The sequence below is a fragment of the Rhinolophus ferrumequinum genome, chromosome 19, assembly GCF_004115265.2.
Source record: "Rhinolophus ferrumequinum isolate MPI-CBG mRhiFer1 chromosome 19, mRhiFer1_v1.p, whole genome shotgun sequence".
Classification (NCBI taxonomy): domain Eukaryota; kingdom Metazoa; phylum Chordata; class Mammalia; order Chiroptera; family Rhinolophidae; genus Rhinolophus; species Rhinolophus ferrumequinum.
This window is the reverse complement of record NC_046302.1, coordinates 24166492-24238580: the sequence shown is the minus strand read 5'-3', so window position 1 is coordinate 24238580 and position 72089 is coordinate 24166492. Positions and strand designations below refer to the sequence as shown.

General features: G+C 34.9%; 1 pseudogene; it reads left to right on the top strand.

Annotated features, from left to right (window-relative positions):
* Positions 1-22588: 22588 nt before the first annotated feature.
* Positions 22589-25642, top strand: LOC117038719 (fatty acid-binding protein 5-like; annotated as a pseudogene).
* The last annotated feature ends 46447 nt before the right edge of the window (positions 25643-72089 follow it).

Sequence of the window (72089 nt, the reverse complement as noted above, 5' to 3'; positions counted from 1 at the left end):
ACTTTCAAACAAAGGCTATAATGAGACAAAGAAGTACTACTTCTTGGTATGTATCCAAAGAAAACCAAAACACTACTTTAAAGGGACATATGCATTCATATGCTCATTGCAGCATTATCTCCAGTAGCCAACATATGGAGGCAACCTGGGTGACTATCAGTGGATGAATGGATAAAGAATAAGTAGTACATACATACAATGAAATATTACTTGGCCATAAGAGAGACGAAATCTTGCAATCTGCCACAACATGGATGGACCTAGAGGATATTATGCTAGTGGAGAAAGTTAGTTAGAGAAAGACAAATTCAGTTTCACTTATATATGGAATCTAAAGAACAAAATAAATGAACAAAGAAAACAAACAAAAAGATAGATACAGAAAACATTTTGATGGTTGCCAGATTGGAAGAGGTTTGGGGAGATGGGTGAAATAGTGAAGACATTAAGAAATACAAATTGATACTTACAGAATCATCATGGGTGTGTAGCATATAGCATACGGAGTATGTATTGTCAATAATATTGTAGAAACTGTGTATGATGACACATGGGTACTAGATTTATTGGGATGATCACCTCGTGAGTTGTATACATGTCTAATCATTATGCTGTACACCTGAAACTAAAATAATATTATATGTCAACTATAATTGAAAAATAAAAAAAAATAAAAGAAAGTTATGCAATGCAACATTAATAGTGATTTTCTATGGTGATGAGTGATGAGAGTACATTTTCCTTATTTTGTTCTTGTATATACTTATTAAGTATGTAACAAAATATATGCTGCATTTATAATAAGGGAAAATAGTGTATCTTAAAATAAATGATCAGTCTGAATACTCTGCAAAATTACCTTAGACAGGGAAGAACTATTTCAATCCAGGTGAGAACTGATAAAGGCTGTAGAAAAGTAAAATAAGTTGGAAATGTGCTTGGGTTAGAAACCTAGTTTGTAGTTATTTTAAAGGGAAAAACATTACATGGCTGTGACCCTTGGACTCATGTCTGTTATTTTTTTATTCTTTTCAATTTGTGTTGTGAAGAGTATGATTATTAAAAAAAAAAAAAGAAAATTGAATTAAGTACCATTATTTTACCAAAACCTTTAATTTATTGCAAGAAAAGCTGGTTGGCCTACAAAACAATGTGCTTAATGTGTATGTAAATATCAGATTTGTATGAAACTGTACATGCACTATTTGACATAGACCAATAGACTTAACACTGCTCATAAGAGCCATCAGTTACTTGTCTTGACATTATAAAATTTTATCGTGTTTAACAATTTTTACTTGGAGAATAGAAATTTATATTTAAAGAACTTTGCAAATATCATCTGAAAACATTTATATCATGGCACATCTCATGTGCCTTCATTTTTGTTTTTGTTTTTTTCAGATGCAAAGAATATTCAGACACTTAGCAAACTATCAGCGCACGGGACACTTTAAAGCTGGGGTGTAAAAAGTGATGTTTGCAAACCCAGGAGCAACCTCAAATGGTCACTGCAGCCCACAGTTACACGGTTCCAAAATCTTTCTGTTTGGTAGTTTGGTCTATGCTATCATAATTGGGTAAATTCAATGTCAAGATAAACTCCATGCCTATTGTTAGCCGACAAAATCAAGACGGGATTGTAGGAAACAAACGATGAAATTAAATTCCAAATTTTGAAGTTTTCCAATGTGATGTAGACATAGAATAAAAATCATAAGCTCTTTATTTGCTTATTTCTTGGGGCATATTCAATTACTAAATATGATTGACCCATTGAGCGGTCCCTGAAAAGTTGTTTAATTTGAAAATGCAATAATATTTTTAGCAGGGATCTGGGGAATTCAATTTTATTCCAGTATTAAACATTCATTTTTTAAAATTAGGTGCATTTTTATTGACAGTCCAAGGCATTTATCTGAAGAAGTCCTTTCTTATTCATTCTGATAGCCTACGAAAGCTTTCAGTTTCTTTTCCAGTGTTTCTTTGCCCCTTTGACCCATTAAATTGTCATTGAGAACTAATTTGGTAAATAGGAGAAACAATTTTCTAACCCAGAAATTATGGACTCAGTTATACTTTACATAATTCATCCATCACTTTGGAATGAGCAGACATTCTAGGTTTTCAATGAAATAGAGTCTAGTTTTTCAACACTCACATTTCAAATTTAGATGTGAAACTGAAAAAGAGTAGCGTTAACTCAATGTCTAATCCTTAAATCATTGAATATATTTTATTTTCTCAAGGAATATTTGATAAACCACCAGATAATACATGATATCACATTTGATGTGGTCTGTAGTATGTTTGAATCTTGCCAGATTTTTCCATCTGTATTCAAAAAGATTATTATTAAAATGTACAGAGGGAATACAGCTCTTGATATCATGTTATTATAAAAATATATTAACATCTAAAACCAAAGAAAAACTATATTTCTCGGGCAATTGTTCTGTAATTTTTTATTTTCTCAGTCTTCTGTGGCAGAGTTGAATCACTGTTTGCAGGTATACCAGTAAGTAGAGGAGTTAGGAGGCAAAGCAGTAAGAATCTGCTACCACTGATACATTTGCATCCATCAGTGACCAGGGCAGAGTTAATATGAGTCAACACCAGAAACTCTCAGGTATTCATGCATGCTTTCGTGTAATTATATAAAACCTCAAACCTCTTTTTTCCTTGTTCTTTTGATTGATATTGGTATTACTAATACTTCAGACTTTACTCATCCTGGATTCCAAGTTCAGATACATGTATTGCATCAAGCAATATAGGAAAAAGAGACGTGGGTGGGATTGCTATTCACATCTAACTTCAAGTACAATGAAGCAAATTAAGAATCCACAACATCTTATTATGTCATAATTTAGAAAAGTATAAATTCATATTTACATACACCTAAAGTTCTCAAAAAAAAAAAGCAAGCTAGAGGCCAGCAGAAAAATTTGAAAAATGAAATGAATAAACGACATATAACTATGTAAAGAGACATTCACAGGATAAAATAAGAAATATCATACAAATACGTAGTATCATTTTTACGTTATACTGGTTCAAGAACCATATGACGACTCTTTTTCTTGTCTCTTGACTATAGTCATTGACTAGTAGTAATATTTTATAGTGCATAGAACTTCTGAAACTTTGCTTGAATGGGAATCCGAAACATGAGTCAGCTAAGAGTTGTCATAATTAATGGTGTAAGTGAATAATACTGGTGACATGCATGTCCCCTTGAGACTGAAGTGTGCTCACCCAGGTCACAGCACAGCTATAGCAGGTGTGACCTTTGATCTCGACTAAGTGGGAACATATTTAGCCCTGCCTTTAAGTTAAAACAACTTTGAGATTTTTACAAGATAATTTAAAATAGTAGTAAGACAATCACTAATTCACCATCAGCAATATGGCAGACAGGGTTTTATGACATAGAAGCTGCATTCAATGAGAAAGAAGTTAGCTACCCTTACAAAGATTAGATTTTACTTGGGGAGAGAAACAGATAATAAAAACAAAAGAGGTAATAAATGTAGACCATTTTAAATAATGACTAGTACCGTACTGTGAAGAAAGAAAATTAAAGGAGTGATGAAGAGTGATTTGAGGAAGAGGAAACTTTATCTAAGTTCGTCAGATGTGGTTGAGCTGAAACTGAGAATCAGCCTAGCTTCTTCTCTGTTATACACTCTACATTTAAAAAATATTCCTAACGTGTGAGAATGGAATCTCATTGTCAAAGAATCTGAGTAGAGTGTTCTGCATAGGACTGCATTCATTTTTGAGTGTAGTAAATTAATAAAGTGAAATGATATATACAACACTACACTAACTCTGTGCTATGCACTTTGCAAGTTCGTTTCATATATGTTTTGTGGAATCTGTACCAGAATCACATGAAACAAATTTATTATCATTGTTTCTCAGAGTAGAGATCAGACTAAGAGAGAAGCGGTGATGTGCTCCTGAATTACACAGGAATTTAAACCAGGTGTCTGACTCCTAAGCTTGAATACTTTCTAGCATTCCACATTAATTATTCTATTCCACGTGAATCATTATCCACAATATTTTGGAGAATAGTGCTGCATTTTTTTTTTTTTTTTTTGAGGCAGTACTGTTATTACCCTATCTGGGTCCCTCTCTTGAGACAGTGCTCCCACCCTGTGATTGTTCTGAGTTATGATGGCGAACTTCACACAACTGGACCCCTTCCCAGAGACTTGCTGGGAAAACTGAACTTTCTTGCTTGGAAACGTCTGGGATTTTTTTATGTTCCTCCTTTTCTCAGCAGGCCCACAGCTCATAACAGAATGATACGGGATACAGAAAGCCAGCCCTCTTGCCTCAAGAGACAATTCTGGGGTGTCCCTCACATTCCAGAGCTTCCCTGGGATCAGCTAAAGCACAACCACAGCTGATCACATATTTGCTTAGTTCCTTTCCCTGCTTCCTATTCTGCTTCCCTCACTTACTTATAGTTTCTCCTGAGAGCTCTCCCTCAATAAATCATTGCAAAAGAATTCCTGTCTCAGGCTCTGCTTCTAGGAAACCTGACCCAAGACATTTATTCAACAAATATTTATTGAACACCTACTTCATGTCAGGTTTTGAGATAAACTCCAGGGATTCAGAAATCAATATACTATGGTTCTTTCTTTCTGAGATTGGGTTTGGTAGAGGAAAAGTTTGGAGACAGCTAATGAAATATGAAAAAGACCATAATAGAGGCACTCCCTCTCTCTCAGAAAAAGAAAAATGCCACAGGATCAGAGGATCAAAGAAAATAACATAGCCAGCTCTGCCTGAAGTGGAGAGAAAGGTGAGAGATAATGAAAGACTTTGCAAAGAAGATCATAAATGATAAATAGAAATACATCAAATTGATAAGTGTAGGAAGGATTTAAAGGGAAGAGGAGTGGTCCTATTAAAGAGTCAATGAAAGAACAGGGCAAGATTGAGAGACTCTGAAGTCATTTTGTATGACTAAATAGGTGAAAGATAATTTTACATGAGACAGTAATGGCAACCCATTATGAAAGACATGATATGCTAAAGGTATGCAAAACAAATTATTAACAGTGCAAAAGAAAATGGAAAAAGTATAAAGCTAACAAAGACATGCACTACGTCTTTTGTAAATATTAGGTGTTCTATTGTGTGAATTTAATTGCTAACATAAGACAAAACAGTATTTCATAAAGTGCAATCAATTAAGAGTTGCATTTCCCAACTCTATAGTGTGACCAGAATTGTATTAGTCAGAGGCCTCCTAATTTTCCCATGTATTATTAAGTAAACTGCATTTTTCAGAATGTCTTGTTTGAGGGTTGAGTCTGATACGTTTTTAACATCTGTATAGAAGTTTGTCACTGGGGGTCTATAGCAAGATGCTTTTATGAAGTTACCACAAAAAAACACGTAGTTGGTAACTGGGCACAGTTCAAACTATCTGCCATGTTCAGTTATTTGTATAGTCAAATGTGTATCATTTGACCATATAAATAAGCAGTGATTTGATTAGTTCAGTAGGAAGGCTGAAAATAATCCATCTGAACTTCAGTGAACCATTTGCTTTAGTTATTAAATTATGACCATTGTCTCATTGTTGTTTTTTACTTTATATATGAAGCAAAGTCAGCACTGGGGAAAAAATTGTAAAGCATGCAATATCCTCATTCTCCACCCTGACTCCAGGAGTCTTTCAGCAGGCAGCTAGCTGTTGTGAAATTTTTCATTTCCCTCTACTTTCATCCAAATACCATGTCTAGACTTCATGAGCCACAGAAGGAAACTTGTCAAATTGACACCAATGTGTGAAGGACTGATAAGCCCTGAGATTGTCCTCCCAGGGGGAGGTGGGATGGGTATGGTACAGTGAGTCTTAGAATGCCCTGAGACAGTAAGAAGTTTACACAAGCTGTTTCACGTTCAAGACCACAAAGGAAATTCCACAATTGCTCCTGGTACCAATTTGTAGGCTGTTTGATATGTTTATTTCATTTAGTTGACAAAATGTTTCAAAACACAAAGCCCACACACTAAAAAGAAAAGGAAAAAAAGAGTGGGGTAGTGAAAAGGTTGAGACAAACTTGTGTACACTTAATTGGTCTGACTTTATTTATGTAAGTCACATTACGCCCCCAAAACTCATCCCCTCCCCCTGCATTGGCACCATGAAGACAGTACCACTCATCTAACCTGACCCGCTGAGTTGTTAATAAGGATTAAATGAAGTCAAATACATTTATTTTGTATATCAGAAAGCTCATGGAAAACCTTACGATCCATCTAAGATTCTAACTTTGGCTGCAGTTCTCACTTAAAGATCCTTTCTGCCTGCAGTACAGCTCTGTGCAGTCATGTCTGCACTAAGCCTAACACACATGGTTAATGACATAGTTCACCAAAATCATGGGCCAGCCCTAGTGGAGATTTATAAGGATCATTGTCTAAGTTGTTTTAACTAGTCTTGCCTGTGTGTAAAACGGAACTTTATTTTTTTTAAATTTCAATGGCAAGTATTCATCCACGTTTTCTTTTATTCAACATTCATTGAAAGTGTCAGTGCCGTATAATTCACATAAACATCCACATGGTTTTTTTGTTGTCAAAATGGTGAGTAAATTTGCATATACCATTGTTTTGTTCTATCTGTTTTATCAGTGTACCAGGAGGAAGAATGAAGAGTAAAGCCTGCCCGTGTATCTCTTTTGAAAAGAGATCGTTTTCAGTTTAATTTCAAGCACAAGTGTCTGAATCATCCTTATGCAGTTATTCTCTATGAGTGTCAGATATTAGAACATTTTAACACATCTCTCCTTCCCTTGAGTCTGTTTTATGTGATTTCAGATATCCTCCTGACTTTTGTTGTTTTGACAAGAGGAATAAAATGTACTTTATGACCAAATCCACGTATGTTTTCGACGGCTTCACTCAGGGATGCTTATGGGGACTTAATCAAGAGAACTTTTATAGAGTTTAATACATAAAATAAAGCCAAGAAAGTAAGCACTGAAAATAAATTACCTTGAAAGCAGAGTAAATTCTTTTTATCTGTTTGTCTATATTTAATTTCTCTCATTTTTACACGAAAGAGGATGCTGCTTTGGAGAAAGAGATCGTATCTCAAGTTTTAACATACTTATTCTGATTTCCCAAGCAATGGGATAATGTCATCACTGTAATCATTATGGTGTTTTATTATTCGCTATGTGAATCATTACTTCTGCCTCAGTTATGTTTAAGTGTTTGCTGTGGAATTGCTTGCATTTTCATTAATCCACTGATATTTCTGAACTACACCATCTAGATTTTGTGCGCACATTAAAATATGGGGACAGAAAAAGTCAGTCAGAGTGTACTGCATTCACAAATAGATTTCCAATTGCTCTACTACGAGAATTAAATCTAAGAAAGAGGCCATAATAAGGATAGAGTTTGAAAGCAAAAAGCCAGAGAGGAAACTAGCCACAGCCTTTGCTTTCTAGAAATAATTCCAACAATTTTCAAATTTACTTCTTCCTAGGTATGTTAGCTTTATTTTTCTGACCTGTGAAAGAACTACAGTGATTGGTAAAAGTCTTGAAAATCCAGAGTAACGTTTTATCTTTGACTTTCCTTCAGAAGAGAAGGATTTTTTCCGTGGAATCATCATCAATTTAGGGCTCAAACAACCCAGTATATCTCTACCTGGGTTTGGGAATAAAGAATTGTCGCACTGTGACATTTTATATTGTTTTACCTTATTTAGTAATTTAAACTTCACTTTCATGGATAGCTCCTGTTATCTCTACAGCTGGGATTTGCCGATTTGGGTCCACTTTCTTCTTTTTCCCTACCAGTAATTTCAGTCCTAGCTGCTTTCCAAAAACTCATACACATTCACCAGAGGATGCAGCATGTGGATGAGAAGCACCTCTTTGGCTCTGAGGCATGGCTCTTATTAAATTTCAAGCCGCATAAAATGGCAAGGGAGGTAACTCAAGAAACAAGCTCTTCCCGGAAACCAGCTTCATCAGGGACTAGTTCAGCACCATTGTTGTAATTTACACCCTTGTCTTTACAAATCCCTTCCATATCATGTTCTGTTTAGTTTAAAGGCCTAATGTGAGTTCTGTTGAATTAGAGCTGAATCTCTGGGCAATGGTGCTCTGCTCACGTGTGCCCTAAGCACTGCATGTGAAAACAGCCGCCACCAATGTCAATAGAGTTCTACAAAGATTAATGGGGCTCCTGAAAAGCAACAAGGACTATGAGTGATTTCAAGGATCAGACTCCAAAAATCAATTTCCCTGAAAATGGCCTTGCTAATTTAACTGATAGTATTTGACACTCCTCCTGCATAGTACAATCTGTAAGTATGAGAATCAAGACTTTATTCTGACTAAGGGAATAAATGAATAAACATAAGCAGATATGTATGTTCTAACATTTGGATGTGTATATGCATATGTATGAATCAATGTGTCAATTGACCATAAGTTTTCTCAGAATCAACTGGGTATTTCTTTAAAAAGATTTAAAGAATAATCAACTCTTATAGGGATGGAATCATTCAGATTAGACAAAATTAAAGGAGGTTTACTGCCTTGCATACTTTATCAGCATATTGTGTGAACAATGGCCCACTACATGGTTCATATTTTGAGCTCTATTAGATTTCTGAAACAAAACAGCTTTGGAATTCCAACAGAAAGGACTGTATTACTGTTTCACAATCTATCGATAAAGGCATAACTTACATTAAACACTCAAAAATAAGAGAGAAAAATCACAAAATTGAGTGTTGTGGACATTTTTTGAAGTATTTCAGTAGTGCTTATGTAAATGTTTTTAAATGTTTTAAGCACACTTTGAAATTTTATTTAGAAATAATTATTGTCATTTTGTCTGCTTAAAATGAGGATATTGGGATTTTAAGTGGAGTTCTTCAAAAAGTATTTTTTTAAAAAAATCTGTTTTTAAAGAGAATTCTAAGTTAACTTTATCCTTGCACCTGGGTTTAGTAACTGCCTTTTCTAATATTTATGAAATCTTTGTGGAAAGACAGTCTGAAATGAAAAAGTTGAGAGAAACAAAGGAAGTAAGGTAAAGCTTTTGAAGCCTTGTGGCCTTGTGTGCCGCTGCCAGCTCTTAATAAGTATACTTTTCGAAGTCTCATTGATCCTTGATTTGAGTTCCCTGGTTTAGTAATAAAATATGACACGATTTCTCACTCTGGTGCAGGGCAATTTACTGCAAAAGGAAATGCAAAGTCCTGCCTAGTGTAGGGCTCTGACCTATTCAGAGAATTCATGAAGTTCATCAGACCTGCCTATTATAACTCAGAACTCCCCATTTTCAATTTCATCATGACATGAAACTAACAGTGTGATTTAAGTGGCTCACAGTCCTGGGGAAGTAATGCAGTTGACTACGGAAGCAAGTCTGTGGAAGTGAAGTGAAGGATGCAACTTTGCAGGATGCAGTGCCTGCTTTTCTCTCTGTCTCTTCTCTTCTCTTCTCTTCTCTTCTCTTCTCTTCTCTTCTCTTCTCTTCTCTTCTCTTCTCTTCTCTTCTCTTCTCTTCTCTTCTCTTCTCTTCTCTTCTCTCTCTCTCTCTCTCTCTCTCTCTCTCTCTCTCTCTTTCACACACACACACACACACACACACACACACACACACACTACATATACACTCACAGGGAAGTGTTTTCGTCACTATTATCAGTATGGCTTCTCTATTCAATTAAACTACATATATCACAGTGGTCTGCAGCCTAATGTTAAAGCTTTCCCAAGCAGTAAATCTGGCAACGTTCTTTGGGTTTTTTGCTTCTTCTAAGGTTCACCTGACTTGATTCTACTGATAAAACATGAATGGAAATATTTAAAAGGGCGAGGGAGAGAAGAAAAACAATTCAGAACAGCTAGACTTAATAATTGTTTTAACACTAGAAAAAGGTGCCAAAGGATAGATTGAAAAGTGGAGAACATCAAAGAAAGCCTCCTTACAAACATAAACCATAGAGACAGTAAACTGAAGGAGAAATAGGGATGTTCACAGTCACATGTGTAGGAGATTTAGGAATGTAGATTTCACTCTTGTGACCACAAAAAGCTGTTGTTTGGTATGAAGGCATCTGTTTCACTGGGTCATATCCTCTTAGCTCACTGATATGAGCAATGGAGTCACTGTAATCATTTCTGCCATGGTGTGGGGAGAAAAAAGTCTTTGCATGCTCCTCTCCTCATGTCATTACCAAGCAAATTGTCAGATGAGGAAGTAAGCTTGATGCTTAATATCCCTCCCATCAATGACGGTTCGCATTGACTTTGAAACTCTTTGGCACCCATCGTCAGAGCCCCAAGCCACACCTAATTCTTCAGGTGTCAGGCTCAATTCAGAAATGGAGCTACCACAAAATCATATCATACATTTCAAGATAAGCCAACTCAGAAAGGGAATTGCTGAAAACAAAACATTTTGGTACACTAAGATATTTCCAGAATATACGCATGATATGTTGTGAAAGACAACAGAGCCAAGGAACGTCTGGCACTTGAACTATGCTGATTCCTATCAGCTTTTTATTTCGTAAAAGAAAAATGTATTAACTATTTTTAATACATTCACAAGCAACTTTATATTAGTGATAATTGAATTCAAATTCAACATCACAGGAGCCATACATGAGCATTTTTGCTCTGACACTTAACGAGTAGAACTTTTGTTTTTGCCCTTTCCTTTTAGAAAATCGAGAATGAACCACAAATTAGAGGAGGGAAAAAAAAAAAGAGAGACTTTGTCAAACATTTCAAGATTCCTTCTGAAATTTGTCATCTTTTCAAGTGACAACAATGTAGACTTTTTTTCAATTCTCTGCTTTGCTGGCAGCTTCCCTGGGGCAGAGGCCAGCTGATTCAAAGGAGGCCTACAATAAATGAAATACAATCATTTTCAACCCCAGGGAGAAATGATTACTTATATAATGGAACTACAGGAAATGCACACCACCAGATAGAGAAGCTTCTGATCTTCCATAACTTATTTTTCTTGTTTCATTTACTAATACAGCCATTTTCCCAACACTGAGGATCTTTGTATATATTATTTCTATTTCCATTCTTATGTGGACACAACCACAACCAGCTGCATACATGAGCCCCTCCATGTAGAATCTGCAGAGTAAACACTGACAGACTGTACAATATAATTCATTTGAAAGTTACTAACTTTAACCAGTGTTAGAGAGCTAGGGGTCTCCTCTCTCCTTTTTCCCTCTCATAATATACTGTATGTTTTTTGGTTTCTTCATTCTTTTCCCAGTCTCCTCTTCGTTGTGTCAAACACACCACTTTAAGGTCTCCACAGTTTCCTCAGAAAGGAGGAAAAGCAGGAAACAGTGATCTTCAGGAAGATGAATAGGAGTACAGAAGTGTGCCAAAGGCCACTTATTTTCAACTGCTACTGGAAGTTTTGCCTTGTGTGATAAAGGCGTCAGTGGGGCCAAAAGTTTTGTTCTGACCTGTCCTCTGAGTTAATTATTTTTGTCCCTAACAGAACACACAAGGGATAAAACACCTTCTCATCATTAATGTAGCTTTTTACCAGTGATCTCAGAGGTGTTGTAGTGGCTTGTAGAGGCAAAATATGCAGAATTTGGAAAGTTGGCCCAAGCAAGCACTTTCCATATCTGGATAAAATGCTTGGATATAAGTTTGGCCTATGAAACATTATTTCCTGTCATTTTACCTCCACCTCCTCATTTTACATCAAAAAATTATAGCCCAATATAAAAATTGCAATGTGATGCTTTTAAAAATAAAGACATGATTTTTTAAAATGTTGTAAGAAACCCAATCACATAGATAACTCTGTTATTTCAGAAAAAACTTCCCAAGAGTGGCAGATAAAGAGTAAAAATAGTTCTCCCAAAAGTGTCTACTCAGTTAAACTTGCCATCAATCCTCTCTCTATATATGTACATATATATGTGTGTTTCTTTATTAAATACACATATTCAACACAACCTAGCTACTGGATACTAGTAATTTAAAAATATGTATAAGTAAATAGTTAAACTAGTATCTCCTTATGATTTAATTTTTAAGAATATATAACTAAAATTTATGAAACTTGTTAATATGTTTATATCTTTGTCTAAGTTACTTACTTATCTTTTTTATTTATTTGCCTATTTGTGTTTATTTCCATTTTATTATGAGAAAACTCTGCACTACTTTTCACTCTTCAATGGTAAAACTAAACTATTTCACTCGTATATTAGCTAATTGTAAAGACAGGAAACATATTGCAAAAATTAGGAAAAATGTTACAACATTTTTTCCCTGAAGTCCAATTGCTAATATTGTATGAAAGGTATATAACACTGTTAGGTTCCAAAATTCACAGACCCACAGAAGCTAATTAATACATCTATCACTATACTTATTATTACTACACTGGACAGGAAGTTAAATACCCAGGAAGTTAAAGATCCCCAGTAAGTAATTTGGATATTGATATAATTAAAATAATTATATATGGATACACAATGGGATGTTTGGTAGGAAATAAAATAAATTCAAGGTACTTTATATAAAACAACATGCGTGATTTTTGTTTTGTTTTGTTTTTTTACAAACTCATAGTGAAAGTTTTTTTATTGAATTCTAATAGCTAAACTTCCTAAACAATGACACAGATGGGGTATTCCCACTGAATACTCTCTTGTAGCTATATAGCAAGACACACAGTATTAACTTTGAATTTCATCTATTTTCTGTGATGAAAGCTATATATAAAATTTTTAAAAAGGGGTTTCCTTACCTTACCTCTGTCCTTGCTGGTTCTCAATATATTTGAACAGATGTATTTAAAATTTGTATATCATATCACTCCCAAAACAACATGCATAGGTGATATGTACACATGTACGAGTATACATTCACATTGCTGTAGAATTATTGCATGAGTTTTTAAATTTTAGAAGTATTTTCAATATCAATACCTACAATAATTTTAATCATTTCTTAACCTAGAAGGATGTAATAATATTAAGCATATTTGCTCTCCAAGTTCTGCAGATTTGCTTCTAAATCAAGATTCAAGTTGTATGTATGAATAGATTTCACTCCTACTAGAATTTGGTTTGAGCTTTTTTGATAATTACTATGTCTCCACTGGTGATTACTACTTTCTATTTTATACATTTTACACACAGGCTCATAACATTTGAAAATTAAATGCAAGTTGCAAATACAAAAGCACGCCATCTAAACTTTTTAAAAAAACAACCATGCATTAACTATCAAATTTAAATTTGCTTTGAACAAAAATATTAAACATTTACTGTAGACTGTGAAAGAATCCATTTCTAATGGTGACTTTCTATCATTCCACAGGGAAGCCTATTAAGACACAGCTGACTGATTGTCATTTTCAGTTGATTTCATTAGTATTTAAGTTATAGTGTAAAGTACATCTCTTTGGAGCTCTGAAAGTTAGTGGTTTACATACATTTAGTATAAAGATATTGCTGTGTATAATACAAAAGTGATTTAATAGCTAAGTGAAGTATTTTATTTTGCCTACCTAAATCTACTATTCAAACATAAATATTAACTTTTAACAAAATAGCACTTAATGCATTATTGCCACTCATTAAAACAAAATATATGATGCTGTCAGCTGACCATCTTCGTGCCAGGATAATACACTATTATGGCCTTCTTTTTGTCTGAAGCATTTGACCATTTTTGATTAAGAGTGTAATTTTTATGAATAATATACACTTAAACAGTAAGCCAGTTAAATGATGGTGACCCACTGATTAAAGAATGTTATCAAAGAGAAATAGATATCCCACCTAACTGTTTGATATCCAGAAAATTTTTTTAACCTCTGAGCTTTAAAAATTTTGGCCTCAAATATGGTTCCATTTTTTGTGATGTGTGTTTTTCTATTCTAAGAGATATTAAAAGTGAAAAAAACGAGTTGTAGAATCAACTGCTGAACACCGGATACTATTCTGTGTGATGAGGGTTCCAGACCCACGAAGACTTTGTTCTTGATATCAAGGAGGGGAGCCAGGTAAAGCATGAGCATTTCCATAGATCTCAATACAAGTCTGCTAATGCCCCAGGCCAAACAAGCAACAAAATCAATAAGTGTTATGGGTTGGAGAGTGGGAAGAAAATGTTGTACCTTGCTCTTAGAAGAAAAATCAAAAGCATCAAAGGCTGATATCAGATATTTTAAAATATTCTGCCATCTCACTCTGTTGCATAGTTTCCTTGCATGTAAGCACTCACATTTACAGAATTCCTGTTGTAAGGATTAAATAAGAAAATTTTTGAATATGGTTTGAAAAATATAAAGTTTTATCTTCTAAGACCAAATTCAAAGAAAAGCATCAGCATGCTTCCTTTTCTGAGTAATTGGTATTTTTACACTATTACTTACTCTGGTAGAGTTTTTTGTGTACAATCTTCAAACTAAATTTAATATTTTTAAAGCCACCAGTAATGCTCAAGCAAGAGAAATATAACTGTAAAAATTGCTTCTGCTTTAAATCGGTCATCCTGACTATGTTTTCAACATAGAATACGGACCAGACCAGAAACCCAAAGGTAGTGCATAAAAAATAGTTCCTCAAATCAGATACACTTAGCACCAAAAGCTGGTTTCTACATGCTTGCTCCTATATAAATAAAGTGATTGATTTGGCCCCATTTTATAATCTCTCCCAAATTATTTCAGAATAACACCTACATCTAAAGTCACTCTGGCTATGCTCCCACTTGGGAAATGTTGGAATGTAACTAAGGAAGCACCTGCCGCAAAGACACAAAAACGCGTTTCTGTAACTCTGAAAGAGCCAATGGAAAAGGTAAAGTGCTACCTTAATGTTATCCGTTAAATCCTAACCAGTAAACACCTACAGCTGTGGAACTATTCATTTAATTTGAACTGCCATTGCTCTGAAGCAGGGGTGTCAAAACTGCGGCCCACGGGCCAACTGCGGTCTGCAATCCATTGTTAATTGGCTTGCAGCAAATTTCAAAATTATATTTAGTTTACTTAAATAACCCAGGTGAGGCAATACGTACTTCACCTCGAGTGAGTGGCCCGGCTATTTGTGTGTTTTACTGCATATGGCCCTTGGTGAAAAGCGTTGAAAAAAGTTTGGACACCCCTGCTCTGAAGTGTAGACAAATGTGCTTACCTGAGAGCAATTTTCTATCATTTTTGCATATGAGTGATTGACTCCTAACTAGTTAAATTGTGCTTTAAAGGGAAGCTTATTGATACCAGGGAGAATATTGATGAATGTTTATTGACATCCCACTTTATAATTAGTCCAAATATGCTCCCAGACATCAATTGCCAAGTATCTTTATTTCTACCTTATTAATGTAGGAGAAGAAACAAAGAAAGTTTAACTGAGACTTCGATGTAATTGGGATTTAAACTGGGAAAGAAAATGTTACTTGGCATAACTATGAAATAAATTAGTGTCTAAATACCACAAATGAAAAATCAGTCATATAGTTTTAAGATCTTCTGTTTTCCTGTGAAAACGAATCCATTTTTTTCCTGTTGTTTCTTGTGTTTTTGGTGTCAAATCAACTGAAAAATCGGAGGTTATGAAGATTTACTCTTACGTTTTTTTCAAGAGTTTTATAATTTTAGCTCTGATATTTAGTTCATTGATCCATTTTAAGTTAATGTTTATGTCTGGTGTGAGTAGGGGTTAGAGTGAACAGGAAGAAGAAAAAAACAGAAGGAAAGAATGACAAAGGGTGATGAACTTTCTGGGTATGGTGGGTATGTTCATTAATTTGATTGTTGTGTTGTTTTCACAGGTGTATACATATGTGAAAACTAACAACATTTTATACTTTAAATATGTGCAGCTTAGTTTATGTTCACAAATGTCAATGAAACTGTTAAACAGAAAAAGTCATGGAAAAAGAAATACAAACCTGTAATTTTAAGCCACAATGCTCTAAGACATCAAGTTGAATACAAAAATATTTTTTAAATTATTTCTCAGCTTATATGTACAGTGTGAGATCAAAGGGCACTATAACCACTAATAGAAGTATTCACTGTAATGTACCCTTTGAAGTTCTGTTCTAACCATGTTTCTGTGCTTAGCTTTTTAGCCTAGGTGAAGCATGTGTGCGCATCTCTTTATTTATTCAGACATAAGTGTAACCAACATTTATTGAGTGCATTCTATGTCATTAATAGAGCCAGCACCTGAAAGTGCCAGGCATATAGGAGGTGTTTAAAATCATTATTAATTTAATGAGTTAATTAATTAATTAATTAATAATAGGCATTGTTTTGGCATTCTAGATCACAGGTTAGAAAAATAGTAATGTTTACTGGCATCTTTGAACAAAGATCAAAAATTCTTTGACAGAACAGGTGGTAATGTAGAAATTGTCTTATATTTGCTTGTTTTAACGTGCACATAGAGTGTACTGAATCTTTCACATTAGGTGTTTGAATCTTTTACTACCATTTGAATCCATGACATGATTTTGTAGCATTTTAAGAAAACATCTACTATTGAGTAATATAAAACATAAATTCCTTCTTCTTACTGAGCATGAGTCTGTTCTGAGAACTAGAAAATGGGCCTCTTTGAAGCAATACATTTTCCTTTTAAATATTTGTAATACCTCTGAGTGTCTTTGTTTATCATCATAAAAAGAAGTTTCAAAAATGAATTGTAATATTTGAGAAAGAGAAAGATATGGATTAGAAATAAAGAGACTATGACATAAACATCTGTGTATACCTTTTAAAAAGGTAGGGTCCATAAATCACATTATTAAATATTTAAAATGTGTTCTGTTTTTTCATCTTATATGGTTAGGCCAATCTTCATGTAACATCTGCTAAACTAATATATCAAATAAATCTCAAAAATGAAATTTAACGATTAATTCAATAATTATTGTTTAAACTGATTTGTTATGGTGTGAAGCCAAACCATGATTTCTACCACATTATCCTAATTATTGTAGCTTTACAGAAAATATTGAAATCTATAGAGTAACTCCTCCAATTTTATTCTTCATTTGTCAAGATTGTTTTATCTATTCTAAATCCTTTGCATTTTCTTGTACATTTTGGAATCAGCCTGTAAAAAGGCCTTCTGGGATTTGTGTTGCATTTGTGTAAACCCTATAAATCATTTTAACAGAACAACAGAAAAAGTTCAAACAAAATTGAAAATAAAGGAAATAAAATTGGAATGTTTTAGAAAAATTGAACATTAACTAAAAATACATTTAACTTTGAATATATTTAAATTTTTATTGAGATATAATTTAAATAGAGTGAAATGGACAGAGCTAGTGTGCAGTTAAACGAATTGTGACAAATGCATACATCTATCCATCTAACCACACCCCATTAAGATACAGAATATTTCCATCATTCCTGAAAGTTTCCTTCTACCCTTTCCCAGGCTATTCTACTACACCCTCCAAATCAGAGACAACCATTCTACTGATTTCCATGAGGATATTTTGACTGTGTAAATATTTCATATAAATAGAATCACTCAATGTTTTTGTCTGTGTCTTAGTCTGCTTATGCTACCATAACAAAATACCATAGACTGGGTGTCTTAAACAAGATAAACTTATTTTCTCATAGTTCTGGAAGCTGGACTTCTAAGATCAGAGTGCCAGCATTTTCGAGTTGTGATAAGGCTCCCTTTCTAGTTTACAGATGGCCTCTTTCTCACTGTGTGGCTTTCCCTTGGTGTATAGGGAGGAGGGGTATGTTTATTCTTTTGTTGTTTTGCTGTTTTTCTAGACAGGTCTTTTTTATTTTATTTCATTTTTAAGTGTACTATTCAACAATTTTCAACAATTGTACAGAGTTGCACAACTATCGCCTCAATTAAATTTTAGAACAGTCCATTACCCCAGAAAGATTCCTGATGTTTTATTCTTATAATACCATTGTAAAGAACACACTCCCATGTTTTCATCCAACTATTATTACCTCCCAAAGGGCCCATCAGCCGATACCATCACGTTGGAGGTTAGGGCCTCAACATATTAATCTGAGGTGGGTAGACACATGCCGTCCATAATATTTTGTTTCATTTTTTTTCTTTTCCTTCCTCCCCTCCCTTCCTTCCTCGCCTTCCTCCACCTTCTCCCCTTTCTTCTCCCCTTTCTTCTTCTTCTTCTTCTCCTTCCCCTTCTCCTTCTCCTTCTTCTTCTTCTCCTTCTCCTTCTCCTTCTTCTTCTTTCCTTCTTCTCTCTCTTCTTCTTCTTCTTTTTCTCCTCCTCCTCCTCCTCCTTCTCTTTCTCCTCTTCGTCCTCCTCATTCTTCTCCTCCTTCTCCTCCTGCTTCTTCTCTCCATCTCGCACTCTCCCTCCCTCCCTCTCTAACATATATTTCACATCAATCCATGTTATTGTGTATCTGTTGTTTGTTAATTTTTGTTGCTGACTAGTATTTCTCTGTATAAAGATTTGATGTGTTGGTCTTTTCTCCTACTAATTAACTTCCCCCCGCCCCCCCAGTTTTGGGTTATATAATGAACAAAGCTCCTATGAACAATCTTGTATATGTCCTTTCACTTGGAAAAATATTTTTATTTCTTTTGAGAAAATATCTAAGAAAATAATTGCTGGATTTAGTTTTAAGAGACAATTCTCCACGGGATGCTCACATTTCTGCATATATTGTTAGTAGAGGCAGAGACAGCTTTTGGTCTCTACTATCTTTTCCATGATGTTTGTATATTAATAGCAGTGGAAGATAGAGATAGTATCACCCTCCTCAGTAGAGAGGGCAGATTTTTGTGTGTGTGGGGAGCCATTCTGCATAACCTGGGGGATAAGTGGAAAGCAAGTGGAACACTTGCAAACATAAAACTCATGCAGCTTGCTGTGCCATGAGTAATAAATTCCTTTGTCTCTGAACTAGGAATCTCATCTCCTGCCATCATCCATTAAATCATGGCAGGCTAACTTGTTTGCTAGCAAATAAAGTAAACTCTCTGACTCAACTTTTCTTTTCGTTATTTTTATGTCATATCTTTCCTTGTCAACAAGGAAGCTCTACATGATTATTATTATTTTTTAAATAGTTAGACATTTATCATTTATATCTCTCACACAGTGATAACCCTTCTCCCCCATCTACTACCCCTCTGACATCTGATACAGCCATTACATTTTCACTGTCCCTATTCCTAATGCTGTACTCGATATTGTAACTTGATATTGTAACTCGTCTTGTAACTTGATATTCAGGTCCTCTGGGAAAGCCCATAATGAAGCAGAGTATGTGCAAGAATTTTATTTGGGTGTGATGCCTGTGAAAGCTAAAAGGGACAGAAGCAGTTTTAGGCAGGAAAAAATGCCTTCAAACTGTGATGCAGAGCTAACACCTGTTGAAGAAGAGGAAGGAGGAAACATAATGAGGCAGGGAGAGCCCCAGACTCCAATGCAGATATGACATTCTCAGCCGAACAACTGAGGGCTTCAGAACGAAGACTGCCCATCACAAGACTCCCATTTTGCAGATCAATGGCCAGGTGATGCACAGGCTTGGAAGCAGCACCCAAAAGCCTGACTTCAGCTTGAACACTATGGTGGAGCGTGAATATGACGCAGCTGGATTCTGTCAGCTAATTGCACTACTCTCACACGAAACACAAGCTCTTTTATGATGGGAGATCTGAAGGGTGCCACTCCATGGCTGCCTCAAAGGCTTAAGTATACGTTTAACTGTAAAGAAACTGCTAACAAGTGTTCCCCTGCAGTTGTTATATTTTACATTCCCTTCAGTAATGCACGAGAGATTTGGTTGTCACATAACAATTAGAGTTGTTAATCTTTTAAAATTGTATACATTCCAAATGAATGTATAGTAGTATCTCATTGTAGTTTTAATTTGCCTTTCCTTGATGATTTAGTTTGTGCATTTTCATATGCTTATTTTGTTAACTGACTCAAGTCTTCTGCCCGTCTTTTTTTAAATGGATTGTCTTTTCAGTATTGAACTGTAATAGTTTTTATATATTTTTTATACAAGCTCTTTATCAAATATTTAGCATTTTTTTCTATGGCATGGCTATCTACTTTCTTAATAGGACATTTGACAAAGCAGAAGTTTTATGAATACCAAATTATTAATTATTTTCTTTTATAGATATGATTTCTGCATTCTAGGGGAAAACTATGCTTATCTACAAAGCATACAAATTTTTACCTATTTTATTTTTTCTAGCAGTTATATAATTTAAGCTTGTAGGGTTATTTAATGCTTCCTCATGAATTAATTTTAGTGTATGTAGTGTGAGGTAGGGAATACATTATTCCCTTTGCGTATGGATGGCTTCAATTTGCTAGTATTTCATCTGTATCCATCTGTAATTTGCTTTTCTTCTTATGCCTCTGTCAGGTTTTTGCACCAGAGTTTTATTTTAGCTTCCTAAAATGAGTTACGGTTGTTTCCGGCTTCTCCATTTCCTGATAGAATTTGTGTAACTTTGGGTCTATGTTGTATGTGTGTGTGTGTGTGTGTGTGTGTGTGTGTGTGTGTGTGTGTGTATAGGATAAAATTAACCAGTGAAACCATCTTGGGCTACATTTTACTTGATGGGAAAGGTTTGATAACAATTCAATTTCTTAGTAGGCATATGATTATTAAGATTTTCTGTATTTTATTTTACTTTATTAGTTTCAGGTGCACAAAACAATGTAATAGCTAGACATTTATCATTTATATCCCTCACACAGTGACAACCCCTCTCCCCCATCCACTACCCCTCTGACATCGCACACAGCCATTACATTTCTACTGTCTCTATTCCTAATGCTGTACTCTGCTTCTTGTAAATATATATATATATATAAAATTGTAGTTGGCATTCATTATTGTTCAGCTTCAGCTTCAGGTGTACAGTGCAGTGATCAGGCATCTACATCTTCCCTGAGGTGGTCTCCCTAACGAGACAAATGTCCATCAGATACACTACAAAATCTTTACATTTATTACATTCCCCAAGCTGACTTTCGTAACCCCGTGGCAATTTTCTGGTTACCGACTGTGCTTTCTAATCCCTTCACCTTCCCCCTTATCTCCAACCCCCCTCCCATCTAGCAACGCTCAGGTTTTCCTCTATGTCTCTGAGACTGTTTCTGATTAGTTCATTCATTTATTCTTTTCTTTAGATTCCACATATAAGTGAGATCATATGGTATTTGTCTTTCTCTGTCTGACTTATTTCACTTAGCATAATGTTCTCTAGGTCCATCCATGTTGTTGCAAATGATAAGATTTCTTTCTTCTTTATGGCTGCGTAATACTCCATTGTTTAAATGTACCACAGTTTCTTAATCCAGTCGTCTACTGATGGGCATTTCGATTGTTTCCATGTCTTGGCTATTGTGTATAGTGCCCCAATAAACATAGGGGTGCATAACTTTTTTTGAATTAGAGTTTTGGATTTCTCTGGATAGATACCTAGGAGTGGAATTGCTGGATCATAAGGTAGTTACATTTTTAGATTTTTGAGATACCTCTATACTGTTTTCCATAGTGGCTGCACCAATCTGCAATCCCACCAACAGTACACAAGGGTTCCCTTTTCTCCACATCCTCACCAGTACTTGTTGTTTGTTATTTATTGATGATAGCCATTTTGACCAGGTTGAGGTGATATCTCATTGTGGTTTTTATTTGCATTTCTTTAATGGTTAGTGCGGTTGAGCATTTTTTCATATGTCTGTTCGCCTTCTGTATGTCCTTTTTAGAAAAATGTCTCTTCTTGTCCTCTGCCCATTTTTTAATTGGGTTGTTTGTCTTTTTGGAGTTGAGTTGAGTGAGTTTTTTATAAATTTTGGATAGATTTTCTATATTTTATATTATCAGTTTTGGTAAATTGTGTTTCCTAAATAATTTGTTCATTTTACCTTAGCTGTAGAATTTATTGACATAAAATTCTTTGTGATAATTTACTTATTATATTTTTAATGTCTCTAGGATCTCTTATACTATTCTTTCATTTAGATATTATTTTTTTTTCTCTCTCCATTTTTTTCCTCATCCATCTTGCTAACAATTCCATTAATTTCTTCAAAAACAAACTTTGGCATTGTTAATAATCTCTCTCTATTTTCTATTTTACTTTATCCTGCTCTTATCTGGATCATATCCTTCTTCAACACATTTAAATTTTATTTTACTTATTTTTTACTAGTTTCTTAATATGGAAGTTTACAGAATTTATTTTGAACCATCCTTTTTTTTTTTTCTTTCTGATATATCATAGTACCATAAGTGTTCCTATTTCTGAACATTCCTTTGGCTACATATCACAAATTCTATTTTTATTTGTTATTATTATTTAGTTCAAAATATTTTCTAATTTTCCTGTTTTGTTTTGTTTTTTAATTTGAGTCATATGAGATTTATAAGTAGATGGCTCAATTTATAAATATTTGGGCATTTATGAGCTATTCTTTTGATATTGATTCCTAATTGAGTTCTGCTCTAGCCAGAGAATATTCTCTGAGTTATTTTAATGCTTTGAGATTTATTGAAAATTATCATGGCACAATATAGGTATGGTGCACCATGGTAAGTGTGCCAAATGAAAATACTGTGGATTCCATGAGTCATTGGGTGAGGCATTCTATATGTGAATTAGGTTAAATTTATTGATAGTTTTGTCAAGTGAATCTTGAAATCTTAAAATTTAATTGTGTTTGTCTATTTTTCTATTTCTTCTGTCACTCCTGTCAGTTAATGCTCAGTTATATGATGTGTACACACTTAAGTATGTTATGTCTTCTTGAAGGATTAACTCATTTGTCATTATGGAATATTTATGTTTTTCTCTGGTTATATGTCTTGTCTTGAAGTGTATTTTATCTGATGTTAATAGAAACAATCTAATTTTTTCATATTAGTGTTTGCATATTAGTGTTTTACATAAAACCAGTCTTTTTCTTCATATTTCAACAGCATAAAGTAGGTCTTGTTTTCTTAAAATCCAAGATGAAAATCTCCTTTTCATTGAAATATATGCTATTTACATTTACTGTAAATATGGATATGGTTGAATGTAAGTCTACTATCTTACTTGTTTCCTCCTTGCCCCATTTAATATTTGTTTTCCTTTTTCTCTTTTCCTATCATCTTTTGGAATAATTAAGCATCATTAGTATTTAATTATGTCCCTTTTAGTTCTTATAGTAGTTGTTCTAGGTATTATGACATTCCTCCTTTAAGTCATTACAGCTAATAGTAAATTAATACTGCTTCCCATGTAACATACAAATCTTACAATAGAATCTTTCTATTTATTCCCTCCCACATTAGTTTTTAAAACAATTATTTTTTTTAAATAAAGATACAAGAAAAAACTTTAAAATATATTTACCCATTTCTTAAAAATTTCTGATGTTCTTCATTCCTTTGTATGACTCAGTTTCTATCTAGCGTTATTTTCTTTAAAATGAAGAACCTTCATTAACATTTATTGTCATACAAATCTCCTGCTGCTCATCTGCAAATATTTTAATTCCAATGAAATTTTTGGAAGATACTTTTGCAGGATTTTTGCATAATATTTTGAAGGATATTTTGCATGACATTTATGAAGGATATAGAATTCTAAGTTGACTATATTTTGATTTCCTCATTCATCATTTAAGAAATCTGGACCCATTGTCTCTTGGCTTGCATTGTTTCAGATAACTAGTCAAAAGAATCCATTATAATTTTCCCATATACAATGTATTTGAAAACTTTTGCTTTTTAGCAATTGATTATCATATCCTGGGTGTTCTTTTTCTTTTTCTTTTTCCTTCCTGATTGTTTGTTGAACTTGTTAGATAATTTTTCAAACAAGTTAGAAAAATATTTTGCTATTATTCTTTAAAATGTTTTGTTCTGCCCAAATCTTTCTCTTCTTTCCTCCAGTTACTCCAATTACTTATATGTTAGACTTCTTGATGTTGTCTTCAAGTTTTCTGTGTTTCCCCCATCTTCTTTCCCTATGTGTGCTTCAGTCTTAACAATTTACTTGACTCTTTTTCAGCTCACTTACCTACTTTTTGGAATGTCAAAACTCCTATTAAGCCTATTTAGTATTATTTATATTTCAGAAATTGAATATTTCTGTTCCAAAATCTCCTTTTTTGATATAATTTTCATTTTTCTTTGGAAAAACACAGTCATTTTTTTGCACCCAACTTTTGCTTTAAGTCCTGGAATGAAAGTTCTTGCTATGGGCCTCATTTTCTTAATTCTACATATTTTAATTTACTATAACATGGACATTGTGCACACTACATTGTGGAGTATGTGAATTTTAATTTCCCATCGAAAGTGTTTCATTTTTTACTGGAAAGCAGTAAATTTACTAGTATATTTGTTTTATCTTGTGGAGTATTGTTTTTAGACTTTCGAGGGGGTGGTTTAGAAGAAGTATTTTCTCTACAAGCTAACTGTGGCTCTTCTAGATACTCTACTGAATACCTAGAATATTCAGCAACATCTCGCCACTCTGATTGGTTGGAACTGTAATGTCTTCTAGTACTACATGAAGTCTGGAATCTTCTTTCACTCCACAGTAGTTAGTTGTTCTCTGCCAATGCCTATAGAGTCTAACCCCAAATCCAAAGGGTCCCAAAGCATATTTGTTGGAGTTCTTCTCTAGACGGTATCCTCCTTTTAAGTATCCTATTTTGAAAATACTAGTTATCACAACAACTCTGATCTTTGATCTCTGTTCCTTCTGTGAAGCAAGGTTGTTGTTCTCTATTTTGATGCTGCTTCTCTACGCTGAAGTGTACAAAGTTGCTCAGGCAGAAAGTTGATGGGAAGTGGAGCTTACTTCATGATGTTTCCTTCCCTCAAGAAACACAGTCAGGTAATGCTTCTTGCTAATGTCTGAAAATATTAGATACCTTATACATTAAAAAAAAATAAAATAAAACCTATCTACAATGGAGCAATGTCTTATACCAGTTACTCAATTATGCCTGCAACAGGAATTTCACATCAAAATTTTTAAATTACTAATCTCCAGTGTTTCAGCATTATCTGTTTTTATTAGAGAAAAAGAAATCAGATTTAAAAAGTTATTTTTTGTTTACTCTTTGCTATATTAAAGCACTATATCTTGTCAATACAAAAGTAATTAGAAATGCGAATGAAGCCCGCCAATTACCCGATACAGCACTTTGCTCCTCCTGCCCCTTCAGCAGCTGGTTGGAACATGGCGCTTAGCCGGGATCAAAGGCTTTGATGAGTCCATGAAGGAAGTAGTAGTAGGAATGGCTTTGCGAAAAATGGGTGCCATGGCCAAACCACATTGTGTCATCACTTCCGATGGCAAAAACCTCACCATAAAAACTGAGAGCATGTTGAAAACAACGCAGTTTCATGTAACCTGGGAGAGAAGTTTGAAGAAACTCCAGCTGATGGCAAAAAAACGCAGACTGTTTGCAACATTATAATTGGTGCATTGGTTCAACATCAGGAATGGGATGGCAAGGAAAGCACAATCACAAGAAAATTAGAAGATGGGAAATTAGTGGTAGAATGCGTCATGAACAATGTCACCTGTATTTGGGTCTGTGAAAAAGTAGAGTAAAAATTCCATCATCCTTCTGGACAGAAATTAGCTATGAAGAGAAACAGGCTCGGTTCAATGAGCAAATCTCTACATGATTTTTGTTTGTTTGTTTTTATTACAGTATTCAGTTATCTTCATCACAAGCATTTTATATGCAACTATTTCCAAGTGTTGGTTTAATTAGGATCATCTCTTTGGTAAGTAAATAAATGTGTTTATCTTTTAAAAATGCTAATGAGTATGTTAAGCCTTGAAATTATTTTCTCTAGGTTTTTAATTCCATAACTTAAAACTACACATCTATTGGTTTCATCTTCGACTTCCTTAAAATTCTTTTAATTTCAAATATCCAGAGAGGCAGAATTGGCATCATGAGTAATAATCAATCTCATGATACATGATAGTCTAACATTCACATGATATAATGTTGTAATAGCATAAGGAGTGAAAAATTATGAAATCATAAAATATGATATAAACAGGCAAACATACTAAAGTCAATACTTTCAATGACTGAAAGTTGAGTAAGTTAATAACTGTCACAAATTTCCATGTACCTAGTTGACTCTGTGACACATTTAAATGCATAAAAACTTTGCTAAATTAACTGGCTTCTTGGTGAATAAATCCACCCAACCAGGTTTCATCATGGGTAGGGAAAATAGTCTGCTACTACCATTACTGTTAATTTTTACAGTTTCATAGCTTTGGGGTCACTGAAAATTCTAATCTAATGAGGGAAGGCTATGTCTCTTGTGACACATTTTTTTTCTTCCCTGAAAAGTTAGAGTTTTTGACAATTTTAGAAAGTTCTAAGGGCCAATCCTAAAAGGACTGATGGCCTTGAACCTTGGCAGCTCTCTGGCAGCAAAGTACACGGATTTTATACAATGCGTTATATTTCTCGGCCAAAATAACTATGTAATTATTTTGTAATTATAAAGCAATCATTTACTGGCAACTAGAAGTTTTTTATTTTTTATGGTAATTCCAAGTATAACTACCATATAATTTGTAAGAAAGAAATAGCTGTGCAATTACTCTGTATTAACAACAGTAATTAACAAATATGTCCAGGCTTATTTGTGTTTTATGAAATAGAGATTCCCACACCTGCAAACTGCAAATTACATAGCAGCCATGTCCGCTTTCTTCATATAGTCTATCACAAAACAAAAGGCAGTGGGGTTAGTTTTTGTTTCATCATATCATTGTGTTAGGTTATCAATTGAATGTAGTATTTTGTCACAGCTGTGTCTCTGTGGTCGCAAATAAATTGCTCCATCAGAGAAAAGTAGAAATGATTTCATAGCTGTGAGAAAAAGGCTAGTACAGTAGAAAGAGTAAGAGTTTTGAAATCAGAAATGTGTTTGAACTCTACCTTGCCTACTTTCTCAAAGAGTAATTTTGATAAATTACTTTACCTAATTTTCTTCATTGGTACAAGATTTATAAATTCATAAATTTCAGGAATGTTATCAGACTAGATAAGAAATATGCACATATTATCTATCATTATTCATGCAGTCAATAATTTATTTCCCAAATATCTATGTGCCAGGCACTTTCTTAGGCATCGGGAAAACAATATTGAAAAAAAAAACGCACACAATTCCTGCTCCCATGGAGCTTAAAGTCCAGTAGAACACTGTAATTGTAATTGAATCATCACACACATGTATGTGTAAAATTACAACTGTCATTCCCTGAGATAAGTGTTAACTTGGAGAAGAGTTAAGGGTGATCACATAAAAACCTGTACATAAATGTTCACAGTAGCGTTATTTATGAGAGCCAAAACGTGGGACAGGCCAGATGCATTGTGACAGGTGACTGTGTAAACAAATTGTAGTACATGCGTATGTACCAGTAATAAATACTTCTCGGCAATAAAAAGGAACAAATAATTTGATATATGTCACAATTTGGATGAATCTCCAAGGAATTGAGCTGAGTGAATAAGTCATTCCCAAAAGGTTAGGTACTATATGATTCTATTTATATATTTTTGAAACGATGAAATTGTAGATATTAAAGGCATTTTGTGGTTGCCAGTGGATAGGAGGGAGGTGGCCGTGTTATAAAAAGGCAGCACAAAGTATCCTTGTGTTGACAGAAATATTCGAAATCTTATCTGGGGGGGTTCACACGTAAACACACACATGTAATAAAATTGTATAGAGTTAAATATACACAAAAATGAGTACAAGTAAAACTTGAGAACTATTCATAAGATAGATGGACTTACCAATGTCAGTATCCTGGTTGTGATATTGTACCGTAGTTTGCAAAATGTTGCAAATGGGAAGAAGTGGAGAAAGGGCACAAACGATCTCTGTATTGTTTCTTCCAACTGCATATAAATCTACAATTATTTCAATAAAAATTTAAATTACAAATAATCTCACATTCCCATAATCCCTCCCTCCTCAAAAAAATGAATAAATAAATAAAATATAGTAACTCAAAGATGGAAAGAGGTAAGAAGAGCTTTCTTCACAGGGCATGAGGCTTATTGACAAAAAGAGCATAACACATAAAAGGAACCAAAAAGAACCCACGTGTGTGGAGGTAGGGGAAAAGAGAATGAAAGATTAGAGGTTCAAAATGAGAATGAAGAGAATTCAGAAGCCAGATTATTCAGGGCTTCAGAGGCAATAATAAAAGTTTGGGCAAAGAAAAATAGCATCATCAGATTTAAGCTTTGAAACTATCATTCTGAAAGATTTATGTTGAAGAAAATGGGGTAAATATGCAATTGTTCGGCTCTTTTCTTCAAAATCTCTAAGATAATAAAAATACAGAATTTTTAAAAGTATGCACCCATAGAAACTGAGAGATATGAACAAGAGAGGAACAGATGAGGTACTTCAACACATTTTTGAAGGATAGAAAGAAGATCAATAGGTAATCAATTCAGTGAAAGGAAGGAAGCTTTAATTTAAAGACTTTCGGTGGACATACAGATTTTATTCCTCAACTCCCTAGGAAGCCCATGTCTTGGATTCACCAGATAACACAGGGGGCATAAGCGAAGCTGTAGCTGGGAAAGGAAAGGGAGAAATTATTTGAAAGTTTCTATATAAAGAAGTTGGTTGTCTTGGTCCCCATTCCTATCCCACACAGCAAGGACACAGCTACCCAAGGACAAGCCCATCTCCTTTCAGATATGCTCAGACCACACCTTCCACCTTCTCTCATAGTTTCAGTTGCCAGACATATGTTCTACCCCAATCTGCCATTACCAAGTTTGAATTTCACAAAGAGAAGGAATGGGGGAAAAAAGAGAAAGTGGAATTACAAAGGGTAAAAGAAGGTTAACTTAAAGCAACTTATAAAAAGAAGTTAAAAAAGTTACAATTATTAAAGTAAGAGCAAAATATAAACCATATTCTTCCTTCTTCTGGCACACAAAGTAGTGGGTTTATTGCAAAAAGTTTGAAAAATAATAATTGAAAGTGCTCATTGGAGGGGCAGCAGGATAGCTCAGTTGGTTAGAGTGCGGTGCTCTTAACAAGTTTGCTGGTTCGATCCCCACATGGGCCACTGTGAGCTGCACCCTCCACAAGTACATTGAAATGACTTGACTTGGAGCTAATGGGTTCTGGAAAAATACACTTAAATAAATAAAAGTTTAAAAAAACAAAAAAAGAAAGTGCTCATTGGAAACAATTGTCACAATCTGCAATAGATACATGTTTTTTAATTGTGTTGGGCATCTACGACACATAGGGAACATACATACTTCTTTGACTCGGCTGTGCTGGCTTTCACTTGCGGTAGAGACTTCACATCTGAATGGAACGACCTTTCTTTCTCAAAGTTTCTGGTTTGGATGATAAATTATATGATCACCACAACTATGTAAAAACTCCCTTCTAAATACCATGTAAAATACACATGATACTGAGAGATGAGCCCTCAATATAGCTTTGAGTAAATTTTAACCTTTTATAGGCAGGAGACCAAATACCTGACATGGACAATGATAAATTATTAGTAATGATCAATTTCACATGTTTTAGCAACTTTCGCTTGTTAAACAATTTTAAAAAGAAAATGTATATCTTAAAACATTGAATAAACTTAGTTTCAAGGACCTTATAAAGAGATAAATTCTATCATAATAGAGTTTCAAAAAACGTTTATTCAATTCTCTTCTTTAAATAGAACAATTTATTAGAAAAAAATGTTACTAATATTTAAATTTTAGAGATGCATTTTTAAAGCTCCCCCTATTGCCTTTTATTGAGGTGTCAAGTTTTTGTTGTTGTTGTTGTTGTTGTTGTTGTTTTGCATAGCTGGCAGAATGAAGTTTCTCATAATTTATTGAAATTGACTTAATGCTCTGTCAGCCATCACAATTTATTGCCGTATTGTCCAGACAAGCCAGAATACAATATTAGGATACAAGATGATATATTACAGAATAAGCCAAGAAAGGAAAAACTTCAATTAGACAGGAAAATGAGATTGTTTTAAAGAATTAAAACCAAAAGTGTGCCTATACTTCATAATTCTTCAGGCCAAAGGAACCTGAAATTGCAAAAGAAAAAGAATAGAACAGATTCTATTGTATAAATAGGAGGCTGTTACCATCTCCTCCGATAAGTCTAGAGTGGCAAATGTTCAAATCAGATTAATAGGTAGAAGGTGTCAATACTCCCCAGAGTTAAATTATTGCAAAAATTACACCTATTCCAATAGTGCCCATTAGTTTTAGCTTACTTTGCTAACCAAACTAGTTGAAAAGTGATGATCTGTTTTCAAAAGCATCTGGAAAGTGTCTGTGCAACTATAGCTAGCATATCCTGGTATCTGGAACTCTTTTCTTTTAAAGTGAATTATAAGCATAAAAGGATAACTCTGTGCCAGTGAGAAAAAGTTAACTTGTTCAAAAATTAAAAAGAACCTATATTTCTAAAATTTACACAGAGTACACCTAAAGACAGTATCATGATACAAATAAAGATCTTCCATTAGATGTAACTTTATGTTACAAGAGGTTTCCACCCTAAAGCAAATTTAGTTATTTGGATTATCTTCCCTTCTAACTTGTTATTTGCCCTGAATTGGTGAGTCACACATTTCAAACAATAAAAGGCACAGAAGAAAATACATAAAGGAAACTATATATTGATGACTTAAAGAAAATCCTGAGGGCTCATTTGATAAATAATAATGATATTGTGACAATAATATTTTGTATACTCTTCACGGAGTGTTCAATGGGGCCTTTATGTGTAAGTGTGTTTATTTGCCTAAATTCAAGTCCCCAGTCCCATTTTGAATAACACTTACAGAGTGGTACTAAATTCATGAATTTCTGAAAAAATCTTTACACAGGACTTTGTTATAAATCATACTGGACCATTACCAAATGAACCAGTGTCCTGAATAAAAATATCTGTAATGATAGTGTGAAAAACAGACTTTTCATTATCTTGGATCTAGATGTCAGATGCCATTTTTAAAAGTGACAATAAAATATTAGTTTTAGAGAATCATAAATTAATTTGAATACTTCAAAATGTCAATATGAGACCACAAAGTACTAAAATCTGAAACAAGAGTCAGAGAAATGCATTTCACAGGAAATGGTCTGCTCGTTGCAGGTTATCATTTCAAGTTGTCCCTATATCCTCTGATTAAAAAAAAAAAAAAAATTCCCATCCTTCCAAAATACATGTTTTTCTGATAGAAGCAGCTTTCTGTTTTGTCTCCCCACCTCCACCCCACTTGCGATAGTGATTTGGCACTTTGGCCATCTCTATACCTCAGCATTTTTGCCATCCTAAGAACACAACAGATGCATGATACAATTTGACTGCATTTTCCTTGCTTCTCGGTTCAGAAGGGGCGTATGAACCACATCATGCCTCTAACAGAGATTGCTTTGACTAAAATGCTAACAAACATTTCCATTTTGTGACAAGAGCTTTGAATAGCTTAATAAACACATGGATAGGGTAAACTGGGGTGCACATTACCTTTTCCTCCCTTGCTCAGATACTATTTGGCTGTTATGGCAATTACAGACTCCTAGTAGCTGAGCGTATGCACATTATCACTGTAAAGTGCAGTTATATGCAGATATAACGGCAAATTCTGGTGTCATTTCTTTCAGTGAATTTTAAGTACCCTGTTTCCCGGAAAATAAGACCTAGCCGTACAATCAGCTCTAATGTGACTTTTGGAGCAAACTTTAATATAAGACCCAGTATTACATTATATTTATTATATTATATTATATATATATATTATATTATATATTATATAAGTCTTATAGTAAAATAAGACCGGGTCTTATATTAAATTTTGCTCCAAAGATGCATTAGAGCTGATTGTCTGGCTAAGTCTTATTTTCGGGGAAACACGGTATATCCATGTTTGCTTGATAAATATGAAAACAATTTCGACACATTTTTAGATATTAGACTTGAGGTAAAAAGAAATATTGTTTAAAAATTTCCTCTTTCTAATATGAGAGGCTTAGTAATACTTTTTGTATACCATGGAGAGGGTCCAGCAATGGAAATACAGGCAACAAAAGAGAAGAATGGGTAATAGGAACAAGGAAGCTGGGGAAAAAAACGTTGACAAATGTAATCAATGTATTAAGTAAGTAGTCTTAACTCTTTTTTTGTTTAATTAAAGTTTATTGGGGTGACAATCATTAGCAAAGTTACATAGATTCCAGGTGTACAATTCTGTATTACATCATCTATATATCACATTGTGTGTTCACCACCCAGAGGCAGTTAGTTCTCTTTCCATCACCAACACTAAAGAGGTTCGTTTCCCCCTGATTGCTGACCTACACATGTTGCACTGGCCTCTTTTCTTTCCCTAAATGGTGATATCTAGGGCGGATCCCATAGTTTTATGATCACTTTTGGTTCCCAAGATCAGCCCCATTAAGAAATTTGACTTCAAACTTGATTATAGCAATTTCCCGTCTTCTCTTCTTCCAGGAAAGCTGGAGCTGGGATTTTGTTTTCTTGGGAGGGAATTTGTTTAATCCTGAGAAAATGAAGGGAGGAGAGTTGTAGTTTCAGAAAGGTAGCTGGCATCCTCAATTCCATAGAAAAAGATGGGATTAGGACTGAGGGCTTCTGGATCTTGAATCAGTGTTCAATGTGTTTGCATTCTCTCTATACATTTGGTCTTGTTTGCTTTCTCTCTAACAATGTGAATTGTAGGCATAGTTGCTTTGTTCTGAATTTTTAAACATAGTGTTTTAAAAAAAATATTTTAAAACTGTTTTTCAAATTGCAGGTCAGTTTTGCAGTGTTTCTCAATTTTTTTTTCAGTTGACCCCAAGGAGACTTTTCAAACGTTGTTTTCCTAACACCTCACCTCCAGGAAATGTTGATACCACAGGCATACTGTTCATGTATTTATGTACTATGAATTTTTGGAGGGCCACAAATCATTATACTATGTTTTCTTTGCCTCCAACAACCCATTTTTACCCCGTAGGGACAGTATCATTTCCATTGAGAATGCTTAGTTTAGAGGAGATTGTTTAAAGGAGTTAAATGCTATCAGCATTTTTTTCACACGAGCCTGAGAAAGAATAGACAGTGTCAGTGTTTACCATATGCAGTCTAACAGCAGTTTATGTTATTGTTCTGTGAAAATATTTTTCCAAAATTATATAAGTGTGTGTGTGTGTATTCATATACAGCACAATATAAAATGCATAAAATACACACACACACACACACACACACACACACACACACACACACACGACTAAGCCAATAGTTAAGAAAAAATGTCCTAACTTACTTTTTAAAGCAGTGGTTTGGGTTGGGTCACCAGGGATGATACTGTAATACTATGCAGAAGAGCAGTTAATTCCTGTTCTTTATCTCTTTAATTCTAAATCGTTCCTCTGTGAGCTTTGCTGGGAAAAAGAAAAGGGTTCATTGCTTAGCCAAGTTCTTCTTAGTAGCTGTATGTTTCCTTTTGTAAACTTATCACTGTTAGCAAAGACTCAGTTAAATTATTAGTTAAAGTTCCTTTTTTCTCTTAGTGTGTTTTTAGCAGAAAGGATGATTTATTCTCCTTCATGTATTGGTAGTTGACATGAATCTTAGGTAACCATTTTATCATAGTTATATTTTCAGAAGCCGGAGCACTTACTACATAGCTGCTCCGGATCATAGTTCTGTAGTGACTGAGCTGCAGTATTGTTTTGGAAAATGTGAAAAATTGGTGCAAACTGTGTAGCTCTCTCTGTCTTTCCCTCTGTTAATTAGAGGTAAGGAGCAGGGAACAATCTGAGCAGTATCAACAGCTCCATGTCCTAGGGAAGAACCAAAAGACGAAAGGTGCTTAGAAGGAAAAGGAATCACATTATTGTTTTATTGTATAGTTGGTGGGTTTTATTTGTTTGTTTGTCTGTTTGTTTTGTTTTGGGTAGGGACAATTACTGCAATGAGGATACAAATTAGGAAAGAGCCAGTTTCCAATGGTCTGGAATAGTTTCAAAAACTAAATGCTACAAAAGGCAGGCTAGTACTATGAATGGAGAAGTGGGCTGGCTGGGTTGGGGGCATCACTGGTGATGATGGAGATTGGGACAAACTGGAGAGGATATAGCCTGACAAATCTGAGCTGCTGAGACCTCTAGAGGGGAATCCAGTTTTCCAGATTTTGAAATATTCAGAAGCCAGCTATCTAGATTTTCCCCTAAAATCAGTTTGCAACTCATTTTACATTTTATAAACATTGTGTATATCTAAGACAAGTGAGGGGAACACAACCTAAAGCTTGTCAGTTTCCAATTTCTGGAATAGTAGAAACATCGCCTTTCAATAAGGTTGCTACTAGAGTGAAAATAGCTTACTAGACCCACTTCCAAAGTGTTTGGCACCTGGGGCAAGAGTAAAACTGAAGACCCATAGACCACGTGTCTAAATATTTGTAAGATATTAATAAAGTAATATTTAAATTAATATTTAAATTAAATATGTTCTTTAAGTCAGTCTTGGTAAATATAATTTTTAACATTAAAATTGTGTTAAATTCATGTAAAACTGTGGTTTGTTTATGGCTAAAAAGTATCCAAAGTATCAAAAGACCAAATTTAATTACTATTATCATGTCTCCATGTTCTGTTGATGGATCACACTGTTCTGAGAAATAATGACATAAAGACAATGGATAAGTCATTTATACTAATTTAATAAAACATAAGCAAAATAACCAACATGTTATTATAACTAGATTTTCACATAATTTTTATCCTATTATCAAAATGATCTAAAGCAATGGTCAGCGAAAAAAGGCTGGTAGGCTGATTGCCTGTTTTTGTAAATAAAGTTTTATTGGAACACAGCCTTGCTCATTCATTTACCTGTTGCTTTTGGCTGCTTCTGTGATACAGTGGCAGAACTGAGTAGTTGTAATAAAGACTATATGGCTTGCAAACCCCAAAATATTTAACATCTGGCCCTTTACAGAAAATGTTTGGCAATCGAAAAGATCTAAAGAATTAAAAATTAAAATGTGATTGTATCAAAGGCTACACATTTAAATATATTCTTCATCAAAAAACAAATGTTAAAGATTGAAATATTATTTTCAAAATCTTTTCTTCTAAAATACTTAAAATTATTAACACTAAAAAGAAATATCAATTATAAATAAATATCAAAATTTAAAGAAAATATTTAAATAAAGCTGATTATTTATTTTTAAAATGTCAATTCATTTTAGCACATACTTTTTATAAAAATACAGTTATTTTAAATTCCAGTTTTCAATGTTTATTTGCCAATAGCTTTAAGCATGTTAAGTCTTGACCTAGATATAGACAAATTTAAAAGAAATGTGAATTATTTAGTGTCATGACTGTTTCTTTTGCCACTATGTGCAACTTTTGGGGTTACCCCATACTAATTTATAAATAAGTACAGAACTGCAAATAAGAACAGGAAGAGAAAAAAGAAAACAGTTACTCTGCACAACTAGGAAATGCACTTCACTATGCAAGAAATTACTACATTCACATTTGAGAAAAAGGATTTAATAAGTTAGCTTTTTTCCCCTCTTTACCTATGTGCTTCCACCACTTGAATCCTTCCTGCATCCTAAAGCAGTGTATCTTCCACGTTAGCAGAAGCACAACTCCAAACCCTCAAAGGTTCAGAGGCAGTACTTTTTGTCTTGTGGCTGTAACAGAAATGTGGACAAATATTTCCTTGGGGCCTAATATTGCTAGTCATGACAGCAGATGTTTAGCATTTCAGGTAGGGCCACAGCACTGCTGAGCACTGGGTTTTAAGTGACAGAGGCAACCAGATGTTTTTAATGAGTTCATTTTGTGAGTTTGTGGTAAGTGAGGCTTTCTAAAGCTTGGGATCTGGAATGCAGGCCCCACTTACCTGGGTCTGAGGGCAGCTCTGCTTCTAACAAATGGTCTAGTTCTTATTACAGGACAAGGTATTATGTGGGGACTATAGATTTATGAATTTATGTTTTCTAGGGTAAAGCAATTCTGCCTTTTTTTTAATTAAAGTTTATTGGGGTGACAATGGTTAGTAAAGTTATATAGGTTTCAAGTGTACGATTCTGTATTATATCATCTATATATCCCATTGTGTGTTCACCACCCAGAGTCAGTTCTCCTTCCACCACCATATATTTGACCCCATTTACCCTCTTCTACCACCCCCCTCTTCCCTTACCCTCTGGTAACCACTAAACTATTATCTGTGTCTATGAGTTTTTGTTTCTTTGTTTGTTTGTCTTGTTCTTTTGTACTTTCAGTTTTATATCCCACATATCAGTGAAATCATATGGTTCTCGACTTTTTCTCTATGACTTATTTCGCTTAACATAATAATCTCAAGATCAATCCATGTTTTCGGAAAACATTTATCCGTAAAGATATAAGTGCTCCAACGTTCATTGCAGCTTTACTTATGGTGGCCAAGACATGGAAACAACCAAAGTGATTGGATAAAGAAGCTGTGGTATATGAGTAAATACACAATGGAATACTATTCTGCCATTAGAAAAGATGAAATTCTGCCTTTCTGTTTTGATCAAGTCCCAGAAATTGTGCTCGAGTGGGGAAGTTGAGAGTTTATTTAAAAAATGTATTTACAAAGGTATGAGCAGGATTCAGAGGAAGCAAGAGATGTATAAGCTCCCCTAGAGCTGGGAACATGGGAAAACAGGACTACCAACAGAGAGAACACATTAGCAGCATTTAGTCTAAAAAGTTCAAAGGGAGGGAACAGTTATCAAATCAGAGAGAGAGAGAGATCCAGTGATCTGTAGCTGCCCTCACAGCTCAGGACTGAGGGAGTCTGGGAACAAATATGACCATCTTATTCTCCTCCCACCTAGTCGACTCCTCCCCTGCCTCTCGTAATCCAACTGAACCAAAGCCAGAGGACAGAGTCCTTTGGGGCACCCCAAGTGGACAGGACCAAGAGTGGATCTGGGGTTTGGGGTGGAGAGGTGATAAAGTATATTCCAGACCATACACCAAGTATTCCCTAGTTCTGCAGATAGAAAGAAGCAGCTTAGACATCCTCAGCCTGGAAACCGTCCCATCTTTAATAGCCTGTTTTTAAGATTTCAAAATGCATGTTTTAGGCCTTTATTTAGGAACTGACAATTCTTGCAATATTATTATGCAATTACACATACCAGTAATGATTTTTTTGAGATGTTATTCTATATTCAACATGCTTTTTTCATGGATCAGCTTGCAATTCACATAGTTGTCACAGTCTATGGATGTATGAACTATGCCACAGCCTTTCTCACAATGGAATAAGATAGATTGATCTACCTGTACAGTTGAGTGCCAAAAGTCCAGCCTCATGATTTGACCAAATATATATATACATATATATATATATATATATACATATATATATATATATGTATATATATATACACACACACACACACACCAGGGGTGCCAAAAAAAGTATACAAGCGGACACTTTGGTCAACATTGCTCAAGCAGTAGTTCACCGTAATCAGAAGTGTCTGGATGCTGATGGTAACCACTTTGAGCACCTCTTGTAATTGCAGAAGTCAAACGTGACTTGTATTCATCTTTTGTTATTGATATATATTTAGTATACAATTTTAATACAGCTTTCCTTTCTTAAAATATGTATACATTTTTTTGGCACCGTGTGTGTGTGTGTGTGTGTGTGTGTGCGTATTCTTTTTTTTTTTTTTTTGAGCACCTTATTTGTAGTCTCCACCTTGCCCACTCTTAACAGCTGCTTATGTATTCTGCCCTCAACCATGCTCTTAATCGGACCAGCGCAGTGGAGCAGAGAAGAGCTGTACAGCGAGCAGAGATGATTATTGGACATACAAAGTTGTTATTAAATTCTGCTGCTTTAGTAATACACTCTCCAATTTGGGGTTGGCAAAGCAGATCACAGAGGAAAATGCAGGAGAGTAGACCAACGAAGCCTCATATCTATAAAAAAAGTCACTGGGAAAGGAATAATACGCCAGTGCTTGCTCCTAAAAGAGCTGAAATTGTCATTGGTGTTTTGAATCTTTTTTTTCTTTTTCCTATTGGAGGAGTTTAGGTAAAAAGTAGTAATAGGTATCTAAAAATAGCCACGTTAGAAGTACAGTTAACTTATCCCAAAGGATGATATTTAGTGTACTATAGAAGTAAATCGTGCTGCCACTTTAACTGCTACAGTGAACTCTGCCTCCCTCTCCCTGTTTTTCCTAGTACTTCAACCCTTTCCATGCACAATTCTTCAAAGTCTTGTTTCTACTCCCGGCTGTTCATTATCATTTGTTTCATAATCAACTTAATTTTTTTTTTAATGGGATCTGGGAAAATAAAAATCTGATGCCAGTCTATCCATTTTTTTTTTTTTTAAACTAACTGTTGTGTCTATAGTCAGTGATATGTCTAAATCCCTTTGGACCTACTTCCTGTTTCTGTGATTACCTACTCTAGCTTTGAAACACATTTATTCCAACTTGCCAATAAGACTCTACTTCTAGGACTGCCCGTGGGCTACTGGAGCTGGCGTTTCTGGGAGTTGGCAACCTCAGAGGGGCCTACTTAGCCATGAGCAGGAGGTGGGGGAGCAGAAAGCCTTCCTCTGTGACTTTAAGGTGGGATGACCCTGGAGAGTAACAAACAAGTCAAAGCTCCCTCGGAACAAAGCACTGAGGGCCCCCTCAGAAGCACTTTGCTAAAAATTACACCTTTGCTGGCTTCTTCCCTTTCCTTATCCTGCTTCGGCTCCTCCCAAAGAGTGACTCCTGAAAGGACCTCCTTCCTGAATCTCTTGCAAATGAATCCTCATCTCAAGATGTGCTTCTAAGGATCCCAACCTAAGACGCCATTGTGTGTAGTGGGATATAATGTGTCTGGCAAGAGCCACCACTCTTTCCTCATACACCATCTTGTCTTATCGCTCACAGGTAAGTACGTAGTATTCATCATGAGTAAGAAATGACAGATTCATGGTAACAACCCAGACAAAATAGCATATCTTTGGAGATCGATCATGGACATTATCTCCTTTTTAATGTGGCTAGGAAAAGGTAGTGTAGGGAAGAAACTGGAAAAATTAGTTCAAGCTGACAACACGCTCTCAGTTTAAAAGCTGACCTTGATGTGTTTTCACCATAGGGGTTTCTCAAGTCTGCTCCAGGCTGTCCTGTATCAGTGGTTAGCTAAGGGGGCTACAGACAAAGGAAGGAAAATAGCATTAATGCTCCGACCTCCTGCTTTGTTTGAAATTACCAGTAGTGAAGGCTGAGCTCGTAAGAGCTTTTAAAAGCATCTCTTCACCAAATCTTTTGAAAAGTCCGGTACACTTCCAGCTTAGACCAACAAATGATCTCTCTTCTTTTCTACCCACTTATCAAATAAAATCCCTTTTTTATGATTGCAGAAGCTCCTCACTTCATACCAACTCAGAGAGAAAGATTTTGTCAACTCTGCTGGAACATGGTTTTATTTAACATCTTAACCCTAACAGTCTTACTTTTGATTGATTTCTGATTTCATTTTTTATGAAATCCTGCCTTGCATATGGCTCCGGGCCTCCAGAAATCAGTTTGCCACTTCCATCCAAATGTAATGTAGCCTTTAATTATAGGGAGCTCTGCCAGTGCACAGTAGACTTCCTGGGCTTTAGGGAATTCCAAAATATATCTTCTTCCATGTCAAAAGATAAGATAAATGAAGCATCCCCAGCTTGCGGCTTCCTCTTATGAACCTTTCAGAAATGGAAGGGCAGTTTTAAAAATTAACTCTCAATCTCTTTCCGTATAATAGGAACTGTTTGCCTTCAGACATTATACCATACTTGTCTTAAGTAATGTGAGATCATGGGAAGAAATCAAACATTTTGTATCAGGAGATTCAGGTTCAAGTTCCGGGTTTGCCTTTTAACAGCTATGAGGAAAATTCTCAATTTCCTAACCTATAAAACAAACATAAAAGACTCAGTCCTATCTACTAAAAAGGTTGCTTTGAAGATAAAATGAGATATAAAACCAACTAATACAATTTGCAATGAAATGTGAAAAGAATATTTATACTATATTAACTACAGACATATAAGGCATTATCAGGTGTCCTTTTCAATGGGATAACAAAGACTATATAGCTCCTTACCAGATCTAGGAAGTAGTTGGCATTGTTAATTAACAGAGCAAGGAAGCTTATTTCTAACTTTAGAAATAAAGTTATTTCTAATTTTACTCTTGTAAATTTTACCGCCAGTATTTTAAACTTTTATACTTTTATTTGCCTATTGGTTTGCATTTCTTTTAGCTACTCCTGGCAGAGAAAGAAATTCACCTCATACTATTTACACAATAAGAACCCCTCTCACCACCAAAACCTGAAGAGTATTTCAGATTGACTGTGTATCTACTTGGGTATGCTGAATCCCGTGATGCACAGAAGAGACAACTCTGATGGAAGGCTCAGAAATTTAACTTTAAGTAAAAACATTTGAATTTGACCCTTTTCTGTAACTTATGTGCTGTCTAAATTTCTCTTATATCTAATAAACTTAACCTTTCTGCATCTGCTTTCTTATCTATAAAGTCTCAATAATATTATCTATTTATTAGGTTGTTACGAGAATTAAGTACAAACACTCATCATCTACTTAACACCACTACCAATACCATTATTATTATTACGTCAATAAGGAGTGGCTTAAAGAGTAATAAGAAGGAACCGTTTTTATTAAATTTTCCTTCCCTACAAAGCAGCAGTTCTCTCCTTGACTCATCCTTTCTGGAGTACCCATTGCTCCAATGCCTACACTTAGTAAGTCATAAAATCCTTTTGCTGCTATTCTTAGTTTCCTCCCAGTTTATTTCCATTTCTTTGCCTTGGGCAAGTCCTCATGGTTTCTGTCTTCTTTTTACTTTTTTTCTTCATTAAATTCTTGCAATAGCCTCTGTAACTCACCTTAAGTCATTCTCTTTGCCAGCTGTTTTCTTTATAAAACATATAACTGATCACGTCACGCCTCTGTTTACAATCATTTTATTAATTTCTATTACCTGCACAACTAATGCCAAAATTCTTAAATGGCTTTCTAGTCCTCTGTATCCTACTTCCAACCTGTTTTTATTCCTGCATCTTTATAAGAACATAACTTTTCCAAGAAAATGGATATAATCCCGCCCTCCCTTCCATTCATACTTCCACTCATGTCATCCCTTTTCTCAAGATTCTTTTCTCCCTTTTTCCTTCCTGCCTTTCATGATACTATTTAATCTGCAAGGTACAGCACAAATACCAGCTCCCTTCTGTACCTGGAGCAGTCCACCAGAGAAAGGATTAGTCTCTAATTCCTATGCTCACACACTTTATTTAAATCAATATGATTTCATTGTCAGTTGACTCATATTACACATACATACACATGTGTATACATATATATGTGTATATACACATATATACATATATATCCTTATATATCGCCTCATTTCTCTAAAAAAAGATACAATAGACTAAAATAATTTTATTTTTAAAGGTATTTTAATCTATTTTATCTTCTATTCATTTTATCTTCGAAACCACAGAGCCTGAAATAGAATAGTCATCAAATATGCATTGAAAGATGACAGCTGCATAGTTTAGTTATAAATAAAAGGAAGAAAATAATTTTTCTATCTGTTCAGACTATTACCTGAATTTAGCCTCTTGGCATAGAATATATATCCTTATATCCTTTTATCTCCTAATCAAAACTTACTTGTGTTGATAGCTCTTTGTAACACTGGTAATTAGATAATTGGTTAAACTAATTTATAATGTTTTGGCAGTGAATGCTAATAATTAAATAAAAATTAATCATTGAAGTACAATGAGGGGTCTCAAAAGTGGAAGACATCAGCAAGTGGAAGAGATATTTGGAAAGGGATCCCTTTATGGTCCTTTTTATCAGGTTATAGTCAACTATGTACTCTGCCTCCACATAAAGCATCCTGCTCTTCTACAAGGTCAGACAATTAAGTTCACAAACTTGTTGCAACGATGTTGCTAACTTTTTTTTTGATATCAGAGCGATTATTCATTATGAATTTGTACCAACAGGACAAACAGTTAACCAAGTTTACTATTTGGAAGTGCTGAAAAGGCTGTTTGAAAAAGTTAGACCAAAACAACCTGAACTTTTTGCTAGCAATTCATGGCTCTTGCATCACAATAATGCACCACCTCACAAGGAACTGTCTATGAGGAAGTTTTTAGCCAGTAAACAAATAACTGTATTGGAACACCCTCCCTACTCACCTGATCTGGCCCCCAATGACTTCTTTCTTTACCTGAAGATAAAGGAAATATTGAAAGGAAGACATTTGGATGACATTCAGGACATCAAGGGTAATATGACAACAGCTCTGACGGGCATTCCAGAAAAAGAGTTCTAAAATTGCTTTGACGGGTGGACTAGGCACTGGTGTCAGTGCATCACTTTCCAAGGGGAATGCATCGAAGGTGACTGTAGTGATGTTCAGCAACGAGGTATGTAGCACTTTTTCTAGGACGTGTTCACAAACTTAATTGTAGGACCTCATATACAATTTATGAAGAAAAATGAATCTCTCACTGGAGAAAACCTGAGAGATATTAGTTGCTATTACCCAGAGAGACAAATAATATATTCTGAGAGTCAGAATGATTATTAGGATATTTGTCAATACATTACCTGTCTATTCATGGGTCGCCAGAAGAAAAACACTGATATGAATTTGATATAAAGGTGAAATTTGATCCCAGACTGTTAAGGTATCACTTTTCTTAAGAACAACAGCCCACACCTAAATAAGAGTGTTTGTCAATAAATTCTAACTCTGTGGTCGCAAATTTGCTATTATAAGTGAGTTATTCCCCATCTAATGGGTTGCTCTTAGCAGATCTCACACTTGAATGAAGTTCACCATCATTATTTCAAAACATAAAGCTCAACTGACCCTAGATTTAAAAACTCAACTCTTCACAGAGTTGAATGGGAGTTGTTAAAATGGGTTTTACGGCAGATTTGGATTCACACATTCAGTAATTCTTGATGTTTCTGGGGCTTATTATTATTATTATTATTATTATTATTATTATTATTATTATTTCTTTTAACCAGGGCCAATACTGCATGTAGATTTTCACGTGTGCCTGCAGAGGAAGGACATTTTCCTCAAATGCACCTGGGACCAGTGTGAGGCTTTTGAAATGCTGCTGAGCCAAGTCTCCAATTGATAGGTTTATTGAGACCACGTTATGTAGTAAGCTGCCACAGTCCTGCACTTTAAAACTCAACGATGTGTAAATAATGCAAAGGCTGACAGATAGTCCTTTATAAAAACCGTAAGCAATCCCTGCTTGGAGGGCTTGGCAACATGTTTCAAGTAGATGAAAGAAAGCCCACTATAAATAGACTTTGCATGGAAAACTTTAAAAGGGAAATGTTTCATTGGGAAAACTATGCAGTATTATTGTGCAATGAAGAGCCCCCAATAGCAAAGAAAGTAATAATAGTAATAATATCACAATAGGTCACTTCATGTGTACAAAGATGATTCAAAATACCTTAGTATGCAGTCAATATCTCTAAAACTTCCATTTTTCTCATCAGTAAAATTGAGGTAATTGCACATTGCATTTCTTCTCCAGAGAACTCTGTATGAGCATCATTAAAAAGCAATTGTTAAACTGGAGGTTACTGTGTGAACATTAGGTAATTATTAATATCTCTTTCTTTCATTAGAGAACTTATCCTTGACGTAACCACACTTGGCAGGTGCTGCAAACAAATGAACTGGACCAGAAACATCAATAACACTGCATAGCCAGGTTAAAAAAAAATAAAAATAAAAAATAACAAGGAATTGGACATGACTTGTGTCTATTTTACTTTTTATAGTTTTTACAACTTGTGAATCAATAAAACCTTAGGATAAAATGGGCTTGGCAGCTCACAGTTAGTTCTTAGAGATATCCTGGTAGCATTAGGCTAGAATTTTAGTCTAGGAAGGTGTATAACATCAACCTCTATGGCCCGTGCAGAGACGATGCAACAATGATTTCTCGTCTCATCTCCTGGCATCTGGTTCTCTTCAGAATATTGCCCTAAATTTTTTTTCAAAAACCTAACAATTGCAAGAATCACTTGGATAATATTTTTGCTTTAGCCTATAGAAAACTATCTTTATTGAGAATACACACACACACACACACACACACACACAGCTAATGCCAAAATAAATAAATAAATAAAAATGTTGTTTTTTCTATGTAATGTTAACAACTATTGTAAGACTTGCTGTTTTTAAATAACTAAAATGACTAATTAAATGGCATTTTCCTGAACTATGTGTTTGTTGTATGTGTTGGAGCATCATACTGGTCACCTTAAAATAACTCAAACGCAGAAGGAAAACCAGAACCCATTTTTTTTCTCCCCAAAGCATATCTGAATTTCCAAAGTTAAGGAGAACGTGATCTGGGTAGTTTACCACAATTTTCAAACCAGAAGACTTGACACATCACTTTAGAATGAGAGCCGGTAGCCAGATGTGTTTCTGACAGGGTTTCCTTTATTCTGTCAGCATCACGCTGGGAAAGCTTCATTGTCATAATTCTATATGTCCTGTCCTGATACTTCTGATTTCCTGCCTTAGAAAAATCAAAGTTTTAAAAATAGCATAACACAAAGCCTTTGATGTTGTTTATGACCATTGCTTTGGACAGTCTGAATAACCTAATTTTTTGAATTTGGTTAATAACTCTTCTAAGACTAAGTACTTGTAGAAGTTGCTCTAAAAGAGGAAAATACAAACCATAAAAAGTGAAGTAAAATAAATGTGCAAGCATGATGATTTAAAATGCATTAAATACAACATAGGTGGCCCTGCCTTTTTGTTATGACTTCCTTTGTATAAATACTGTGTTTAAGAAACAGAAAAGAGATGAGCGATTATTTAATAAGTAAAATAAACATGAAACTAGAAAAAGGTGTAAATATTTAACAGAAATGAAAATGTTTGAGAATATTACACATATTTGCTGATGCTGTATATATTTGCTTAATTTCTTGCTTAATATGTGACCAGATTTAATGTAGTTTATAGCCAGGTTAAATGTGTGGTTTGAATTGTTGAGCAGGTTGGAAGTTTCCTAATTTATTTACAGTTGAAGGCTCCAGCTCTGTCAGGCCATTCTCCTACCACAGCCGGCATGCCACTCTCCATTCCCTCCTGTTGGTGTTAAAGAGAAGTATTGCAGTGTAATTTTGGAAATATACAACTTACGTTTTTCTCTTCCTGGTTGGGTACAGACGAATAGTGTCAAGAAAAACCTTCTATGAGATTGAAAGAAAATTCATTAAATTTATGCACAATAAACCTAATTAATGCAGAGGCTCAGTTAAGAATTTATGATTAATACTGTATCATATGCACTGCTTTATAGTACAAAAGGTTGCAAAAAAAAGTCTTCTCTAAAAGTTTTACAAGAATAATAAATCTACCCCAATTTCAGTGTATGTTGTTAATTAATAGCTCAATAAAAAAATCCTTTTCATCTTCCTAGGAACAGAGTCAGCTTTTTCTCCATGTGTTCTGTCTATCCTTACTTTTTTTCCTAGATAATTCCTATTATTCTTTCAAATATCAACTTAATTGTTGCTCTTTCAAGGAAGACTTCCTGAAAAATTCTCACTATTTCAAAGTTCCTTAGAGTTTTTCCTGACTCCTCCTTGTTGTATTCCTTATCCAGTCTAAAAGCTAATTATGTTGCTCTACCTTGAAATTATATCCAGAGTACAACCATTTTTTACTACCTGTAATTTTGCCACCATTCTTTGAGCCACCCTTATTTGGGCCTGGAATTAAATTAGACTTCTCATTGGTCTCCCTGCTTCTACCTTTGCTCCTTATGGCCAGTCATCTTTTTAAGACATGTTCAACCATGCCAATCCTCAAAGTCCTCCAAAGCTGTCCTTCTTACCAGGGTAAAAGACAATGCCTTTGAAATTAGCCAGAAGACTCTACTTTATCCATCCCCTTACTTCAATTCAGGACCTTCTGACCACGTCTTCCCTTATTACTCACCACACTTCTGCTTGATACACTCTGGAATGTACCTATTTTGTTTATTGTTTCTCTAAAAAGAGAAATTTTGCCTGTTTTATTCAGTAAAAACAAAGACTTTTGCTTATTTTGTTCACTATTATCTACCTGAAAGCGGAAGGGGCACACATAGTAGGTAATCAAAAAATATTTTTTTAAATAAATAAATCACTATACTGGCCTCTTAAGCACTTGCACAGACATACTTCCAACATTTAGTGTGATTATTTGTTAATTGTTTGCTTTCCCTCCACTGAACGCTGATGTAATCACCTGGAGTTCAGAGACCATTTATGTTTTGTCTACCTTGTATCCTCAATGTTCAGCACATGCCAGACCCATAATATGTACAATATATTTATTCATTAAATGAATTAATTAAAGGAAAACAATACGAGATGATACCTGCCTCTTTTTTTTTCTTTTCTACTGTGCTTATAATACATTATATCAAATTTAAAATATTTCTGGAATTAGTAATGTACTCGCCATTTTATCTCTCTGTAATATCTCCATGAAACAATCCAAATTTGAAGTTACCTATCTTGCATAAATACTGTATTTAAAAGATACTTTGGGTATCTGCCTTGCTTAAATACCTTATTTAAAAAGATCAGTAGCCCTTGCTTTTCTTCACAATAGTCAGAAATATATTTAATTATTTTTTTTCTCATTTAAAAGCATAGTGTGATTTTGCAACTACCATTTTAATTCCTAATGCTAAACAAAGCAAATATATATGACACCATGTTGCGTGTATTCACATGAGTAGCAAACATAAAATGAGCATAATATGATTAAGAAAAGAAGCAGTGGCTATATGTAAATTGGGAAGGTCCATGTACTTCAGACTTTGCCTAGGTTATGTTGCCTCATCATCAGGTGTCTTGCTAGAAGCAACCGATTAAAAGGGAGTGCACTATTTTTTTGTTTTCCTGGCCGAAGGCAGATTCACTTGAGAATACCTGGCCATGCCTGTGGTTGGGTGGACTTGGCAGCATACATACCCTTACGGGTATGAATGCCACCTTCTCATCAATTACATTTGTTTTAAGGGGGCTGAGTTTTCCATTAAACAACTCCAAAATGTAAACTGCAGGTGTAAGAGTAAGTGTGGTGGTATCATTTAGGCATGACATGTTTTCAGACCTCTTCCAAAAATGGGCTTTGGGCTACAGGTCTGTCCACAGTTGATGGCCAAGGTAAACAGCTGTGTCAGTCACACTCGGCTTGGCTTGCACTGGTTCAAGCAAAACCAGAAATTGTGTGGAGTCCTCCTATTACCATGTAATAAAAACACAAAATTTTATCTTTCAAATGTGTTAAAGCTTTCAGTTTTTGAATTTGAAAGAAAATATGTAATAAGCTTTTACTTTCTATGGATCATTAATGTGTTAAATCTAGGATTGTCATTGAAATTAAATTTAAAGAGCACCGTAATACCACCAGGAAAGAAGCTAGCTAGAGATCCTAACAGCATCTACCTAATTAAATATTATACCAAAGTTCTCATTCCTCACCCATGTATTTCTCTTATAATAGTTCCAAATTAATTAATTATATTTAATATAAAAAGATGCAGCAGTTTAACCTGCATATTTTTCCACTGAGAAAATTTACAAACAGATGCAAATTGTCTTATACCAATATAATAGCTCAGGGCATGATCACAGGTTATCTTCATTCTTATTGTTATTTCCCCTCAATTGTTCTGTAATTTTCCCACTCTAACTCCAATATCTTCTGATATAACACATTTATATCTGAGTGGAAATACGAGCACTTTTAGACTTCTGAAAGTACTCAACCAAAACATTTTGAATAGAGATGTGGTTGGATAAATTAATGGATATATTTGAGTATATTTATAGTCACCAAACTTGAAATACATTACTAAATACATTTGCCCTCTAGAACATAAATTCATTCAACATGTATTTTTGAAAACCTATTCTAGGATCTGAGAACACAGTGGTTAACACACAAATTCCTTGCACTGATGTAAATCATATTTCAGTAAGGAAGGCATAAACAAATACTTGTTTGTTTACTAAAAATAATAATAATAATAATAGCACCAGTGGTAGTAGTAGTAGTAATGTGTAATACTTCTGTAGGTCTGTGCTAAACATGGTCTTAATGCCATATCTATCTATCTATCTATCTATCTATCTATCGAACTAGCATCTGTTTCTTTGTTCTTCACCATAATCCTTTAAGGTTGGTGCTTTAAGTGTACCACTTTACAGATGTAACTGAGGCACAGAGAAGTTATATAATTTCCCCAAGGTTTTATTCCATATAAACTGTACAATTGCAATTTAAATTAAGAAAGTCTGATCTCATATATTGCAGCTTTATTTACAATAGCCAAGAAATGGAAGCAATCTAAGTGTCCATGATAAATGAATGGATAAAGAAGATGTGGTACATATATACAATGAAATATTTCTCACCCACAAAAAAAGAATGAAATCTTGCAATTTGTGACAATATGGGTAGACCTCGAGAGTACTATGCTAAGTGAAATCAGTCAGACAAAGACAAATGCCATATGATTTCACTTATATGTAGAATCTAAAAAACAAAATAAGTAAACAAACAAAAGAGAAACAAACTCATAGATGCAGAAAACAAATTGATGGTTGCTAAGTGGGAGAGGGGTTGGGATTATGGGTGAAAAGAGGAAGAAGTTAAGAAGTACAAATCACCAGATATAAAAACAGTCACAGGAATGAAGTACAGCATAGGGAATATAGTCAATAATATTGTGACAACTATGTATGGTGTCAGATGGGTACTAGACTTATCGGGGTAATCACTTCGGAAGTTCTATAAATGTCTAATCACTGTGTTGTACATCTGAAACTAATTTAATATTGTCTGTCAACTGTAAGTGAAAAACGAATCCAAACAAGAAAAGAAAGACTACTCTCAAAGTCCATATTCTTAACTTCACTGTATTGTCTCTTTAAAGATATATCACAAGTGATAAGTGGCATCAAGATAAATGACACAAAGTAAGGGGACAGGGAATTGCAGTATGGGTGAATAGGGAATATAATTTTGTTATGGTGATTTTCAAATATGTTCATACAATTTCTTATACTCTTCCATTCAATAGGTAGAAACTCATTCCTCTCCCCTTGAGCGAGGGTTGGATTTAGTATTCCAGATAAAATAAAATGTAAGAGAAGGTTAACATCCTTTTAAGGAAGTTATAACATAACTTCCTTATAAGTTATAAAAACATTGGGAACTCTTTGTTCTCTGTGTCTCGGACCACTCACTCTGGGGCAAGGCAGTGGCCATGTTGCAAAGACACTCAACCACCTCTAGAAGATGTTCACATTGTAAGGACCTGAGGCCCCCTGCAGAAAACCAACATTAACTGCCCAATCTGAGTGAGCAACCTCGAAAGTGTGACCTCCAGCACCCATCAAGCCTGCAGATGACTATAGTCCTGGCTGATGTGACCGAAACCTCTGAGTCAAAACCATCAAGCCAAGCTGCTCCCGGATTTCTGACCCACATAATCTATGTTACATAATAAGTATTTATTATTTTAAACTACTATGTTTTGGTATACTTTTTACACAGTAATAGAAAAGGCCAAGAAAAGGTTTCCTGGTAGGTTACATTTGACCAAACACCTAAGTTAAGTGAAAGAGAAAACAATGGGAATATTTTGGAGAAAACATTTCAAGCAATGAGAGAAACATATGGAAACCTTGAGTTTGTTTATTATGTTCAAGGAACAGTACGTTGCCTATTTGGCTGGAACCGAGACAGAGAAGAGTGTCGGGGTTGACGTCAGAAACCAAGGCCTCAATGATAGAAATTTGTATTCCATTATGGAAGGATTTGGATCTCACTCTATCTGTATCAAGGATCCATTGAATGGTAATGAACAGGGAGTGACTATGTGATTTACTATGAAAAAGATCACTGTGGCTGCTGTGTAGAGAATAGACTGTAGCAAAGCAAGGGAAGAATTATGGAGGTCACTTAGGAAGCTCTTTTAATAATCCAAGTGAAACACAATGGTGGCTTGGACTAGAGTAGTTTTGGTGAAAATGGTAGGAAAAGGTCAGTTTTAAGATTTGAAGATGGAGCCAGTAGGACATGCTGATGAATTAAATGAGAATGTATTGCATAGATCCCTGGTAAATCAATGATTTCAAGGCCCATTATTTCTACTGGGAGAAACTATTTTGGAGGGCTTAAACATGGTAACCTTGCTTGGAATGTGTTGGCACAATCTCTTCCTTGGGCTTACAGGAAAGAGAATTGAAATATAAGAATAAATTAGAACAAATGCTCATTATGTTTCCTTTTTCTGTTCTTTCTAAGAATATTGTACTATATCTTCTGGTGAGATAGATGAAGTCTGTCACTCCCTTATGAAATGTGAAATTAAAAGTGAAGAGAAATGTTGTTAATGAACTCAGAGATTCCTCTTGCATTTGTTCTACGTAAAAACACCGTAGAATTAGTTTATTCTTCCTTCAAAGTTAGAAACTATGGTATCAGCAGTGGGACAGTTTTGGGAATTGGGGCAGACACTATTTGGTGTGGTATAGCAATTGTTTGGGACAACGTGCCCAGTAGCATTGAAGACTGCATAATAGAACCAACTCTGCAAGGTGGTCATTAGAGAATAAGACTGTGGTTACCACTCTATTCCATAGCCAATAATAACTGCATCAATATGCAATTAATTTAAAAAATAACAGAAAATCTAACCACCTGGACCAGAGTGAGCAGTGATGAGGGGTGGTGTGACACAGGTATTCCCTGAGCAAGACCTTAAGACATTTTTGGAGAATCTTCAGTAGATTTGAGCTAGAAACATACACAGTCACCTATCATCTGTTTTGTTTTTTAGGCAAAAGCTATTAAGTTTTCATTTTTAAAAAGAGTGCATAGGCCTCTCAGGCAGCTCATGATCCATATGCTTTGTTCCTAATTCTGTTTCTTCTCATTCTGCAGATAAGAGAATATACTTGATGGTCAAGACTGACCCTAGGCAAAGGTACAGGAAGACTACTAAGATAAGAAATCATATACGTTAAGTCAAGAAGCTGAATCCAAGAGATCAGACTGTGGGTGCTTCTAAGTTCTCAGCATTAACAAGCATGTCTAAGATTTCTATATTTGTCGTTTTCCATTATTCCATTAGAATTATTGATATACACCGGGGTGCCCAAACAATGTATACAAGTAGTTCATTGTAATCAGAAATATTTGGAAGCTGATGGTAACCACTCTGAGCACCTCTTGTAATTGCAGAAGTCAAACATGACTTGTATTCATCTTTTGTTATTGGTATACAGAGGGTGCCAAAAAATGTATACACATTTTAAGAAAGGAAAACTATATTAATATTGTAATACTCAATATATACGAAGAACAAAAGATGAATATAAGTCACCTTTGACTTCTGCTATTACAGGAGGTGATCAAAGTGGTTACCATCTGCGTAATTTAAATAGATTTTTCCTTTCTTTAAATGGGTATACATTTTTTTTGGTATCCTCTGTATATTTAATATTACAATTTTAATAGTTTTTTCCTTGCTTAAAACGTGCATGCATTTTTTTGCATTTTATATCATCTTTTCAGCATGTGATAATTGTATTTCCCCTTTGCCTTTGAAATTAGTCACAGTCATGTGACTTGTTTTGGCCACTGAAAGGTAATTTGAAGTGACATTTATTTCTTCCAGACAGAAGCTTTATGAGGCACTGTTTAATGACCACATTCCCTTTTCCTCCCCCTGGTTATTGTAAAAGCATATGTCATGATAGATCTACTTTCCACCCGAATCCCTAGGTGATTATAGTAAGCTGGAGCCCTCCATTCCCCATACCTTTCCCTGCTGCATGGGCGGCATGAGCAAGATATAAACTTTTGTTAAGTTTATCCCCTGAGAATTGAGAGTTGTTTGTTATTTCATCACAACCCAGACTATCCTAACTGATAAAGTTCCCAAACTATATTAACATGTTTAACATATGAGAAGGTGCCAGGGACATTAGATCTGGAGAAGGCTGACAGCAAATTCCAAAATATCCTTAAGTGAATCCCACATGGCCACGGGGCTCCAAGCAAATAAGAAGCAATTTGTCTATACTTATTTGACCACATTCATGCATTTATCTCAAGAAGAGGTGCTTGGTTCTTTTGGTTGCCAGAGCAGCCTCCAGAGAATTCCCCAAGAAATGATTCACCACACATGGTGGGTTAAGTTTTAATGAGAACAACAGGACTCAGGCACCTATTGCCAAATAGAAGACTTCTGGTTTCTCTGACGTAAAGCAGGCTCTGTCACATTTCACAGAGGCAGACAAAGCATCCTAAGCATTTGCACTCGTCATTGTTAGAGAGATATCCTTTTTGTGCTGCCGACACTGCTGGTTTTTGTCAATGTGCAAAGCATACAGCTCTGGGAACTAACTAACTGGACTCCCTCAAAGATTTAATTAAGTAAATCACATGCCATGGCCCTCTTTCTATCTGCTTGATTAATGTGTAGTGAAAATTTTATGGTTGTCAAATCTTGAAGTGATTTATTTTTCTCCAGGGTCTACGGAGAATACTGTTTCCCCACATTTGGCATCTTTGTTGTTGGGGGTGGCAGTGTGTATTTTGTGAAAATAGAAACAAAGAGTTTATAATGTTTAGTTACCACAGTTGAGTTCCACCTTGTTGAATGTCAGAATACCATTGTCTTGTCACTAGCAACAATGTACCACTGGGTTTTTTATGCCAAACATTATTTTATTTTTCCTTTATTCCAGATAGACACAATAATATTGTAAATAAGAACACCACCTCTGAACCTCAACTTCTAGCGATACTACCTACAAGCTGTGTGACTTTGAGCATGTTTCTTAACATCGGTTGCGTCAGTTATGTAATAAAATAAGAACGATAGCCCTTGTTTCATAATGATGTTAAAAAGAATTATATGTTCACACCTATAAAGTACTAAAATAGTGCCTAGAATATTATAAGCAGTTCAATAAATGTTAACTTTTATTATTTTATATTTAATTTATTGTTCCCATGGAGGAAATTTGTTAATGATATGTGTATACCTCTGCTTAAGATAGAGTAGAAAAAGAGGAAGAGTAGATTGAGAATATTAGTACCTGAATCCATGTTTTTTCCAAAAGAAAAATAAAATATATGCACTCTTGGATACTTTATGTAAACAGGTATATAGACAGCTATTTACACTATCATAGCCCTTTGATGTTAACGAGAATAATACATACTTGAGGTCACGGACAATATTTTTCATCTTTGCATCCCCTGCCACTACCTTATACTATATACATAGTAAAATAATTTTTCATGAAAAAAGAAAATGAGTAAATGAATGAGTAATTTCCCCCTTTACTTTTCATATCTTAAATCCCCACTATGACATTGAACCTCTGTGCCTTCAATTGCACTTTAAAGATGTTTACAAATTTATCTGTTCATCATTTTACGAATTTCATAAACATACCAATCCCTTGGTCCCAACCTGTCTGTAGTTGGTATAATATAATGGGATAGAACCCAGGAAGGGATATATTTTATAAGTTCCTCAGAAGATTTCTACTACAGTAGTCACCCCTTATCCTCAAGGGATATGTTCCAAGACCTCCAGTAAATACCTGAAACTTCAGATAGCCCTGAACCCTATGCATACTATTTTTTCCCTATATATACCTAATATTGCTAAAGTTTATAAAATAGGCACAGTAAGAGATTCACAATAATAAATAGTAACAAAATAGAATAATTCTAACAATATACTGCAATAAATGCTATGTGAATGTGGCATTATTAATTAAAATAAGGGGTACTTGAATACAAGCACTGGGATACACTGCGATACATCAACAGTCAATCTGATAACAGAGATGGCGACTATTAAGGGACTAATGAGTGGGGACTGTCTATAGTGTGGGTATACTAGACAAAAGGATGATACACATCCAAGGAGGAATGGAGCAGGATGGACCAATTTCATCACACTACGCAGAATAGCATGCAGTTTGCAAGGAATGAAATGCTTACTTCTAGAATTTTCTATTTAAAATTTTCAGACTGCAGTTGACTACAGGGAACTGAAACCACTGACAGCGAAATCACGCAAAGCAAAACCACAGAAAAGGGGGGACTACTGTATTTGTTAGGTTCAGGAATCATTCTTCTCATGTCTCTTTCAACTCCAATATTGTATGAGGTTAAGCTTAGCTGGATATCAACTCAAAAGATGTGGTAAGGTTTTAGAAATAGCTGGCACAACTGGTTATATCAGAATTGGAAATCTGTACTTTTCTTTTTTCTTTGTAACTTCCTACTACAACAAGTTCTCAGATCAAAATGGTGTAGGTAACTCCAAAAGTCGCTTAGGCATGCCCTTTTTTGTTTCCTTCAGAAAAACCTTTTAAGGATGGAGCTATATGTTCTACTTAATGAGCCCTATATAAATTATCACCTGGCTAAAAATAGGTCTGAAAATCAAGCAACTCTGCCATACAGCAGAAAGGAGAACTATTTGAGTAGTAAAATGGTTATTTAGATAATCAAGTCACCAACGGTTTATTCTTCCACTAAAAAAAAATAAAAAATAAAAATAAGTACATAGATTCAGACATTTGCCAAGTTTCAGTATTTGAAAGGCTGTAACTTACAAAGCAGACATTTCCTGGGACACATGATTCATAACAAAATGTTGTTATGAATCACAGCAATCTGCAACCAAATCCCTTGTTGCCCCAAGTTTTCGATTATTTACCTTCCTGAGCCAAAATCATTAATCAAATTTGGACAGGGTAGGAGGCAGAGTGGTATAAGTTATGTGTTCATAACCAGCAATAAAACTAAGTCATTGCAACTGAATTATTATTTTTTTGACCCAGCAGAGATCATCCAAGGCCAAACAGCTGGTATGTCAGAATTGAAAGGAAAGGTGAAAACAAATATATATTACGATCTACTTTACACTTAGAACAATAGTCTCTTAAATTTATGTAATTCAGAAAGAGTGACATCTTGATAGTGAGTGATAAAATCAGCAAGCTTAAGTAAAATATACCACCTTTTCTTCAGCCCCTTGTTGGTTTTCTTCATGTAATTATTACAGCTTATGACTATATTATTTATTTCCGTGCGTGTGTGTATTTTCTCACTTCCCACTAGAATTGAGCTTCTGAAGAAGAGAGAGAACCTTTTTTATTGTTTTGCTTCTGGCACTGAGCATAGTACTTGGCATATGATACATAGTCAAGAAATATTTGTTGAAAGAATACATACAACATGATTTGAATGCAGCTATGCTCCTGGCTCTGTACTAGGCATGTGGAGATATATTATTCCAATGGCTTTGTGAAATATGTATTGGTTCATTTTTTAAAAAAGTAAATTATAATTAAACCGGATCCTGTAATTTGTCTAAGATCTCCTGACTTCCAATCCCCTGTAGTTGCTACTAAGCCTCACAACCAATAAGAAAACTTAACACATAACCTTTGTCTCATAATCCCAAAGCACTTTTCAAAACATGTTCCCCAATTCTTTCGAATCTGTAAACCGTTTTCAACCTACCAACGAGCCACATTTCAAGCCAACGTAATACCATGAAACTTGAACTGAAACAGATACTACTATAGTTGGCCCTGTCTTATTGAATTGCACAGTAACAATAGAAAGGATCAATATACACACCACAGGAAAACAACACTCTTCAAGTATTATTAACCAGGCATTTTTTTACATTAGCCCTGGAGTTTCCAGTTGAGAAATTCAACAATACAAGTGCCATACAAGAGCTTCGATGTTCTGGGTGTGGGAAAGCAGAAGCCAGTGAGTGTCATGCTGCCCCTTGAGCCCTAGCTGAGTTACTTGATGACTTACCCTCCTCCATTTCACTGACGGAGGCAAGTCCTTGACTTCTTAGCCCTTCTTAAGATTTTTGCAAATTTTCTGGGCTATATTTGCCCAGAAATATAGACACTCTTGACTTGGTTTTTAGTTTCCACTTGGAAGGTAAGAATGAAAAACAAATAAATGAAAATGGATTATACTTTAAAAAAAATATTATTCAAAGATTCTCAAGCAATTATGGCAATTTGCTGTACTCTACCAGGAACTCCTCTTATCTCCCTCAGCTCCTCCGCTTTTCTTTACCCATGAATTCTTGTTCATGTCTCATTCAGAATTTATACCTTGTGTTGGTGGTATTTTTTCTTTCTCATTCCTCTTTTGCCAAGCTGCAGGAACACCACCAACAATAATAATATCCAACACTCATTTCACATCTGTCATGTGCCTGGCACTATGCTAAGTGCTTGAATAATCTCAGTTGTTGTCCTAGAAGTCTGTGTAGTAGATACTATTATTAAGTCCACTTTATACAGGAGGAAACAGACACAGAGCATAACTTTGCCAAGTAGGCTACCCCTACCTAATGCTATGTCTCAAGGTAATGACCTAAACTAAGCTGTTCTTACAAGAAAATGTGATGGCAGCTATTAAAAATAATCATTCCTCATCCCACTCTATCCACTAAATTTTGCTAACTAACCTTGACAAGTCTTTTTCAGCCATGGTGCTAGCAAAGGAAAGATAACTGGCCATGTGCAATCCAGCCCTACCTGACCTGGACAGCCTCAGCCTCTCAGTGCACAAATGTACAACAGAGAGAGCCCTGCTCTGGTAACCAGGGCACCTGGGTTTGGCGTTTTCTTCTGTAAAATGAAAATTTCAAACATACCCTTCTCCCTACAAGCCTGCATCCTTTAAGCATTCCTCATTCAGCCACACAAAGCTATTGAACTGTTCACAACATACATTTAAAATTCACAAAGCCATAACTGCTCATATTATTTGTCCATCCGAGAATGCTTTTCACTCCTACTTCTACTGAAAGCTTACTTTACCCTTCAAAATTCAACTTCCGTACTACCATATTTTCTTCCAAATTTTCCTCCAACCCCCACAGTGCTATTTTACTGTTCCTTCCTCTGATATGTTCCACAATGCTACTATTTCGTTCTACTGCGTAACTTTTCATTTATCCATACTGACTCAGTCTCTTCATGGAGATTATAAGCCCCTTTTAGACAGTGACTGACTATGTTTTTCTCAGTTCTCTTTCCTACATATTACCAAATTCATAATATGCACATAGTTGTACCTCAAAAACATTTGATTCATTACACGAACAGGCAGGGTCATCCAGAAGCAGAATTTTTGCCTTGCTGATTTTCACAACCTGATATCCAGAAACTCCACCATTTGAGCTGCTCAAAGATAAAACATTTGGCTCAAACAATCACTTCAATGACTTCAAGAAAACTAATATTCCAAGAAATTGTCTAGAAAACCTCAAGTTAGGGGTTGTATTCTATTAATTGACCAAAAGAAAGTGTTTTCTGCCAAAATGTGCTGACCCCAGTTCACTAATTCTGATAAACATCAATTCTTAGTTATTTGGGGTTATTTTTCTTTGTTTGCAATTGCATTTCATTTACTTAAGAAACAGTGCAAATCAGGGAGTACTTAATTTATAGGACCTTTCGAGAGGACATAGCTGTGGGTTGTTTTCAAAAACTACATCCTTAATTAGATATCAGGATACCACATAAGTAGTAGGGTACACTCTATTACTCTGCTTATGGAAGAGCTATTACTCTGAGTTCGTCATATGATTGCCGGTATTATCAGCACACAGGGAGAAGATATTTCCCAGCCTCCCTTGTAATTAGTTTTGGGACATGTGACTGAGTTCTGGTCAATGGCAGAGAGTGATGTAACTTCTTTTAGGGCAGCTCTTTAAAAGGACCCCAGGCAATCCTCCAACATTCTTTCCCAGCTGATGCAGCTTTGGAGGATGGATGCACATGAGGTGTAATTGCAAGATGGAGGAAGTCTCTTGTCCTGCCTTGGACTCAGTGTTATTGAAAATTAAACTTTTCTTATGGTAAGCCATTGGGATTTTGGAATATATATTGCAAAATAGCCTAGCTTAGTGATCTTAACTGACTGATAATACCAGTATGTTTAAGGAGTGCCATCCCTCCTTGGGAGGTGTTGACCTCCCGAGAGCAGCCATGAGTTTAGCTATGAAGTCGCTATGACACACAACTTATACAATCCGACATCATTTTCATGGCCCATATGTTCTCTGATGATCCAATTCTCTGTCTAGGATGGTCTTCGCCTTTCTTTACTGAGGTAATTCAAAAGAATCCTGGGAGTCTTAACTCAGGTGTTGGGGCTCCAGGGCAATATTTCTTGGCCTTCTTTTCTGCATTAGATGACCTTCTTATGTGTCTCTAGTGTGGATGTGCTTCCCAGCATTGTAACACTTACGTCATGCTATTATTATTATCTATTTATTTGCATGCACTCCACCAGATTGAGTGTTCCTTGAAGATAGATAATGTGGTTGTATTCCTTTTTGTTTTCCCAATGCCTTGCAAAACGCTGGTTGTATAGTGTTCAGTAAGCCTTTGTGGAAGGGAGAAAGGAAGAGAGAAAATATGAGTAAACAGCACATCTAAACACAAAGATCTTTTCTAAGCAGACCTATGGGGAGTGATTCCCTCTTAGCCAACTGTGTCTTATGAGTCCTTATAATAATAAAGGCCATATCTCCCCATGCAGGGAAAGAGAATCTGGTCCATTATCTTCTTGCTTCCACCTCTTACATCATTGTCTCAGTATGCGTGTGGGGAAGAGTTGGGAGGGGGAGCCCCAACTCCACTCAGAGGAAAGAGCATGAGTAGAATCTCTACCCAAGACTTTAGTCCTGCCCACTTCTAAAACAAAAGTAGAGACAACTGACTGGATAAATAAGGCAAGCATGCAGTTTTTAGCATCGCGTGCATGTTGCCCATGTTTTATAAGACAGGGTCAGTCATGAATGTAGGCTGTACAAAGTCCCAAAATGTAAAGTAAAATGGACATAATACTTATAAGAAAAGATTTGGACTTTGCTAAAAGATTTAATCTCTCTAGGCCTCAGTTTCTTTGTCTACAAAATTAGAAGAACTAAATCTCAATACCTCCGAAACACGATAATTTTGTAAAATTAAATTAAAATTTATTTATTTTGCATGTAGGTCACATATATTTTTAAAACAACTAATTGAAAGAATTGCCATGATGATGTTTGTGATTATGTTTATAATTTGAGGAAGATTATACATGTTTCCATAACTAGTGAGAACATCATTTTTCCTATACCATCATTTGCCTTTTGGTTTAGAAAGGTGAAACAGTTGTGAAAATCAGACATTCAGTTAACTTAGTTGATCATTCAGAGTTCAAAATTATGTCTGCAGAACATCCAAGATCATAGTCAATTTGTTCTTCAGTTGTTTATTTAGGATTCTTATATTTTTCTGTGAAAAGAAAATATCAAGTCAAAAGTTCAGGAATTAGGGTTAATGCTTTGAAAATATGCAAGCAAGCACACCCACAGCCACAGATACACACAAAATACACACAGATACACACAGCTATTTAAATAGCTGACTGCTGTTGTAAGGAAATTATCATTGACAGAGAATAATGCCAATACTGGAGAAAGGACACTGAAAGATGAAAGAAAGAGAGAGAGAGAGAGAGAGAGAGAGAGAGAGAGAGAGAGAGAGAGAGAGAAAGGAAGGAAGGAAGGAAGGAAGGAAGGAAGGAAGGAAGGAAGGAAGGAAGGAAGGAAGAAAGAAAGAAAGAAAGAAAGAAAGAAAGAAAGAAAGAGAAGGAAGAGAAGGAAGAGAAGGAAGGAAGGAAAAACCCTGCAAGAACGAAAGAATATGGAATGATTAAGATACAGATCAAAACAGGGACAAAATAACTCAGAAGTCTAGAGATAGTACAGTGTGTGTACTTGTGGGGTGGGTTGGAAAGGGAACAGCGGAATGGGGATGGGGTGGGGAGGTCAATGGGTTAGAAAAGAAGTGCCTAAACAATAGTATAGATTTAAGGGAAGGGAAATGAACACTAACAGTCAAACATGAACAACAAAATTAGAAACTGATATAAAGCTTAAAGAATAAAAAAGCCATAAAAACAGGAAACATAAAGGAAAAATGAGTAGTGACAACTGCGGTTGCTTCAAAGAGTGTGGATGTGAGCAGCCAGCTGGTCAGTCTCACTGTTGATGTGTAAAATTGCTCAGACGGCACTGGGTAGTGAGAGACTGTGGGCTGGCCAGAAACCACAATATTAGAATGACCCTCAAAACTCTGGCATATCCTACTCCCAGACAGTCTAAGATAAAATCCTTTGATGGAATATGTTGCTGGTTATGTTTCCCTACATGTGTAGGCTTTAAGAATGAGTATTATTGGTTTGGTATGCTAGAGTTTCTGTGATTTCATTGTGACTGTTAATTGTTCCCTGGAGATGTTGGCCTTATGTCTGGAAGTTTACTGATTTCCAACAAAGGTTTATATTAAATCTCTCAGTTAAGAATGCTATAAGGGTGATTTATACCACCATCCATCAGTATTCCCCACGTGACAGGTAATTTCACTTATATAATAGGTCTAATATCTCTTTTCTGATATAGCATTTCCTGCAGCTCTTTATCACAAAGTTTTAATTTAATGCTAACAAGGAAAATCCATATTTCCTTTCTCCCCAGGTAACTACTAGTAGGTTTTCTTATCCTTTCTATAGACACTTTAAAAGTAGCCGGTGACAGATGGAATGTTTTTCCCTGACTTAAATTGCCATCCTGAAAAATAGTTCCATTTTCAGGTGCCTCCTTTCTTCACATGTATGTCTAAATTACTCATTCATTCTTTGACTGTTTCCATGTATACTTATTGAGTATCCACATTCCCAGATAGAGACCTCTGCACTGAACACTGATGGCCAAGACCCTTGGAGCTGATATCCTAGGACAAACACTGAACAATTAAACAAATGAAAAAACAAGATGATGTCAGACAATGACAAGTGCAAGGAAGGAGGAGAAATATGGGAGAGAGAAGAATGAGCTACCCTTGACAGACAGGTCAGTGAAAACCTCTCTGAGGAGGTGATTTTGAGCTGAACCTGTAGGATGGCTTCATGGAGGCAGCCAAGAGAATAGATGGGGTGAAAACTTCCTGGTGGCTCTCTCTACATAGTGATGCAAATGTCCTTTAAAAAAAACAAAACCCTATCATTTTTTTCTAGATTATTGAGCACAAGTAGATATAGATTAAATATGTATTTAGGTGAGTCAAAATATAGAGTTGCTTTTAGGTCTCTTCCGTAATCCTCAATCCAGTGAAATAATGTTTTGTTATTATTCTTGAATTCATGTAAATAAGATGATTTTACTTTAAATTTATTTTAACAATTATTTAGTATATCTTGAGAAAAATGAGATCGCTACAAATAATTTTAAAAGCATTGAGAATTGCTGTTCTAATAAATCAGGACTTTCTATTTCGTTGTTCAACTTCGCAATGTCCATTGGCAAGGAGTATAAAGGATTATAGAACAGGGCCTAAATTTTATTAGTAGTCTGTGGAACCGTGTACTTAATTCAGATACTCATAGAAGATTACACAATTGACAATGTTAGGGGTGCTATATTGTTTCATAGCAGCAAATGTACCATGGATTTTTTCTTAAGCATATCATCATAATCATTAACAAAAAAGCTAGGTAACAAAGAAATCAACACTCTTTGAAAAGCAACCAGGAAATTAATAGGATAATGCAAGGTACTCTGGCTTCTGAAGATAATATGATATGAAAATATCCATTCATAGTTTTCTTCTATAGTCCAATGCAAATAATACGCTCGGAACCAAACCTATTTCTCTGATCCTCAAAAATGTTCTACCAGCTGCATGTCTTATTCTGCTGTCTTCCCTTTACTATCTACCTTATAAGCAGCCACCAACTGATGTCAGTGCCCATCATTTCTTCTTTGGATGGCTTCAGTAGTAATCTAAATGATATTCTGGTTGTTTTGTTTTGTTTTGTTTTGTTTTAGCAACTCCAGAATGTCTATATTCCAGGGGATTAGAGCGGAAAATCCCTTTGGAGGGATGGTACGTGGCAAATGTCTTCAGGTTACATACAATGTCTTGAAGCATAATGTAACACGGACCCAGGTTATTTGGTTCTCTTTTTTCCTTGGGGTAGAGGCAAGTGATTACTGTTGGAGAGGGGTCGTATTTAACACCATCTTCTCCTTTTCCTGATCTGTCTTCCCTAACAATACAGGGTTATTTTATGAAATACAAATTGCATCTCAATACCCATGTGTAAAAACAATTGATAACTACTTTTCTCCTTGTTTCCTATAGAATGGTATCCAATTCCTTAAATGAATGAAAACTCTCACAATCTGTCTCTAGCTTGCTTCACTATCCACCACTCCCTCCCTGCTGTCCAGATTCTGTACCTTCGATGCTCCAGCCATACTAAACCCCCCACAATTCTTGGATATTCCACACTTTCTCTTATGTCTTTTTATCTCTGCAGGGTCTGCTTTTCACTGGAGTACTTTTTACAGCCCTGAAACCTGGCGAACGGCTAGTTATCTTTCAAGATCCTTTAAACAGGCTGCTTCCTTTGTGAAGCTGTAACTAACTTCCTCAGGCAGAGTTAACCACTCTCAAACTTGCATTCCCATAGCAATAGCATATACCTTTGAATAACACCTTTCAGAGTATTGTGATTCTGTATATCCTTTTTTTTGTGCCCCTTTGACTGTAAATTCTTCAAACTCTTAATAATTTTTGTATTTCTACCCACTCGTAAATCTTTATACTGCTTATGGAACAACACAAATAGTAAATTAAAATAGAAAACTCAATAATACAGAAATATTTAGAAAGCTTAAATATATCAATCAATTAACATGTTTTAAATTATCTTAATCTTTGTGAAGAGGTATATACCACTAAGTGAATATTTCTCACACAGTGGACACAAAACTAGGTGAAGTTTAGCAGGCTACCCATGCAGGGAATCCTTTCATGAACACAGGCTGACCTCCCTAGCAGGAGCCATGCCATTGCAACAGATGGGCTCCAACAGTGGTGGCCAAGAGAACATGCTGTCTATCAATCATTTTTTGCAAGCTCTGTTCATTTTAAACTTTGGTGTCTGGGGTTAAGTGGTTAAATCTGGAAGTGTGATATGACAGCAATAAGTGTGTCTCGAGAAAAACTTCGCAGATGTTATAAAATGAATTTTGGAGTCTACTAACAAGTGTATTGGGGAACAAAATGAGTTCAAAAAGAATGTGAATTACACTTTATGAATGACATGTTCACACCACACAAGTATCAGTATATGTTATCTAATATTAAGACAATGTCTGTTGTCTCCCCCTTTACTTAACCTACATATGTATTTCAGCTTATTTAATGATGCAAAATGAAATAATAGAGTATCTATGAAGACAGGATTTTGAAAATTTGAGCTGTGTCCCTGTTTCTGGCTGGGAAAAAGTAATTTAACTTCTTTGCTTTATCATTTGTATAATAAAAGACGATAATTAAGAAATCCTAAACATTCCACTCAACAGAGAATTAAATACGAGGTGTGATCAAGGAATAGGGTGAATATTTAAATAAAATGAAAAAATTACTACAGTAAAAGACACATTGCTATTCATCCCCCTCAAAGTACTCCCCCTCTCTTCAAATATACTTATCCCATCATTCTTGCCACTATCTGAAGCAGTTCTGGAAGTCCTCTTTCATGAGCGTTTTTAGTTGTGTTGTTGTGGCTGCCTCTATGTCCTGAATCATTTTGACTTTGAGGAAGAGCCAGAATTTGCATGGTTCCAGATCTGGTGAATAAGGTGGATTAGGACACACCATCATGTTTTTGCTTGACAGAAATTGCCATATACCAGAAGCGATGTGTGACATGGAGCATTGTCATGATGGAGGATAATTTATGGCACACTGTAAAACACACGTCTCTCAACCGTAGCTCAAACCAACTGACTGCACTGAACATGTTGAAACTTGTCACTCACTGTTAGTAAAGTTTGACGCGCCACTTCCTGTATTGAATATCCCTGCCTTTTCTTTGGATGGGACTCAGTAGCAGCATTCATCATAGTTTCTGATCACAATGGAAAGACTCCTCATCCACCTTATTCACCAGATCTGGGACCGTGTGACTTCTGGCTCTTCCCCAAGTCAAAATGACCATGAAAGGTAAATGTTTTGAATTGATTCAGGACATCAAGGCAGCCATGACAGCACAACTAAAGACACTCACGGAAGAGGAGTTCCAGAACTACTTCAGAAAGTGGCAAGAATGGTGGACTAAGTGTGTTTGAGGGGGAGTATTTCGAGAGAGATTAGTGGCAATATGTTTTTACTGTAATAATTTTTTTTTAATTTAAACATTCACTATATTTTCTGATCACACCTCATATAAAGTCCACACAAAGGTGTGTGTGTGTGTGTGCGTGTGTGTGTACACCTTATACTTTAAGGTACAATGTATATTACCTTGTTCTACCCTAATCACTGCTTCTTCACTTAACATTTTATTATCACTAAATTCTGGGTAACTTGAGGCAGCATTATATCTTACACAGTTCATTTTTGCATAGTTACTCTTTCACCCAGCTCTAACAATAGTGTAAAAGCTTTTTTAAAAATATCACTAAGAAGGTGTTTTAAAACATGCTTTGCCAAAAAGATGTGTTTCATCAACCGCAGAACCAATACAGTCACCAAAATTTATTTCTATGAAATGTATTCAAGCCACCCCATTTCTGAACCTCTCCATTCTCTACCTCCACTTCTTTTCCTTCCTGGTCTACTCTGCCTTCACCTATTCTGCTTGATAATCTCCTGATTCTAGATTTCACTTTGTCACAGATATGCTCTTATGCCATTATCTTAGTAAACTTTTTTAATTTCAAAATCGAGCCCTTCATGCTCAATTCTTTGGCTCACCTCAAAGAACCGCCCTCAATAACTCTCTGTTTGAATTCCATTGCTGCCTGAATGAACTCAGATTATTAAAAAATCTAATAAGTAATCACTCAATTTTGGTATTGAATGAAGCAACAGTCATCACTTTGTTTCAGGAAGCCTTCCATAAATGTTCATTGTGTGATAAATAGTTTCAGAGGAAGCCATCACATGGATTTCTGAATAACAAAATTATCTAGTGGATCTAAAGCTTATTTCTAGTTATTAAGGATTCTACAAATAATCAGAGGTACAGAAAAATACACCTACTTTAACTTTCTAAAAATTTTCAAAGTAATATATCATATATACTAATTAAACGAATGCCAAAGTATCCATAATGTACCTTAAGAAATAAAATTCTGCACTCCCAAAAAGTTCCTTGTGGACCTCTTAGTTGCATACATTTTCACTCTCAGCAAGAAATACTGGTTCAAGGAATGTAATAGCATAGCCAAAAATTACAAGAGAATACACACAAAGGAACAAAATAATATAAGCTAGAATCAACAGAATGAAAGGAGACAAAGTTTCAGATATTACAATTATCTGATAAAATATATAAATATACATTTATTACATTTAAAGAGAATGAGAAGGAATAAAAAATATCTGAGAGACAAGAGATTGCAGAAAGGACCAAGTAGATCAGAATAAAAACCAAAAATAATGTTTCAGAGGAGAATAATATAGTAATTTAAAAAATCAGCAGAGGACTGAAAGAAAATCAGACACTTATGTGAAAATTAACGTATGGAAAGAATGATCTCAAGAAATTATACAGAATGCAGGACCAAAAAGTGATGGGAAAAAAAATGCTAAGAGAATGGAAGATCGATTGAAAAGGTTTGGCATATATATATATATATATATATATATATATATATATATATATATATATATATATATATATATATATATAAAATTGCAGCTAGAGACAAGAAGTATAATGGGAATGGTCAAGCCTGGTCCAAAAAGCCTTTTTTGTATAATATCTAAAATCACGCACATGATTTCCTTCGTCAAGCAGCTACAAAATTTATGACACCATTTAAGCTTTGGTAGACTTTCTTTAATAAAAGCAACACGTCTGTAGTTATGCTGATGTTCTCCTAAAAGCTGAAATAAAGGTAGAAGTTATAAAAGAACGAAATCCTCTCTATTATATTCAGCAGTGAAGCACCGCATTTTATGCTAAATGGTACCTATCTGCTCAAATTATTAGTGAAAAAAGAATGCAGTGATAACAGTTTTGCCATTATGAGGTCTAATTTGTCAGGCATATTGGCCCAGCATGCACCCCAAAATATAAGAGAATAACAATATTTAGTTTGGTATCATTGGATTCATGCCTGGGGGTACAAAGTTGCCTCATAAAAATGCATTCTACTATTCTAGTTATCAGCATCAAACTATTAACCATAGGCAATAGAAAAGACTTCTGATTTTGGCCACCAGTTCTATCCTCAAACTCCAATTTTTCTTTCCAGAAGATTCCAGAGAAGCGCACTGTCCGATAGTGAAGAATACCCAGAGGACACAAAAGGAAACATTAAACTTAACCCCCAAAGGCAAAGATGTCCACAATCTGTACTATACAACTGCAGGTGTTTATAGCATCCTTAAACATAGATAGGCATTGTTCACCAAAACTTTTAAACACTCCTTGAAATTGAAAGATTGTTCCCAAATCCTCTACTGTAGTCTGCCAGCATTTCATTAGTCACAACTTTAATGTCTAGTACAGTACCTGGCCCAATGCAGGGAGCATATCATGTCTGTTAAACATGGAGCCCTGTAGGAAGACAGAGATGGGTTATAGCCCACCACTGCGACTCTGAGTATGTTAATAAAAGAATCCAAGCCTCAGTGTCTTTGTCCATAATGCTGTAATTTGTTCCTATCATGTAGAGTTGCTGTGAGGATTAAATAAGATGATGAATATAAAGGATTTACCACAGAAGCTGCCACTAACGTATGGCATTATCATTTCAATAACGATCACCTCATTGTCGTTGAATATTCACTGAATAACTACACTCACTCCAGAGTGTCTACTTTCCTTTCGTGATTACAGACAAAAAGTTCATTCATCTAACCTTGTATTGAGAATCAGTCATCCTTGGAAGCAAAAAAGACTACCTCAGACATATCTTTTTGTTTTTCTTTTACACATGTAAGACAAAATGAATTTCAGATAGATGGTGAAGTATTCCCATAGTGATTGTACATAGAACTAGGAAGCACTTCAACTGTTGGATTGTATCTATTTGCTTCCTTCACTCCTCAGAGAGCAAGTCCCTATATTGTACATTTTCCTACTCACATCCTGCATAGACCTTCTCTTCCAGCAGCACTTTTTCCCTATTTCAACTTGGCACTTTGTACCTGCCTCTCAAATCACAACTCAAGGACCACCACATAGAATAAGTTTTTCCTGACTCTACCATATTTTCTTCCTAGGTAACTTCAGTGTCCTTCATCTTTGTTCCTATGGTATTAATACCATAGACTGCCAAACTACTTACCACATTGTTTTGTAGTTGTCTGTTAGCGTGAGGTTCAACCACTACTTTCACAAAGGTTTTATTCATCCAGTAGCCTCAGCACTCAGTGTACTTTCTGTCACATAATAAACAATAAATATTGCACAGACACATAGATGGCATCTAGTAGACACTCAATTAACATTAGTTAGATAAATGAGCGATGAGTCGATGGACAGATGCATGAATGAATGGAAAAATGGAGAGGTGAAGGAAAAATACATTCTTGTGTCTCTTCTAATAAAAAATTTAAAAAGAACTATCATATTACCATAGATTGGAGTCTGACATAAAGCTTACTTGCAACATAATTTAAGACAAGTTTTACTAATTCTCTTAGAATAACAAAAATGGCAGTTGTTTTTGTTGAACTTGAAATGATTAATGAAATTGTGAACTAAATGCTTGTTCTCTCCCCTTGCCAAAGTTACTCCCTGATAGTACATTAAAGCATTTAGAGATGTGTACTGGCTTTTTCAAATCCTCATCTAGTTCTGCAGCTGGCTCAAGCCAGGTTCTAGCACAATCATTTTCATCTGAGATGTAATGCCGTCTTTTAAATTAGAGGGTAGTGAACTGAGCACCATACCCAGAGGACACAAATGGAAATCATTTAGAGTTGCCTGATCTTTCCTTTCACTCAAATCCAACACAAAACAAGCTAGTTCAGCAAATCAAGGCTATAAATAATATACAGCACTTCATCATTTCTGTTACCTCTTTGTACAGCATCCAAGATGCCTACAGGCCTGGATAGAGTAGCCTTATTAGAACACTAAGGGGATGGAGTCGCCACGAGCCGGCTAATCACAATACTGTCAAATTGCTACATCAAATGACTATAATTCACAAAATAGGGCTGTTATTAAAATTCCAAGCTCTCTCCATGATGTGACCAGAATGATAATGACAATACAGTCAGCCTTCCTTGCAAACAATGAGACACATTAAGAAAGGCATAGGTGCCACTAGCTCTGATATCTATTTCGTGAAAGCCACCCTCTAATAAATAAATAGTATGATGAGTTTCATACCTTCTGTGATGTGATGTGGCAGCATTTGTGCTGAAGAAAATGTCCCAGTTCTACCAGAAGCACGGATATGAGTTAAGGTCTTAATGTTCTATAAATCACAACACAGAACTCCGCACTAAAATCACCTTTCACAATTAAGAAAAGCAATAGCAAATTGGTTAATTAGCATAAGAATGTACAAACACTGCTGTCTCTTAAGTGCTGTTATTAAGCATTCTAAATTTAGTACTTTCAATTGTAAAATTTATGAATTATTTTCTTTTTTCGTATAATAAATCGTAGCACCCTTGTGACAAATGCTATTATCCTCACTAGGCAGAAAAGCCCTAAGCTAATATAAAATGAACTTTTTATGAAACCTATGAATCTAGAAAAGAAGCAATTGAATTAGACTTGGCACCAACCTAAACCACACTTAGAATGGAAAATTACCAAATTTAACCCAATGAAACTTAGTTATGCTTTAATGAAAAGCAGTTAAAACAAGTTTTGAATTCATCTTTCCTTCTGATCATGAAAAAAAAATAGACTTATGAAAAATATAAAACTTCATAACTATGATTAGAAAGTCCTTTTGCTATGAAAACAAATTAGTTAGAACATTACTACCTGAAATCATAATTTGAAATCACTTAAAATTGATAAGCCTCCCTTCTGCATAAAGAGGCAGATTGCAAAAGAAATATCAGAGTATTGTGCATATTTTGCATTGTTTCAGCTATGGAAAATAGCACTAGTGTGAATTCTTGTTTACTAAAAAAGTATGTAAACTAATAAAACTGAATGTCATTATGAAAATGGTAGTTGATTTTTTTCCAAATTCTTCAATATAGAGAGATGACAGATGATAGATAGATAGATGATAGATAGATAGATAGATAGATAGATAGATAGATAGATAGATAGATAGATGAATGAAACATAAATAGATATAAAATTATTAACTCCTACATTTGGAAAGGCATCTTTTAACCTATCAGTTGGATCAAAATTCAAACCTGCCATGAGTTGGATTAAACAGTCTTCTAAAGGAGGGAAAGCTCTCAAGGTCAGGCCTCTAAATTAATGTACACAAACACTCTGGACCTTAACCATCTCATAGACCCAAATAAAATACAATCCACCAAATAAAAAACAGATTCTTCTTTGATGCAATGGTTCTCAACCTGTGGCATATGAACCACTAAGAGTCTTATGGTTATTACAAAGGACCTGAAAATTCATTTGAGTTTCACTTAAATAAACTGCCTATTTAATTGATTAAACAGTGGTTATATAATTGCATATTAATATTATTTAATGGTTATTAGTAAACCATATTCATGTACAAAGGCAAAGACAATTTACAGACTCCAAAGGTGACAATTCTACTCTAATTAACCCATAAACATGATGCATTGCCAACCCAAATCCAAAAAGACCTCTTTTAGGGATAGTAAGAATCAGAGATTATCCAAATAATTTTAAAGATTATTTGGAAAAAAGAATACCTGAGAAAAAAACCACAAAGGTTTTTGAAAATAAGACTAATGTGAAAGAATTTTTCTTCAATGAACTAAAACATTTTAGTAAGATGTAGTAACTTAATCAGTGGAATGGATGTAGTAAAGGTCAGATAGCCAGGCCCTTCCTGGGTTTTGGAATTTGAGGCTTGTTTCAGAAGGATTTCCCAAATCAAGATGAAAAAAATTTTTAAATCCCATTTATCATTCTAACTTTAGAGTTATTTACTTTTTAATATTTGGACTTTTAAACATTTATTATTTTGTATAATATAAGAGGAATACCATTATTTAAAAAAATAGATATCCAATAATCTCATTAATAAATATTATATAATTATTTGTTTTCCCATTGACTTAAAACATCATCCTTTTCATATATAAATCTCCATAGATATCTAAGAGCCAAGCAATGGCATTACCTTTAATTTCCCTTAATAGAAGATTAGTTAAAGATAACAATAAAAAAATAAAAGAAACAAAGCTTACAGTGTTATTATAAGATTTTTTGCCACCACTAAAATGATCATTCAGATAAATATTTATCAATTTTCAACACCTCCTCTGTTTATTAAATTTAAAAATGTTTCAGAATAGAATATATAATATGATTCAAGTTCTACAAGATATATTGTTTGTCTGCATAAATAAATAATATATATATATATATAAATATACATACACATATACATACACACACACACATATATATATTTGAGAAGAATAAGATAAGAAAATTTTACTTGACCTTTATTTCCCTCTTTATTCTTTTCTGTATCTATTAATTTGTATTTTTACTTTTTGTCGATAAATACCTTCCTTTGCTCAATATACACATGATTTATCCCTGTGGATATATTTCCCTTTAAAACCTAACATATTACCTAACATATTTTAAGTATACTCCTTAAATGAAAGTGGGGCCCTCAACATTTGGCCATATAGTGATGAAAGAAGCTGCACATATCTGTACATCTATCTTTCTTGGGCACATGAACTGAATCAACTTGAGGTCTCCTGAGTTAGAACAGTGGATAACCAATCTCTCTATCCTACCTAGTTATTAATCTATTTATCTGAAAACACAATGCTTAGAAATTTCCTAAAGAAGAGACTTGGGACTAGACATTTTTATTTTTTGCATTGGCAAAATACTATTAAAAGTAAAAATGTCAATGCATTAAAATTTAAAAACGTGATTTCTAGAAGAATTGGCTTGGCCTCACAAAGATTCTTATCTTTTAACATCATAGTTAAGTATTGATCTCTTGTGTACATTCTAGACATCATTTGTTTTATTAGTTTATATTAGCACGTTGTTAAAAACATTGCCAATATGAGATTTTGCTTTGTATGGTAGAATAACCATTTGCAAAAAGAGCAACATTCAATCACCTAACTCTATTTTAAACAATACAAGGTGTGATCAACAAATACAGTTAATGTTAAAAAAAAAAAATCTATCACAATAAAAGGCACATTGCCATTAATTCCCCTCAGAATACTTCCCCTCACTTCAAACACATTTATCCCATCATTCTTGTCACTTTCTGAAGCAGTTCTGAAAGTCCTCTTTTGTGAGTGTCTTTACTTCATCCTCCATCACGACAAAGCTCCATGTCACACATTGCTTCTGATGTGGCAATTTCTGTCAAATAAAAAGATTGTAGTGTGTCCTCATCCACCTTATTCACCAGATCTGACACTACGTGACTTCTGGCTCTTTCCCAAAGTCAAAATGACCATGAAAGGTAAACGTTTTGAATTGATTCAGGACATCGAGGCAGCCAAAACAGTAC